The sequence below is a fragment of the Anopheles ziemanni genome, chromosome 2, assembly GCF_943734765.1.
Source record: "Anopheles ziemanni chromosome 2, idAnoZiCoDA_A2_x.2, whole genome shotgun sequence".
Classification (NCBI taxonomy): Eukaryota; Metazoa; Arthropoda; class Insecta; order Diptera; family Culicidae; genus Anopheles; species Anopheles ziemanni.
In genome coordinates this window covers 45,138,709-45,210,797 of record NC_080705.1, presented here as the reverse complement: position 1 = coordinate 45,210,797, position 72,089 = coordinate 45,138,709, and the positions used below count along the sequence as shown (strand labels likewise).

The 72,089-nt window shown below is 40.3% G+C and overlaps 4 protein-coding genes across 4 annotated transcripts; 3 read left to right on the top strand and 1 right to left on the bottom strand.

Moving 5' to 3' along the window:
• The first annotated feature begins 23,699 nt into the window (after positions 1-23,699).
• LOC131282582 (uncharacterized) lies at positions 23,700-28,331 on the top strand. The gene is made up of 2 exons (XM_058312087.1): positions 23,700-23,723; positions 26,925-28,331. Exons 1-2 carry the CDS (start codon positions 23,700-23,702, stop codon positions 28,329-28,331), a joined length of 1,431 nt encoding a protein of 476 aa, XP_058168070.1.
• Positions 28,332-30,440: 2,109 nt separating this feature from the next.
• On the bottom strand, positions 30,441-32,624 carry LOC131282586 (large ribosomal subunit protein uL13). Its single transcript, XM_058312090.1, has 5 exons — positions 32,540-32,624; positions 32,119-32,359; positions 31,888-32,033; positions 30,972-31,094; positions 30,441-30,882 (listed from the first exon to the last, which is right to left on the bottom strand). The coding sequence occupies exons 1-5, from the start codon at positions 32,555-32,557 to the stop codon at positions 30,577-30,579; spliced, it is 834 nt and encodes a 277-aa protein (XP_058168073.1). The 5' UTR covers positions 32,558-32,624; the 3' UTR covers positions 30,441-30,576.
• A 4,393-nt stretch (positions 32,625-37,017) lies between these two features.
• On the top strand, positions 37,018-40,404 carry LOC131282581 (kinesin light chain). The gene is made up of 5 exons (XM_058312086.1): positions 37,018-37,223; positions 37,300-37,839; positions 37,912-38,163; positions 39,464-39,895; positions 40,031-40,404. The coding sequence occupies exons 1-5, from the start codon at positions 37,035-37,037 to the stop codon at positions 40,145-40,147; spliced, it is 1,530 nt and encodes a 509-aa protein (XP_058168069.1). The 5' UTR covers positions 37,018-37,034; the 3' UTR covers positions 40,148-40,404.
• Positions 40,405-44,635: 4,231 nt separating this feature from the next.
• On the top strand, positions 44,636-69,758 carry LOC131293652 (uncharacterized). The gene is made up of 12 exons (XM_058321727.1): positions 44,636-44,697; positions 63,318-63,508; positions 64,158-64,285; positions 65,210-65,299; positions 65,381-65,590; positions 65,666-65,853; positions 65,927-66,033; positions 66,109-66,299; positions 66,403-66,603; positions 67,657-68,962; positions 69,096-69,251; positions 69,730-69,758. Exons 1-12 carry the CDS (start codon positions 44,636-44,638, stop codon positions 69,756-69,758), a joined length of 2,859 nt encoding a protein of 952 aa, XP_058177710.1.
• Positions 69,759-72,089: the final 2,331 nt, after the last annotated feature.

Here is a 72,089-nt window from a genome sequence, read left to right as displayed (position 1 = left end):
ATCACTTCAGCGATGATCAGAAACTAAACGCGGTAGGACGCACATTTTCGAAAACAGAAGTGTCTCATACAAACTATAACTCGTCGTACCTTTGTAAATAATTGTGTAAATAGTTGTTGTTCTGTGCGCGCACTGGACAGACAGATGTAGTGCGAAGGTGAATCATTTGTCGAATCCACATTGATTGAAAAGAAACAAAGAACACTCGTCCAAACTGACTCCGGTGTAATTTATGTTTTTAGTTCGTAAAGAGCTGCAACCACTTCCATCACACGACGACCAATATATCCGAAAAAAGGGCATGCAGTGAGACATCCGGTATCAGTCCACCGTACGGTCTTCCGGTTCCGGTAAATTCCAGAAATGGAAATTCCAGATTGAAATTGCACCAGAAAGCCAAATGTTAACAGATAACAAATTACCGATCCATCAGCACCAAACTGGCCCATGGCCGGGAAGCGGAATTTCTATTAAACGCTCCATTAAAAACACCATTAAATGCGGGTTGCCATGTTTTTTTTCTCCACACTGTACATGGTGCGTACGTGCATGGAAGTGATCGTAAAACATTACCACATTTTGTGATGCGCCTCCGCGTAGCGTTGCGACGCACTATACGCCGGGGAAAACGAGGAAATGCATCATTTCATTTCAGTTCGAGTAAGACAGGTTTTTTTGCAGCGGCCGCTCTTGATCTTCGCTTGTACACACAATCGGGCAGGTGCCCACGGCCATGGCCGGGCTGCAATGGCGGGCGCGAATTCCCACGGTTCCACTCGTTTGCCGGTTTTTGGAAATCTTCAGGCGGAAGCGCGTGCTCCGTAATTCCAGACAACCATACCTTCTTCGGCCTTGCGGAGGCAATGATTGCAGTGTCGAAGTAGATTTTCACTTTTTTTTTATTTCAGAAATTTGGACTTCGTGGTACTTTTCTTTGTGTGACGTTAAATAAGCGATAGCCGGGGTTTCAATCTGAAGTCCGGTGGCTCCGGGAGGTACCCAATAGTAAATGTTGAAGTAACAAAAGCAACCCATGCTCGGAAGAAATATGTCGTTGAAACCTAAATTACACTTACATAACTGGTTAATCGGAAGCCCGGTGGCGAATGGCTATGAACAGGCAAAAACAAAACTCTCCATTTGATCGTATCGCTTGCAGGAATGGAGTCACACGCTAAGCGTGTAATAGTTCAACATGTTTAATAGCACTGGAACTACTAACAATCCAATGGAGGTGGCACACTCCCGGGATATGTTAACGTATTGCTGTTTTTTTTTTTTTTTTCAACATTTAAATCAAAGGCAGTTTAAATACTACGCGTGTAAACAGCATCAAAACTTTAAATCCTAGATATGAGGTGATCGAATCGGATTTTTGATCAGGAATAAACATTGTTGCAGCTTCGTTTATGATACTGAGAAGAGGGTCCCCGAAGTTTCCACCTCCGCATCTAGGATGATCTAGAGAGACAAGAAAGCGCATGATGGTAGCAAGGGAACTTGAGAGTTTTCCTTCCACCTTCACCTGACAAGTGACGTTGGTCATGGTCATTCTTACAAGTCTGATTAGTTCAGCCTGGATTCCAAATGAGCTCATGGCTTGATCCCGTTTTACCCTGGCTATGCTATCACAAGCGGCTTTTAAGTCAATGAAGATATGGAAAGTATTTTCTTGATATTGTGCCATCATCTCCAGGATTTGCGGATGGTGAAGATCCGGCTTATATCCCTATTTGTATATGGCGTAGAAGGTACCGAGATTTCAGTCACATGGCATCGATTCGCTATCCCATATCTCAGATATCAGTCGATGAATTTCGCAATTCGCATTTCGCAAACTGTCTTTTACAAATGCCCTTGCACAATTATCGATAATATGGATGTTTTAGATTGTTAATATAAGACAATAATTGATCATGTTTACAGTTTTCATTGTGTATTTTCTTTGGAATTTATTTGGATTTATTGTGTTTAAATGCAGGCTTGACTCGCTCAAAATTTGTTTTCTGATTATTAAACCACATACCCTATATTCCAAAACGATCATGTGGACGAGAGTAAGCGTTTTGAATGATCTTAAAGATAAAAAAAAAGTTTAACAATAAAATCCAAATTGGGGTCATTTTGACCCCAACACAGTATTCGATTTTAATATCTCGAAAACGGCTGAATATTTTTACAAAAAAAAGGCTTTTCTTAAAATCCAAAATCCTATATCTAAAACAAAAATTTCAGATTTTTCTGTTCGACCAGTTCCGAGAACCAACTTGACTATACCTAGAATACTTTTTTGGGGGCATTTTGACCCCTACTTGTAAAACGCTATAACTTGGTTCGATATTTTTGAAAATTTTTCAAATCCATAAACTGTTACTTTTTTGTATATTTGTTGACTACTTTTTGACGTTTTTGGTTTTTCGATGCATTTCTTCATAATTCCGCTAGCTCGGTGTATAACAAAACCGGTCGAAATTGCGTTTTTTCAGCTTTTATTCATTCAAAATCTCTTACGTAAATCTAGAAAAAAAGTGTGCGCTAGAAAGTTAGTATGTTGAGCAACATTTCAAAAATCAAATCGCGGAATAACGGAACAAAGCGCAGAACGGAAACTACATATGGAAAATGTTAAAATCCACATCTTCAAGATCAATTTGTGGCGTTATTTGTTAATTTAAAAATATGAAATTATTTTGTAAAGGTGTTCTAATATATCAACATCATACCGCACATTTTTTTTTTGAATTTACATGATACATTTTGAAGGAATAAAAGTTGAAAGGATTTTAATTCGACTCATATCGATTTTTTTTGCTATACACCGAGCTAGAGGAATGATGAAGGGGTACATCAAAAAATTAAAAACGCCAAAAGATAGTCAATAAATATACTAAAACGTAACAGTTTACGGATTTGAAAAATCTTTAAAAATAGTGAAGTTATAGCGTTTTCAAAATAGGCCCCTAAACAGCATTCGGGCAAAATTCCAAAGCAATGTATTCCAGTGTTAATCAAATAATTTTACAGTTAAACTGTAATATGAAATAAAAAATTGAAATGTTGTTTAAACAATTTTTCTTTGTTGAGAGCAAAGCGTAGCTTATTTCAAATTTGTTGAGCTTGTTTTTTTGTTGTGTTTAGAAGTTGTTAATAGAATTAATTTTTAGGCACTACACTCTTCATACGAGATCGTATGCCAAAGGAAATGGGTTTAAAACGTAGTAAATACTTGGCGTAAAATCGCTCGGTAACGAATCCTTCCAGCAGATCGTTTGTCTTCTTCAGCTTCTCCATATGCTCGTCGGACGGTTGCTCCTTTTGAACACGAGTATGACGATCGAGAGGAGGTTCTTGTACAGCGTATCGATGACGAAGAACAGCTAGAGGGTGGCATCTTTATCGTACTTTTACAACAGATAGATGACGATTGCGGACGATTCCCACACAGCATGGCCTTTGGGTTGAGCTGGCGAGCAAAGAGAAGATCACAGGTATAATAAATCCATATTTAATTAAAAACTACACAAACGTCGCTTTAATAGCAAGCCTTGGCAGGGCGTCGAAAAGATATTTTAATTTAAATCCATTGTGAGCACTCTGAGGTTTCACGTGTTTGCGGCGTTCTGGGAAAACGGTCAGATTGATGAGCTACGAATGTTTGGTCGTCATTAATCATGCTGTTCAATTTGGGGCAGCGTCAATTTGAGTGCATGACGTAGTATAACACGAGAGTTTAGTCATCAATACTTGCAAATGAAGTTCAAGATTTGTGATTGCACTCAATAATTTGCACTGAATAAATCAAGCTGAATCTAATAAAAATAATATCTTCTAGCCAACGAATCCTACCGGCCTCCGCCACCGTCATGATGTCCAGCTCGTCATACAGCTCAGCTAACTCGTGGTTCATCCTTTTCCTCCACAAAGCCTCCTCCGTGGGCAGAGTGCAGGATTCATGCCCATAGAGAACGATCGATCTTATCAGCGTACGGTATATGACACACTTCGTGCGAGGGAGAAGCCAGCTGAACCTCAGAAGTTGTGAGGTCCATAGTAGACACGATTCCCATGTACAATGCGCCTCCGGATTTCGCAGCTCACGTTGTCATCCGGAGTTACGACAGTGCCGAGGTAGCAAAACTCCTCTACTACCTCAAGTTCGTCGCCGTCCACTGATACGCTGCTCCCCAGCCTGGTTCTGTCCCTGTCAGAGCTACCGACGAGCAGGTACTCTGTTTTCGCAGCATTGATCATTAATGCTCCCGCGCTCCTCATGACACCTTCCAGAGATACGAATTTGACAGCACGAACGAATCTGACAGCATGTTCGAAATCCTCACCTTACACAGCACCCCCTCCATTGTGGCCTCTAGCAGTCAATGTGGGGTCATTGTGGTCAAACGGTGTGACGGCGTGAACGAATGGCATACTGGCCTCCTCGTGGCGCCACTGGACCCCCTGGCAACAGGGGTGACGAACAGAGATCTGGGTGGGAGGGATATCCGTCCTCTCGTGCACTATCAGAGTGAAACTCTCGAAGGTGTATTTCTATGTCTGCTCGGTGGCCCAACACTGTAGCATTCTTGATCATGACTGGACGGGGTATGGTAGTGTGCCGCAGACGGAACGGGCCTTGTAAGGTATCTTTAATCCTGCTTTTTGATATCTAGCCCTCTGGTTTGTTGAGCCTCTCCGAGTGAGGGAGGTTAGGATTGACCCTATGTCAGCGGACTGGACCGCGAAGACGTAGGGAGTGTTTCGGAAGGGACTCACTCCCTTGGAAGATTCATGGGCGCAGAAGTCACCAGTGCTTAAGTGTGGGAGATTGATCGCTCGTGGCACCAACAGGCACGTTTAGTGCAGGCACGCAAGTGCAACGTGGGCACGTTTAGTGCAGTATGAGTGGGCACGTTAAGTGCAGGTTAGTGGGCACGTTTAGTGCAGTTAAGAGAAGTGAGGCTATGCCTCAGATAAAGGAAATCACAGTAGCACAGTGCAGTACGTGGATGATTAACATCAAGAGGTGTCAGAAGCTAGTGTGAGAATCCGGCACGTAGACTGAGCAGGAGCTTAGTATTGCGGGCCGACGATCAAGAGGTGTCAGAACCTACCGAGAGTCCACTTTCGGGTTTTTAGGAGGTAGTGGTGTCAGATAAGTCAGCTGTCGGATCGATCTCCTGAGCCGCTTAAGTTATACTGCACCGAGTCCGTTGCTTTAGGCGTGGGAAACATGACCCTGGTAGGCAGGGGGTAACTGTTAGACCTTTGGTAACACGCGCTTTCACCCTTCAGGAGTTAGTTGCGTGCCACAACGTCCGTAAACTGAGTTTTTAACCTAAGGACAGACGCCTCTTCCGTCATTGCTTCTACCGTGAAGGTGCATAGCGTGATGGAAGGTGAAAGGCAAGAGGAGGGAGTAGGGTTGGTTGTGGTCCAACGGGGTTACGGCCAATCTGAACCCTTGTTCAAAAAAATAAAATTGTGGCCTCTAGCAGCCGTACCAGCTTCCCGGGAAAGCTGTACTGCCGCATAGTCTTCCATAGCTCCTTCCTGTCTATGGTATCGTAGGCCGCCTTGAAGTCGATAAAGAGTTGGTGCGTCGGGATCCGGTGCTCCCAGCACTTCTGGAGGATCTGCCGTAGAGTGAAGATCTGGTCGGTGGTGGATTTGCCTCCAACAAACCCAGCTTGGTAGCTTCCGTCAAAATCTGTAGCAAGGGGCGCGAGTCTGCAGAAGAGTATCTGGGATAGGATTTTGTAGGCAGCATTTAGAACTGTGATGGCTCGAAAGTTGGCACAGTCCATTCTGTCACCCTTCTTGTACACTGGGTGGATGACACCCAGCTTCCAGTCCGGTATCCTTTCCTGTTCCCAGATTTTCGCAATTAGCTGGTGCATACTGACGGCAAGCTCTACCGAACCCATCTTGAATAGTTCTGCCACCAGCCGATCGCTGCCAGCTGCTTTGTTCTGTTTCAGCTACTTGATGGCACTAGTGACTTCGTCCAAGGATGGTGGAAGCACATCGTCATCTACCTCCTGGCTAATGTGCTTCTCAATTCTGCCTGCGCCGCTGCTGGACTCCCCTACTTCCGCTCCGTTGAGGTGTCTGTTGAAGTAGCACTTCCACCTTTCGATCACCTCTCGCTCGTCCGTAAGAATGTTGCCCTCCTCGTCACGACACATTGCGACGTTTGGCGTGTAGCCGCCTCGTGTCTTCTTCAACATCCTGTAGAACTGGCGAGTTTCCCCCGACTGAGTTAGCTGCTGCATCAGTTGTTCCTCCGACTCCTCGAAGCGACGCTTCTTGCTCTCGAAGAGCCGGGTTTGCTGTGTCCTCAGTCGTTTGTAGTGTTCCACGTTCTGACGGGTTTCGCGCTGTACCATTCGGGCGCGCGCTGCGTTCTTCTCGGCTAGTGCCCGCCTGCACTCGTCATCGAACCACTCTTTTTTCTGGTTACGTGGCTTATGGCCCAGTGTCTGCTCGGCTGTGCTGCTGATGACTCGCTCCATCATACGCCAATGGTCGTCGAGGGACATTGTGGCGGTCGCGATGTTGTCCGGTAGCGCTTCCCCAAGCGCTATCGCGTAGCCCTCGGCAACAGCAGGTGTTCGCAGCCGATCCGTGTTTAGGCGTGGGGTGGGCCGGTGACGTAGTGTGTTGACAGCGCAGAGCTTCTGCCGTAGCTTCACCATAATCAGAAAGTGGCCCGAGTCGACGTTTGCGCCCCTGTACGTACGTACGTCGATGATATCCGAGAAGTGCATTCCGTCTATGAGAACGTGGTCTTTTTGGGAATATGTCTGCTGTGGTGATCTCCAGGTCTAGCTGAAATGAGATTTGTGCTGGAAGAAGGTGCTACGGATGTTTATGTGCCTCGAGGATGCGAAGTTTATGAGCCGGAGGCCGTTGTCGTTGGTTAGCTGGTGGACACTAAAGCTTCCAATCGTAGGTTTATAGGACTCCTCTCGCCCGACCTGAGCATTTAGGTCTCCGATGACGATCTTCACATCATGTTGTGGGCAGCGGTCGTACTCCCTCTCGAGCTGCGTATAGAAGGCGTCCTTGTCGTCATCACTTAATAATGCTCAGGTTGAAGAAACGTCCACGTATCCTCAACCTGCACATCCTATCGTTGATCGGCCACCATCCGATCACACGCTTCCTCATAGCACTCATAACAAGTAACGCCGTACCGAGCTCGTGCTTGTCTCCAACACTCTGGTAGATCATGCAATCGCTGCGGTAGCGGCGCTCCGAAACTCCCTTCCAGCGAACCTCTTGAAGTGCTACTATCTCGAAGCCGCGGGCTCTCACTTCCTCTGTGAGTATTCTGGTACTCCCGGGTGATGTAAGAGACCTGCAGTTCCATGTACCGAGTTTCCAATCGTAGTCCTTTTTCCGTTGCGAGGGTCGGGCATGATTGGTCCAAATCGATATTTCATCTTGGTGACTATTCGTTGCAGTTATACAGGGGGTGGCTTGCAAGGATTCTCCCCCCGCCTCCTACCTCGTCGGAGGAACAACGCATCGTAGCTGTTTTACGTCTCGTAAGATGCCATCACAGGGTGTACAGCCGCCCCTAACTACTACCAGGTAGCAGTCCATTCCACCTCTCAATTCAGCCTTGCCGCCTATCCGCCCAAGGGGGTGGGTTTCTCCGTGTACCCAAGCTTGGATATTTAGACGACAAGTTACCGTTCTGTACGTCGCGGACGTATTCAGTAGGAGTTGAGGAGGAGAGCCTGTGGTAGCCTTCAGGAGGCGCAGCAATACAGCATCTAAATAAGATATCCATAAAAGTAAACGTCGATGGGCTTCCAATCTACAAGAGCTCAAAGGACGAGTTATGGCCAATACTTTTCAATATAGAAGAAGCTTCAAGTATACAACCAATGGTAATAGGGATCTATTGCGGAAAAAGTAAGCCCAGTAATGTCGGCTTATTTCTGAACCCGTTCGTCGCTGAAATGGAGGATGTGCTGAAGCATGGTGTGGTGATCAATAGCCACACCTTTGCAGTCTCCATTCGTGACTTTATATGTGATTCCCCAGCCAGAGCTTTTATATAAGATATTAATCTTATTAAATAAATGTAATCATTTTGAGCGTTAAGATAATATTGTAAGTAATTGTTTTACTACTGCTAATTTCAACAACCATTTTGGTTGCCAAAAGTGCATTACAGTGGGGGATGAAGAAATGTTTGGTAGGATGGCGTGATGGAAAGTTCGGTAGCTTCAGGACAAAATGGGCTTTGAATGATGTGCCTGAAATCTCAAATCTTCTGATATTTGCGGATTGCGTATCACGTTATGAGTATGCACATTTTCTCGATTTGGCAAATTCGCTTCTTTTGCACTTCGTTGACTGTTACGGACATACATACGGAAATGAGTTCAATGTTCACAATTTAAGTCATTTGGTAGACGACGTAAAACGCTTTGGCATACTGTCTAATTTTAGTGCATATCCTTTCGAAAGTAAATTGTAACAGATTAAAAATTTAATTCGATCTGGATATAAACCGTTGGCACAAATAGCTAAACGCATCAACGAAATCTATGAATTCGGTGAACAAAAATTCTCTACACAATCTTCAAATCCACAATTGAAACAGCCAATTGTGAAAAAAAGTAATATCGCTAGCAATTCAACTGATATTAATATCGCCAAATATGTATGCGTAGAGTTTGGGGATTATTGTTTGAAAATGATAGCAAAAATAAGTGGTTCTTAACTAAAGAAAATGAAATAGTAGAAATGAAACATGGTTTAGAGTCCAATGATACTATTTCGATTCACGGAATACCAGTCAACGATCTGAGGTTATTTTTCGAAAAACCAATAAGATCCTCCTATTTAAACATTTATGTTTCATCTTTGACACAAAATTTGCAAAATGCTCGAAATTCGTCTTGATTTCATTTAAACATTTACAAATTTTAATTCCGCAAGCATTTTAGAACTGTTCAACGGACACATTAAACGGAGACTTCACTAGCGTCATCTGGTGAGCACGAGGTGTGCTGGGAACTTACGGCCAGCCTATACACACTGTCGCTAGATGGCACTGCTGGGCATTTCCGAGCTGTAGCAGCGACATCTGTGGAAAAGTAGAGTAAGTAATTGTACACTACACTTGTACACAACATTAGTCGTATGCAAAATGAAGTCTGGTTAAAAACCGGTTCACCGAAACGGTTCTTCAAGGTCATAAATCACGCGGGTCCGGGGCTGAAGGTCATCGAACCGGTCAAAATAACCGGTTCTCCGAAACGGTTCTTGAAGGTCATACTAAGGTCATAAATCGTAAATCACCGGGGTCTGTTCCAGCGAACCGGTTATGCCGTAAATAGTCCTGGCGCCATCTGGTGGCCTCACTAGCGTCATCTGGTGTCGTATTTTTTCACATTTTCTTTGTTCCAAAGTCGTTACTTTGAAAATGTATATGAAGAAATAACACTTTCAACGATGTAAAATGCGTCCGGGATTCTAAATTGTAAATGTTTAGTTATTTTTACAAGTTTATAAATATATATTGCTTTTTTATGAACTATGTATATCTATAACAAAGAATGTTTGCAAGTTTATAAATATATATTGCTTTTTTATGAACTATGTATATCTATAACAAAGAATGTTTGTTTGTTCGTGAGGCTAAAACTCAAAGCCGGCTGGACCAATCTTCATGATGTCTACGTATGATTTGTTACTTTTTACCCACAAGAAAGGTTTAGGAAAAAAGATAATTTGAAAATTCCTATTTACTATTCCTATTCGATTTTTGGCCCAATAAAAACAATGAAAATGTTAGAAAATTTCGGAGGAAAAGCCAGCACGCCAGAAAATACGATGAAGGCTTTTAATAAAAACAAATTTAAATTAGAATGAGTATTTGTTAGTTTTTAAATCTAAATCGCCTCAAAATCGGTTGAGCCAATCTAGGCGATGTAAACGGATTATTTGTTTGATTTTACTCTTGGAAGGTTTAAAGAAAAGAAAACTTTAAAATTCGCGAAGGTAAAGCCGGAAAATGGAAAGATTTGTAAAAATTGCTTGTTCCATACAATACATATATACGATTCACATACGATTTGACATAAAACTAAGAAAACGCTTAGCCAATCTTAACGATGTTTTGAATGATTTTTTCCTCCTTATCCATAGCGATTGAAATTGTAACAAATTACGAGTCCGTATTCACAGATAATCGAATTATTTCATCATCAAGCGATTGATTAACCTTCAGGTCTACGACCAAAAATACCTACGTTAACATACGACTGCCTATCCAGGTAAGCCATACATTACTTATATATTTTGTTCTAGAAGCCGCAGTGATTTGAAATTTTCAGTGATGATACTTGAGAATGTTTTCTAACACATCCCATTTAAATAATAATATTAAAAATTTTGTAAGTAAGCAATTTTTTTTATTCAAATAGTTGTATTTTTTATACTTCTTAATTTCCGCTGAAGAAACTTCTTGGTGTTTAGGAATATGTTTGCGCACGTAGAATTATAGCTGGTTAAAAACCCTATGATATGTCCTTGAGTTCCAATGCTTTGTTTTTTTTCAATATTAGTTTTTTTTTAATTTTAGAGACCCAGACCTCTGCGGTCATTAGTCTCTCTTTTTTCAATAATAGTGTATTATTAATATTGCACGAGGCGAAGAAACGTATGCTCAATCAATAACGATAACTTTGCAACAACCATTCATAGAACGGATAAACATTTTTGTAAACTAGGTCAGTCTCAAATACCATGACTTATCCAACTACCCGTAAACTAGCCTTAAGAAACGGTATAAATAAATCGTTGTCAAAATTTATATTCTCCTTAAGCTCATTTCCTTTTGCTTTATTTTTTGTTCGTTGCTGGGGAAAATAATGAAAAGAATTTTAACTATGACAAAACCATTGTCAGAATTACGATTACATAATAAATTAAAACAAAAACGAAGGAGACACTTTGCTTAGACGTTACCGTGATGTACGGAGCTCTTCACATGAAGCGGAATTGGAAACAGAATTGAAATCGATCGATTTGAGGCCATAGGGCGAAGCAACGAAACACAGAAACACAAATAAAATACACCTGCTCCAATGCACTCATACTTTGTTCTATTATTTGCTTTTCTTTCACGTCAGAATTATACACGTCACTTAGTAAAAATCATGAAACGATACCACAGTGGTGCAGAAAACCGAAAAAAATTAAGCAAACTGATGAGTTTTTGGCAACACAGAAAAACTCTTTGTATAAATTCTTAAACGTTAACGAACGGGAACTCAACAACCAACTACTAGCAATAGGAAGAGGAACCAAGAACACAAGATATTGGGAAGAATAAAAAAAAAAATAACGGTGAGCAGAAGCAGTTAGAGAGCATTCTGGAATATTACGTGATTTTTTTCTAGTGCACAACGATGAAAACAGAAGCCAGATTGTGGCCCAAGCGGAAAATTCTGTTTGAACAATAATGTGCACAAAGTAGTAATGTACACTGCGCCCCAAAATGAACCCCAAATGAAATGATAGCCTCACTTAGTTATTTCTGTGCAGGGAAAATACCAAGCATACAATTTTTTTCAAAAAATACACAAATATTTGTAAGTATACAATGACTACTTTGCATAAATATTGTTGAAGAAAACGAATGAACAATCCCTTTTTTAGCAAGAAACTAAAATCAGTGGTGTCCCAAAATGATACCCTCACTTAGAATTTTGATTAAATTATCAACAAAAATAGCATAAATGGATTCAAAAGTCATGATATAATAATCAGTGGGTCTTCCATTACGATTTATTGCTTGGAAAATTCGTGATGGCATGCTCTCCGATAATTTTTCTAACGTATTTACTGATAAGGAACGCCAAGCATTTCGGATAGCAAGTTTAAGGTCCTTTATGGTCTCGTAATGTCTCCCATCTTCATAAATCTCTTGAGCTAGCCTTCCACAAACATTTTCTATTGGATTAAGGTCTGGGGAAACGGCTGGCTAAGACATTGTTTTGATACCCGACCGTGCATGGTGAGTTCTTGGTGTCTTGCGTGCGTGCCCGGCAGCATTTTCTTGAATTGAATTGAAAGCAACTTAAAAAATCCTCCGATTATCACGCGAGGAAAGATTTTGAAGACGACCAGGAGACTTCTGAACCCCATATTAACTGGAATCTTTTACATAATCGTTAATGACGTTTGTGAATCTATTTATTAGCACACCAATCTCATGATTTGACTTGCCATTAAAGAGAGAGACTTAAAAAATACTTTTGGCAACTGATAACGTGGCTCGGAACTGGGTTGCTTTGTTTATTTGAATGATTTTTGAAGTGAGGCTATCATTATGGGACACTCCATTTTTTAAATTTTTGACCAAAATGTTATAATTAAATTTTTTTTCTGATAAAATAGAAGTGAAACACATTTCTTTTAGATTAAGGAATATGTTTCTGTCGTTTATTTTACCTTGCGATCATTTAAAATAGCATATGAGTGAAAAAACTGGGTGAGGCTATCATTTTGGGACGCAGTGTAGCTTTGTGGCCTAAAATGTTATCCGATGACGATATTGAGTATGTAGTTCAGATGCCTAAGTAACACATACAGTATGTCCCATAAAAAAATGCGAAAATTTTCAATGCTTATTTTTGGGTAGCTTTAAACGTTATTTTTACCGTGATAATGTGCGTGTGTAATCATCTGGTAGTATACTATGAGATGATGTAATCAAAAAAGTGATTTTCGAGTAGTAAAGTTGAGAAAATTGTACATTAAGGAGATTGTGACTAGTTTACTGCTCGCCCAAAAGCCCGTAACACAAATTGTATCGATCGTGGGATGCCACCTGGCTACTGTTTACTGTATCCAACGATCACTCCTTGATGGACCACATCCCACGAAGCCAGGAAGTGGCCATCCACGGTCCACTCCCACGCCGAAGGTCATCAGATCAATGAGAGCTTGAGTGAGACAAAATCGTAGCAGATCGATCCGAAAATTGGCTAAGGAAACCGATATTTCAAAATCTACCATGCATGGGTGAACCAAACATGACTTGAAATGATCGTGCAGAGTCAGAGTAAAGCGTCACCTTGTAACAGACCGAATCAAACAACTACGGCTGGAGTTCTCGACACGTTTGGTGTCAACATCAAAACAAAAGAATACCGTCATCGTATTCTCTGTTGAAAAAATGTCCATTGTCGATCCCGTGTCTAACACACGTATAGACAGGTTTGTATCGCCGAAGAAGGTTGAGGATATTTCAGAGAACCTGAAAACCAAGTTTACAGCCAAAATTCGGAAGGAATCATAGATTTTGAGATCATTGCGCCCAATAGCTTTAAAATGCCTTCAGCATTTATCGAAGCTGAATTAAAATTACATATATATCGAGGTAAATATGAACATTTTGAAGGACCACGTTCTGCCATGGATAAAAGCTAGCTTTGGAGCACAAAACACGTCATTTTCCAATAGGATGGAGCCCCGTGACATACCTCGAAAAGGACTCAAACGTGGCTGAAGAAAAACATGGAATTTTGGGCAAATAGATTTGACCTCCCACCAGCCCGGACTTGAATCCATTGGATTAAACAACATGGGCCCATGGTCTGGTTAAGGCCTGTTAACGTTCTAGCACCATTGTTGGATCCCTGACACCTTCAATTGCCGAGGCATGGATCTCGAAAACTGACTCATACATTGAGAAGGTATGCTCTCGATTCTGTCCCCGTATGGAGGAGGCGATCGAGAAAAATGGTATACCTAATTATTAATGTAATGATTAAAGGCTTAAAAAACTAACATAACAATTTGTTTCATTATTTTGTTTGAAAAAAATTATTTGAATCTAAGGTACTGATTTTCGCATTTTTTTTATGGGACATACTGTAGTATGTGCGTTCTTTATAGACGATCACAACAAACCAGTAGAATTGGCATTAAACTCATAGAGGAAAGAATAAAAGAAGAGGGATACTGGAGGGAAGTTTTAAAAATAATATTATCCACTATAAAATTATCAAGTCGTCTTGGATTAGGATTTCAAGGCCACGATGAGAGTAAGGAGTCCAGTAATAAAGGGAATTTTTTAAACTGCCTACAATATCTTAGTGATTATGATGATTTTCTATAATTACATTTGAAAAACTATGCTCATCAAGGTCGCGGGAAGGTAAATATGCGGTGAGTTCGTAGGTTTACTTGCAAATGAAGTGCAGCTGAACATAGCAGAGGAGATAAAAAAAATCCTAAATAGACCAACTTGTCATAAGATATGTTTCCGGAGGTACACAGGAAAAAATCATTTATTGGAATTGAAAATCATGCCATGTTATTATGTGAAAAAAAATTATTCACCTTACATTATCAATTATTTGCGTAACGAAACACTAAAGAAGCAATCAAGAACAAGGTGGTCGGATAGAGCTGATGCTGTATTAGCATTTCAAATTGGGTACATGAACGTAAAAAAATGCTTTAATGGATAGAGAAGCAAAACTTACAACATTGGATACATCTTCTTTACTGAAGAAAATGCAGAAACATTAAACAGCGTTCATGACTATTATATACTATTATATACTGCACAGAATTAATGCAACAAGCAAATCTCTGTAAACGCTAGAATGCGAAATGGTGAAGGGTTCCGCACTGTTGAAATCGTTGATAAATTTCATAAATAATTTTAGAACTGAATTTGATAAGGTAGAGAATGAGGCAACAGAGTTATACAAATCACGTTTTGAAGCAGAAAACAGTATCAAACGGCGAAAATAATTATTCTCTAAGAGACAGTTCTAAGATTGATACATGTATGTTATATGTGATAAAATAAGCATTCAACTACAACAGCCTGCAAAAAATATGAGTTAGTTTTGGAACCTTTTCGATTTCTTTATGTAAATATAAAAGAAGATAAAAAAAATGACTGGTGAAAACTGCCAAAACTCTTATGTCTATAAAAATGAATGTTCGTGATGCTAAAACTCAAAATCGGCTGGACCAATCTCGATGACATTCCCAACGGAAAGCCGGAAAATGGGAAAATTCCCAAAAAAAGCCGGAAAATTCGAAATTTTGTAAAAATGACTTTTTCAATATAAAAAATAGTTTACTGTCTATAACGGATACTGAACAACGACGAGACTAATTCGTACAAAGTTTTCTGGTGGTTGGTTTCTTTTGACTCAATTAAGGATTTATAAGAATGAATATTTTTAAAAATTTCCAAGAAAAAGGAAGAAAACTGGAAAACTCGAAAAAACGCTCTTTCCATACGAAAAATTATATAAGAGATATTGTTTGTTTGTAACGCTAATATTTAAAATCGGCTGAGACAATCCTGATGTCTTGGGATGATGTTCCTTTTTAACCTCGAAGAGTTAGAAAAAAAATGGGAAATTCCCTAAGGAAAATCGAGAAAATGGGAAGAATTGTAAAAACGGCTTTTTTCCATGTAATAAAATCAAATATTCACAACTAAAACTAAGAAACTCAATCTTTACGATGTTGTGGGATCAATTGTTCCTTTTGGGCCAAACAAAACTTACGGAAGTTCAAAAATTACAAATGAAAATCAGAATTTTCGAGTTAAATCTGTACTGGATCGTGAATTGTAACGTGCGTGTTCCTGCACTAGGACACCTAGGAATTAGAAATGAACAAATTCCCTCCCGGTATTTTGAAATATGCTTCATCGAAAATTGAACTTATTACAAATTTTTATATGAACTTTGCGCATAGTATCGAAACTACGTTTGGTTTAAAAAAACTGATGCCATTGGACCATTGCACTCATATAAATTGTTTGATTGTGACGAAGACGAAGTCAAGAATCATTTAGCAGAATTTTATAACATTCTATGGATTTGATATGATACCGATATACCGTGTCTTAAAGATGAATCTGTTATTGGTATGTGTTGACATCACCGAATATTCCTTTGAGTTCCAATGCTTTGGAGTTTTAATATTAGCGTGTTATTAAAATTTGACGAGGCGAAGTTCGTTGGGTCAGCTGGTATTTTATAAATTACAATTTTTGTTTTAAACAACTTTACGTTCATTAAAATTACCTAGGCTTTGTTAAATATTTGAAAAAAAATACGGTTTACACGTTTTTAAAGCAAGGATCTCTAAAATGTGAATCAAACGTCCTTATAAAAAGTTAGCAAAAATGATGCAGAGGTCGATACTGGCAAAGAAACTCGTAACAAATTACCTAAAGTTGTTTAAAACAATGGAACATAGCTGGGAAACGATTGGAGTCATTTTTATTAATCCTTTGTTAAATTGGCGAACGTTGGCAAAAAGTTGATTAGTAAGTTGCGTCAGAATAAAGTTGCCACTTTCATATGTAAACGTTTTATACCTTAAATGTTTGGGATGTTCCAAATAGTTTAAATGGACATCAATGTGATAAAAATGCGTTTGCTATAAGTGCTTAAGCAATTTAAAAACAAAATCTTGTGTTCCAACAACTAATTATATCATGGCATCAAACAAACTATTCAAAAGTTGAAGGGAAAATGTGAATTTTGTGCCTGTGTGGACAGGCCTAGTTAGGTCGCAATACATTGGGGATATTAAGTTAGCTGTATTTAGTAAATAGTAACTGTATTTAGTAAATTAACATGGTAGGCAACCCATCGTACTGCTGACCGAGCTTACCGCATCATCAAGTCATCAACCAATCATTTTCGATTAAAATACTGAGGCTGTAGGCAATAGTTTTTTTCCTAGAAGTTTGGTTGATCTCTTTACTCTGGATTTCTATCCTCTTCAAATAAAAATAGGAACGAACGAAACAGTGTGGCAGTAATGAGAATTTCAATGTTGTTTTGTGGTGTTGCTCCGCTCGTCACATAACAGGATCGTGGGTTTTGGCGCATCATTACTGGCGCTATGCAAACAGGCGTCTTGAGCCACAATGCGATGGTAGCACAATTTTCTTTTGAGTCTGACATGATCATCGTGCACGATACAGTGGATTATTGTGATGCTGCTCTCTCTCTCTCTCTCTCTCTCTCTCTCTCTTTCTCTCTCTCGCTCTCTCTCTCTCTCTTTCTCTCTCTATCTGCAGCTTCCCGCTTCCGATTTCATAACTAACCCGTCGGCAATGGCGAGAAGGAAGCTAGGAATTGAACTTGTCTTCTCACGCGCACATGGTGTCTTGAGGTTTGCTACCGGAGTTTGAATGTTCGATAATAGCCACGAGAGAATCGAAACTACGTACAGTAGCTCAATAAACTATCTTTATTCAACCATTGCTTTGGTTATCGTTCTGTCATTGATTTTTTTTTGTATTGTGTACAAGTTTGTTAGACAAATAAATAACATTCTTCAAACATTTATGCAACCGAAAACAAAATTCATCAGTGAAATACAATCATACGAATATTCAATCCTAAACCATCCACAAACGTTGCATTAGTTTAACGATTTGATAAATTAAAAAAAAACCTTATCCAGCGTGTAAAACTAGAAGCAGTAAAGAGGAAACATTTGCAACGAGTGAAAGAAATGTTCTAAAACCGTATAATTTTACATACGGGAAGGGAAGTTGCCATCATTTTGACTGTAGACAATTTTTGTTTCCAGGTATTTTACCGCGATGCCCACGAGAAGAATAATTAAAGCTGTAATTTCAATAAATTGCTTATTTTCAACTGAATATTTTCATCTAGAACCTTTAGATAAAAACCAATCCAGTCCGATAAAAAATATTTTCCACACATGGAGACACAACGACGCTCGCGATAGCTCCGGCGATCGTAGATTAGATGGATTCACTAAAAGCCGTGGGCTTCACGCCAAAAGGTGGTAAAAGGTGTAATAAAACAGAATGCCAAACCCATAAGTTAAAGCATATTTGGACGGAAATAAATTCTTTCCATTCTTCTCACTTCTTTGTCATTATGACCGAAATCCAAGCGCATTCCAAGTGGCGTACAAACGTTGCTTCCTGTTTTTGTTCGGAACTAGTTTTCTTACCAACGCAAACCGTCTGTGGCAATCTGTGTCGACTATTTGTTTTGCTCCGTCCTTTTTCGGTATGCGGTAGCAGCTTGCAATGGCTTATTAACGATCGTCAAAAGAAGTCTTGCAATACTAGTGTCCGCTTCCGAGGTTAGTAAACTGTACCAGAAAAGCTCTCTCCAAGAGTCTTTTTTATCGAAAAACTAGTTTTCCTCTGGCACATACCGGGCCACTTCCCAGGAAGAAAATGAGAGTCAAGTGATAGTTTGTGTGTATACCTAGTTTTCAGCAGGATCAGCATACTGTTACGTATAGATGCTGCAAGTGAGTGAAGATCTCGATCAACTAAGCGCATGTTTCCGTTTTCCGCAACCATTTCGCGCCCTGCATCGACGACAGATAAATGTAACATTAAATTCGTCTATGTGATGCGGCTTGCCTACGGCGCACATGGGGTAGCTGAAGAAAAAGCTAAAAATTGGGATCGTCAAGCGGCACCATGCATGTTCCATTGGCCAACGATCGATACGTCGGTACGCCTCGTAACAAGTGGATTGACTGACTGGGCCAGCCCAACCTGATTTAGGAATACGCATGCACTTTCTTCGCCTTGAAGAAAAGTAATGTTTTCGTAGAGATATTGTTTAGATCGTTATTATGCAATAGATTTCTGAATGAAAAGAATGAAACGAAAGGAGCTCTGTATAACAAGATAACCTTATAAACATGTCCTTCATCGCCTGGGTGGACCGCCAAATAGGTGACAGTTCAATGATGCCGGCATTTCTAGGGTAATGAAAAACTAACAACATTACATCATTTCCTCTAGGAAGATCTATTATCGCTCCTGTTGCTTCATACCATTTCTCCAAATGATACACTCACCTGGTGTTGTAGCTAGTTCGAAAAGAAAAAGGATAACTAATTCAATCCATGAAGTGTTTTATTCGTTTTCTTTCACCTAACTCTACCTGATGGAACAACTTTTACTCGAAGCCTACATGTCTTATTTACTATGCTTTGAAGAAAAATGTGCAGTTGAAACAAAACACTTTCCTAGTGGAATATACTCAGAATTTGTGTCGCTATTATTCAAGGTTGTTGTGAGTTTAATCGTTGCATTCACATTTTTAATATAAGCCATTTTATTTATGCGAATACTCTTACAGCATGAATACAACAATTTTAAACATTAAAATACTTATACTACTTTTTACCGTATGTTTAATTTAAGCTGTTAAAACATTAGTTTCTTTTTTCGTGTCACAATCAAAAGTGATGAAAGTCTAAATAATATTGACACGCAAAACTCTTCCTCTTCCTCAAGTGTATAAAAGAGCATCGGCTATGGAATCTGGCAAAAAATAATCTTTTTTGTCCCGCAGTACAGACAGTTTAGCAAAAAATGGCGTAGTCTTTTAATGGTTGTTTCTGCCACACGTTTCCTAAAGTAGGTGACGCTGATTATGTAATTCATCTTTCACAGTGTGTTGTTTCCCTTTTGACCCACTTAATTGAAACTCTTGAAAAGAGAAAATTAGGTTGTCCTGGAGTTGAGGTGAGCACAAAATAACAAAGCTAAGGTTGATCCATGGACATCCATTATCGACTCGCAACACAGCCGCACCAGCACTGTTCAAAAAGGAAATAGCATTTCCTGTTTCTTTGAACTCTCAAACTTACAACCTCTGTGCCATCATTTGTATTTCCCCGCCACAAAGGCACAAACTGCATCTATTGCATTGCCACTGTGCCGATTGTGCTACACGCGGCGTGCAAAGTGAAAGTACATTTGCGAAGACATGTTTTCTACTCTCCTTTTAAAGAATCTGATAGCAGATGGAATGCAGCATGCTGGAAGCAGGGCTACCACGACCCTTTCTGGCAAAGCGTCACGAATCGAAGGAAGGTGGGATACTCGCTTGACGACTCAGGAGACCAGCATGTTTCCGAAATGGCAACAGCCTCCGTCGGAGTTGGTCATACCCCCGGACTTACCACACGCCACTCGACTGTCGTTGGCCTTTTCCTCGTTATCGCGCAGTCTGGATGATAGTGGAAAGCATGAAGACAGCGAGTTCCCGAAGGAGAACCAGTTGTGGCTCGGTACGATCCCGAGTGTGTTACCTTTACTCCAACCATTGGGTCCTGTTTAAAGCTTTCTTACGTCATAGCGGCACAGTCACGGTAACTTGTTTTCCGCTTGCCGTTCCTATATTACATAACCTTCCTCTCGACGAATCTGGCTACAAATGTTCCTTTTTGATCAAAACGGATCAATTACGTTCCTTGAAATAAAGGGTAAGGCAAGTTTTGGGCACATATGCCATAGTGGTCCTAAAACCGTTCCGTTAAAAATTAAATGCCTGTTTTTTTGTTTAATATGTATGAATTGGCGTTGATTCTTCCCTTTGCAAATTATGTTCTATATATTAAAATTGTAAAAATAACGATGTCACTGTGAAATTTCTTATCCAAAATCTATTCATTTTAAAAGTTCAGTTCAATAGTTAGCTATAGCTGCGATGTTTTATTAAGACGGCTATGATTATAATACTAGTTAGTTTTTTTACGTTTATTAACTTAGTTCGTTTTCATTCAGAAGTGCAGAAGTATTTAAATTATAGAAAGTGTACAGATTAGTGAGCTGATGCATTGGGTGTATTAGCAAACTGGCTGATCTACAATAAGTTCTAGTAAACCACATCTTAAACGTTATTAAACTATTACTAAAATGGTAAAATGGGTAACGATTGGTTGCTATTTCTAAACTATTGGATTACTCTTTATGAGGAAGTTTAGACTGATATACTTGCCTGTAATATGATAGCTATAATATTAACACTTTCACTCAAGTCAGGCAGTGCACACAATTGAAGCGACCTTAATCAGAGCTTCAATTGTGTCCTAAACCAAAGAGTGATTTAAACACTGCATCGTTGCAACATAATGATCCGAACATACTGGGCGAGTCGATACAGTACTTACAATTCCATAACCAATCAGATACTTTTCCAGCACGGTAAAATCATGACGCACTCAAGTTCGAACTGCACGTATATTGTGTAATAAAAATCCTTCCACCTGACAAATTTCTATTCAAACCATATGAACAGGTTCACCCCACAACAGTGTGCTTGCACCTATCTTGGACGCACGTACCGATTTTTAAAGTAGTTTTTATTACTGTCTGAACGGACCAATGGGTTTTATGTTTTATTTATGACTTCCTTTCGGGATTCAAAAAGTTGAGAAACAAATCTAGGTGATATATAAGCACAATAAAATTGTAGTTCAAGGACAATACGCTTGTTAACATTGCACTAAAGTTTAGTCGAGCACTAGTTGAACATATTAGAAATCGTTAGTCTTAGGATACACGAGTGGTTCTTCTTCTTGGCGTAACGACCTTGTTGGTCATGCCTGCCCGTTAAGGGCTTACGATACTTTTACCCTTTTGTGTGCGTTGATAGTCAGTCCTCTCGTACAGGGGAGGGTCCGGTCTCGGTTGGGATTCGAACCCACGCCGTCGAGGTGGTGAGCCCTGGCGCGCATGGGCCTATTTTCTAACCGGAGTGGTTATATCAATCGGATATCTTCAAATGAAACTCAATCTCCCCGAAGATTTGACAATCGTTGCAGGCTGAAAGACTGAACGGTTAGTGGAAAGACAAGCTAAAAGCACCGATGGAGTAAGAGAGTAGGATCGTGAATTTTAATGTCGTTTTCATATGTAACACAACAGAAGAGATGTTAGAGAATCGGTCTATGTACATTTGAGGTAGTTTTCACCAAAACTTATGGCTTATAATACTTTTTGTCCGATCTCGGATGGCATTGGAACTCACGCCGTCAAGGCACTGTGGCATCAAATAATCAGTCAGAGAACATGGTAATTAAAAAACCTGAAAGAGCAATTGACCATAAGAAATTAAGACAAATGTCTTTTAAAATGTAAAAATGTGTCTAAACTCTTATATTTGTAGTTTTATTTCCTGTTAACGATTTTTTCCGATTATTCAATTATAATATTTTTGTGTTGTTTTTAATCATTCAGGTATATTTATGTATGTATTATTTATATATTATGTATATTTATATATGTATTATTTATATAATATACCTGAATGATTAAAAACAACACAAAAATATTATAATTGAATAATAGGAAAATTGTGTTAAATGTTGACTTTGATAATAAAGTTTAATTTATTGTGAATTTTATCACATGTGCATCAACCCATTGTAAGATTAGAAAATAAGCAACCGATTTCCTCAACAACGGCCTTGAGATATACTAAACAGAAAAACGTCGTCCAAACCGCAGTTATGCGGAACGAAAGCTGACCCGGAGGCAACGTCCCTAACTGTCTCTCCCAGAGTTGTCTGCTTTCGGCGGGATATCCTGCTCGTCCGGTCCAAAAAAGATTCCGACCTGTCCTGAGCGGTTCTCTGGAGCAGTGTGTTTCACGGGGGTTGATGCCAGGATGACATAATATCTGAAGCTGGCAAGTCGCGAATCGATTACGCAAACCCGGCGCTCACACACCGACACGACCGTTTTAAGCCGGGTGCTGTAGGGTTGACATTGGTCGGTGGTAGCGGAACTTGGCGCCGAACTCGGCGTTGCCGTCGGCGAAAGAAGTGCCGTACGTTAAGCGAATGGATTGGAAGTAAATGGAAAAGAAAGGTGGAAGCATTCACCGCTGACACAGTTCAGTTAGTTTCGTTGCGGTGGAGTCTGGGTCGATGATGGGAAATGCTTCGTCATTTTGCGCACAAGCAGCAGGGAGGTAGGAAGGGAACCGTCGTTTGCATGGCGCGAAGGACGATTAGAGGCATTTAATGATCACATTTTACAATAACTTGGAAGCTGATTTAGCAACTCTTCAACTATTTGAAAATTATGAAAGTAGTATTATCTTTTTCAATACACCGCGTTACATAGCGTAATGATGTGATAATGTGTTTATAAAGAGGAAGTTACTGAACTTTGAAGATTTTAAATTATCAATTAAAACACAATAACTTGTTTCTACCTGATTAATAAAAATTGAACAGTTAAACGGGCTTCCTAATCTTCATTCCCTTTTAGCCTGCGCATGTGCCTCATTTGTCCGGATTTTACTTTCATCCGTGAGTCCGCACTACGGGAACGTGTGTATTTCGAATTATCGTGAATGAGACTTTTTTTCATTTCTTGATTTGTAAACAAACACCTCGTGGGCCTTTCCCGAAGTGAAGCATTTTCTCTCTCTAGCTCGTCGTCTCCGTATTGCGAGATCATCTTGCGACCCCAACCATACACGGTTGTTCCAGTCCAATCCCTACCCCGAAACCCGTGCGGGAATACTAAGCTCCATTTCAACGGAGTTTGGAGCTTTCTGGGGTCTGCTGCGCCGCAACAGTATGTGTAAGTACGACGCATTGGCAGCTAAAACTCTTTCCCCAGCGGTTCGACGCGCCAAAATTACTCAATCCCTACTCCAGCGTTGGATTGGAATCAAGATCGCACACCCGGACGGAGTGAGAGTACCGACAATACTATTTTCTCCATTTCCTCCAGCTTGGAGGGGCGTCCATGTGTTTATCTATATTAAACGGTTCGGCGGATGTAAACAATTGTCAGTCAGTGTCCAACGGCTCCTAGGAGCGGATTACCACTCCGACTTAGCGCACCGAGCATCGCTTCTTCTTCGGGAAGGATGAAACCCCGATGGAACATTGTGGTTAGTGTTACCGAGCGTTACTTTCTTTACCCCATTTCCCGGTGCTCTTTCCGAGCCAAACGAAAGTGAAAAAATACAGCTGAGCTAAGCCTCCTCGGTTTCTTTGGAACATCTCACAGGAAATCGTGATAACATAATTGCCAATATGTTCGATTGCTTAATACTTCGCGACATGGTTGTTTATGCAAGTGATATAAATGGAAGCAACATCTCAGCTCAGTTCAGAGATACCACGTGTTCGATAATTGGCAAGTGAAAGTGAGTGGTTTGAGAAAAAAAAAACTAAGTTTTGCCGTCTCGTGGATTTGGAACACTCCAAGAATCCAGGAAATTAATCGCCTATTATTAAAACCACCAATTTCATTGTGTGGTAAGAGTGGATAGATTTAGCAAGAGTACTATTGTTACTATTTTTCACTGATTACATTTTTAAATAATGTTTGAAACGAAACTGTGTAGATAATACTCAAATAATATATTTGAACTTCAGTTTGTCTATAACACAAAAAAGAATTATTTTTTATATAAATTTTACGCAAAGCTTCAATCGCGCATAAAAACCTACCAAATTACTTCGTTGCACTCAATTAATTGAATTTAAGGCTACCCACTTTCATCTGCATGTGATTTTTTCTGCAGTCTTTCTATAGATTGTGCTTTATTCCGTATACTTCGGTTCCGAACATCCTTATTGCTTATTAACGGCACTTTACGGTTCATTTGTCTCATTTATTTCCTCACCCTGCTTGCACTATCTCTTCCCAGTAATGTAGTCAGCTGAAGAAAATTGTAAAACACTCATTTCCCTAACGCCAACAAGCACGAAACATGAAGCTCTGAACACAGTAACGATTTTCGTTTTGGGGATCATCAATTTGCTCCAAGGTGAAAATGAAAGCCTCTCTACGATACGATCAAGGATAGTCAAATTTCTAGCTTTATCCATGACTTTTTAGCTCACGAAAGTGTACGCCTGATTCTCCAATTAAATTTACGTCAAGGCCGAACTGCGTTCACTAATGATGTTAAAAATAAGATGAGCTTTACCATTTTTTTTTTTGGTCAAGTATACTGCTTCTAAATCTTTTTTCGTTCATTTCATTTATCATGTCATAAATAAGGTTTCTTTTATCCATTTGTAGTATGAAGTAAGTACAGCTCTAAACTCGAAGTATCAGTTGTTTGATATATTACACGTACCGAGTAGGGAAATGTATAGTACTGGTTAGTTAAAATTTAAAAAAATATATTTAAAAACCTCTAAATTCAAAAAGAAAACCGAAAATGTTAGTCAACAAAAATAAACCTATGCAAGTCTTTACTTGGCTGGAACATAGATAGATTATACCGGAACTGATGATCTTTTTGTGATACAACCTTTTCTCACACAAATGCTCATAATTTGCACGCGATCGTACTGCATCGTCTAAGAGTTCACCCAAGAGTGCATTTGGGAGGAGAGGAAAAACAATACACACACACACACGCATTTGCTACAAACCATCAAAGTGTGTCGATAATCTGGTACAATGTCCGCTCATTGTTCAACCTGCTTCCCCGGTGCAACATGGATGAACACATAAACTAATGTGTTAAAAGAAAATGATTCCATCATTTTCTCACTACATTCCCAGCCTGCATATGCAAAGAGACGGTGCCGTTGCGTTTGCGGAACGAAAAAAACCGGAATTGAGCATGCTGAGGGTTTGTCTATTAACACACAGGCACCATTCTTTTACGATGCGGTCACAGACCAGCGTCGTGGTACCAATGGCAGTTTGCAAACAGCCGGTGGATGAGAAACCGGTCCCGGCAACCGTTGAAATTAAAATCATCAACGCAGGAGATGAGTGTAAAGGAATTTCTGGCTAAGAGGTGTCTAGCACGTGTACGATTGATGACTTCAATTGGTTAAAAATTACTAAATTAAACAGAAAAATGTTCGTGCAATTTTTACATTTCATGTTTTTTGTCCAGCATTTATCCTAAAGTACACTTTGATAATCTGTGTCAAGCCAGTATGACGCGTCACTTTCGCTGTAACCAAACATCGGTTGTTGGTTATGCAAACCCTGTCCACCTACGCGTTGTTCGATGAGAAGAACTCTTTTAGAAACAGGGGAAACGCGCTTAGGGCTCGAACAAGCAAGCCGATGCTGCTTCAGCAAGGACCAACGTTGTTTGCAACGTGCCCAAGGTTAGACAGATTTGTAGAAGAAAGTAATTCCTTTCCATATACATGGCTGTATTCGCCATTATGAGTTCAGTGACTCATTTCCTTTCATGGTGTCCTCTTTGTTCCGGATGAGGCGTAGATCGGTGATCGTCATTGACGTGCGTTATGCAATTAACCAATCTCGCACGAGTAGATGTCTACCCACTTAGAGTTGAGTCTGGGAAGGTATATGTGACTTTCTGCACGTCATGGACAGTTGCTGCCATAATCATTTTTTAAATTGCAGAATAAATGGAGCTGCCTCTAAAATTTTACTTGTACTGCAAATTGTGGCCTTTTTCGTTAATCCAACATTTTTTTATAAATAAATGTTCAAGTCACATGTCTGTTATAAGATTTTCTGCTTTTCAAATAGAAGTGAAAAGCTGCGATTGGTTCACACATAACGACATACATTTTTTCAATTTCTAGTTTACGGTATGGATTGGAAAGGATTTTCCACTTCCACCCACCAGCTGGCCGAGATCCTCCAAACAGTCACATGACATGTTAATCAGCAACACACGACTCGCATACATGCGAACCATGGTTCGGTAATCGAGACTCCCGTTACAATTTGCTGCATCCGTATCCGATAATATACTGATTGTCACATCAATGGCAATCATGTAACCGTGTGATAATCGTGAACTTTCTTCTTCCACAAGGCAAACAAAATAAAGCAAAACAAAAACGAAAAATACAGAAATGTTAAGATGAAAAAAATGTATGTCTGTGTCAAGCCAGGATTCTGTGGCCGTAGTCAGAATGAAAGACTTTCTCACAAGTGTTTTATCAAGCTTCTGTTTTGAATTGGAAATACTGGAATGAATTGACCACTGAACCACTTTCCTTCGGTTTAGCTTATTCGAGGGTCAAGCATCCTCGTAAGCTATTGTAATGATCACATGTTCGAGGTTATGTTCAAAACTAATGATCGTTATTTAATTTTCAAACGTTTTTCCTACGATTCCTCTTTTCTACAGGTTACTATCACCTTGATAGTACAGATACGGACAGCGCTAGTAATAGCAAAAGCCATTATCGACCAAAAGGCGGAGGAAACCCAAAATGTTAACGTACCAGAACAGGCACAAAAACGCATCGGCTACGACTATCCGTCCCCAGCACTGCCAGTAACGTTCGACGATCATCAGCACGATGAACATGCGGCACCGGTGCCTTTACTGCAGCAGGAAACGTTAGTCGAACATCAGCCCGAGCACGAGGAGCACCACCACTTCGAGGAACACCTGCACCACGAGGAACACCATGATCCGGGCTACTGGAAGAAGAAGCTCATCTGGAAGGAGGGATGGAAGAAAATTTGGAAACCGGGCAAAAAGCAAATTTGGAAGCCTGATTGGAAGAAAATCTGGAAGCCAATATGGGTACCCACGGAAATACCGGTTTGGAAGGACACTCAGGTTCCGGCATGGAAGCAAATCTGGAAACCGGTTTGGAAGGAGATTCAGGTTCCGGCGTGGAAGGAGATCCAGGTCCCTGACTGGAAGAAGATTTGGAAGCCCATCTGGGTGCCTATAAAGGTGCCGGCGTGGAAGGAAATACAGGTACCGGCCTGGAAGCAAATTTGGAAGCCCGTGTGGAAGGAAGTACAGGTACCCGATTGGAAGGAGGTTCAAGTTCCGGCCTGGAAGCAGTACTGGTATCCGGAGTGGATCAAGGTAGGCATACCGGGCGAGAAGTTCCTTGGCAAGGACCACGACGGCTGGGAGTACACCAGCCACGATCTGTGGAAGAAGAAGCTGGTCTGGAAGTCGGGATGGAAGAAAATCTGGAAAACCGAGCAAAAGCAAATTTGGCGTACGGACAAAAAGCTCGAGTGGAAGGCGGCCTGGAAACAGATTTGGCATGCAGCCAAAAAGCAGGTTTGGGTTGAAGACAAAAAGCTCGGCTGGAAGGAAGCCTGGAAGCAGGTGTGGAGGACGGAGAAGAAACAGATTTGGGTTCCGGAAAAGAAGCTCGAATGGAAGGCGGCTTGGGTTCAAATTTGGAAGCCCAGCAAAAAGCTCGTCTGGGCGCCGGACAAGAAGCTTGAATGGAAGGAAGCATGGAAGCAGATTTGGGTTCCGGATTGGAAGGAAATTTGGCTGCCAGCCTGGAAAAAAATCTGGAAACCGGTGTGGATTTCGGAATGGTTCCCATCGCCCGATCATCACGACCATCATCATCATCACGAAGAGATCGAGCACAGTGGCTGGGCTAGGAAAGATGATACCGATGGGAAGGTACTTTTCAAGCGCAGTGACAATGGTACGGCACATCCCAAGGCCATCGAAGACCAGCTTTCGGCGGGATCCGCCAAAACTTCCTCGGTCCTTGCGAAAGGCGACGCAACGGAAAATAAAACGGAACTCCGGTTTCCTTCGTGAAGGGTTCCGAGTGCGTGCTATTAGTGTACCACTAGCCTATCTGAACACAAAGTCATCTTATTTATAGCTAGATTTTATTTCTTTACTTAGAGAGGTAAGCAAGTCTACCTTATTACACTGTGTACCAGGTGTAGCTACACTGTGAAAATGAAATCGCATGCTGAGCAAACGGTCCTTCGAAGTGATATACGAGCGATCCGTTAAAGACTAGAGTATTGTTTTTTTGCATAGGTCCAGCCATTGTTGAAAAAATAAATGAAACAAATGTAATTCAAGCCTCTGTCATCAACCCGCACAATCTTGTAAAAAGCTAAAATTCATTCAAACTACCCAAATTTTACTAAACGTTTGGCTTCATCTTTGCAGTTTGTTTGAATTGGAATAAAAAAAGGATAAACATTTATTTGTTTTCAGCGATCTAATAAGTATTGATCCAAATGGTTCAATTTTTGTTAATAAAATATGTCGAAAGATGTACCCTAATAGTGTGTATTCTAGACATTCTTCTTCTTCTTCTTGGCGTAACGACCTCTTGGTCATGTCTGCCCGTTAAGGGCTTACGAGACTTGTTTCCCTGTTGTACGTGGATAGTCAGTCCTCTCGTACAGGGGAGGGTCCGGTCTCGGTTGGGATTCGAACCCACGCCGTCGAGGCGGTGACTCATGGGCCGATTTTCTAACCGGCGCTACCGCTCTTCTATCGCGGACCCCCAAGACCCTGGATTCTAGCCATTACAGTGCGATTCAATCACTATGGAAACTTGCACTATTAACTTAAATATTGCTACTCAGACCAACTCTATTTAAAATCATAAAACATCTTGTGAGCTTCCAAGTAAGTAATTTCTAGTAAGTATTTTCCCACAGTTTATAGCAGAATAATGATATTCACACACATTTCAATAACGCTGTACTTGAGCGTTTAGAGTGGTGGTTTTCAGGGGCAACAGAAATGTTGTTGTTGTTGAAATTGAAGTTGTTTACAAAAATTACGAAACCTCTTACGGAAAGATAAGTTTGAAACAATTGGAATACTGAAAGGGATTTTGATAAATCAGCGGAAAAATGTTCTTTTTTCAACCCTTATGTAACTTTCGCAAATAAACGAGAAAGTGGCTCAATTGACGCCAACGTCGTTAAAATCGCCAGTAATGTAGATTTTTCCCTTATATTTTTATCTTTTAAAACTGATGTAGAAGTTCACATAAGTTCTTTCATTAAGTAGGAAAGATAGCAGGCCTAGAGACTGGTTCGATACCAGTCTCTCACAATATGTCTGCAATTATTTGTTGAATAATCTTTCATGTAAATGCTTCTTGATAATGACGCGATCCAAGATACCAGTTATACAAAGTTTGTCCACTACAAAGGCTCACCCTATGCTATCAGCCTTATTTTTGATTTGCACAACTGAAGGAAAGCGTATTCCAAGAAAAGTCGCATGAAGGCTGGTCAGGGCAAAATTACGGGATTTTTAGCGGCGTAGCTATGAGTGATAGCGAACATGCTCATAATCGTGCAAATCGTATTCAGAAGTTGCCAAAAATAGCAGACAGAATCTTTGAAATCAACAAAGAATGTTTCTTAACAGTGTTTATAGTGTTCTTCGTTGCAAAATGTTTGCTAAATTGACAAGTACTCATACTGCATCGATGTTAGTTCTTACTAGTTGTATATTATTTGAATAAATGATGTTTCACAAAAATAAACGACGAAGTGTTTACAATGCCCCACAGCAAATCTGTTAAGGGTCATACGTTGGCCACAGAAAAAATGGCTATAGGTACAAGAGAAATGAACAATCATGTAGGTGACCGTTATAGATTCTTGAATTCTTCCCGCGCATAAGGAGAAATTGGCTTTGAATCATGACACCCTTAGAATCTCGCAAATGGCATGTACATCGGTCATTCTTTTCCACTTTCACGTGATAACCTCCATAACTTGCCCCTGGCTACCGCATTTTAGTAGATAATCAGCAAGGGCATATTGTACAAATAAAACAGTTTCATCTCAGCACCAGACAAATTTAAACTAGCTTTCGGACTTATGACACTCGCAAACAAATTTCTCGTAAAATTTGTTGTTGTTTTTTTATTCGCGCACAGAACGCTTCATTTTATATTTTCTCTTCCGTTTTATGGACCGCGTTGGCTGACGAGAAACCTCAAGGTGGAAAAAGAACGCAACGGGCCTATACTACACCATGCTTTTCTTCTTCAGTGACCGATAAACCCAATAGGAGTTTATGCTTTCGCCTTCGCCGGCTCTTTCTTAGCAGTAGTCTTCTTCTTCTTTACTGCCTTACGCACGGGCTTACCCGCGGCCTTAGCCGCGGCCTTAGCCTCCAGGCGGGCAGCCTTACGGGCGGCCTTCGCAACAAGAGCCAATTCCTTGCGCTGGCGCTTGGTAGGCTTCGGTGGAACAGCATTCAGCACCGGCTTACTGTACTTCTGCTCGAACTCGGACGTCAAAAAGCCATACTCCTTGAGTACTTCATTTTGTGACTTGATCTTGTCAGCGACAGTGGAGCGAGCCTTCCATGTGATTTTCTAAACAGCAAAATTTATACAAAACACATTAATGAGTGACAATTCGTGCGGCGGCATTTAGGTTTACGACAAAAAAGGAAAATATTTACCTTCAGTTTCTTCTTGTGCAGATAAGCCAACCGAGACTTAATCTTGCGCTTAGCTTCAAGGTTGCTTACAACATCGCGGTACTTCCATCCGACTTCGTGGGCAACGCGATCGATGGTGCAGTACTAAAAATTAATAAAAATTAAGATATACAGTAAAATTATATATTAACATTTAATATTGATATTCAACAGCAAACAACGTCAAACACCGTTCTATTAAAAAAAAAAAACAATATAATTTCAAGTGAAGAATCATTACGGATTGGCATGTGGTATCAAGATCATCTTTACAAACAATAGGCTATTTGAGTTACACAAATGACATGTAGAGAAATTGCTCTGCAATACTATCTCCCTGATCATTTTTAAAAATATATACTTAAAACAAGTCAAATTAATTTTAATAAACCTTGTGACGGATTGCACTTAATTTTAAGGAATGCCACAATTGAATCATAACACTTACTCGTATCGTTAGGCCTGCAGTTGGTCGAAACTTTCAGAGGGATTGAACTCAAAGTTTTTTCATTCTTTCGTCTTTTGTGGCGTAACGCTCGTCTACCAATACGAGTTAGAAACAATATGATTGAACTTGATTTTGAAGTGAATTTTTTTTCACTCCTATGAAAAACCATCGTGTAAGCTTGCACTTAAACTTTTCTACAAGGTCAGCTCGATCAACTTTATGTTGCTCACATTGTTACAGTTCATAGAAAACATTCGTGTTCACTTCGCAAGTCGCGACTAAAGATACGAAACAAAACTTTGAAAAATTATTTCAGATTGAGAGCCTGTTTAAAAAATACGTCTGTGCACAAAATAACCAGCGCGAATTATACACTACAGTTATTGTGTTTTCGATAGCTCGTAGAACTAAGCATTTCTCGTTTGTATAAAAACTATTTTGTTGAATTACCTTTCTATCCGGACGCAGGCAAAGCTTTCGCAAGGCAATCGGAACAACCAAGCGCTTTTGCCTGTCATACGGTTGGGGAATACCCTCGTACACCTTCAGCCGATGCAGAGCATCCTGGCCGCGCTTGGTCTTGTGCGGAACCATTCCTGAAACACACAAATGTACACATTAAAATCACTGGTTTCCTATAAACCCCTCTTTTCAAACAACCACTATCGTCACAATACATACCACGAACGGCCTTCCACAGCATACGGCTGGGAGCACGGAAATGGAATGGACCGCGTGCCGGGTTGACGTTGCATCGCTTTCGCAGGTAGGCCAAGAACTTGATCTTGTTGCGGAAGAAATGGCCGGAGAGCTGCAAATCCTCGCAACGCACCACGACCACCGAACGACCGCTGAGGAGTTGCTTGGCGATGACCGAAGCCAATCGGCCAACCAAGTGTCCACGTCCGTCAATCAAAATCGGCTGAAAAAAGCAAGCACCGGGAGGGAGAGAAAATGTATCTTTAAAAACACCGTAGAACAGCACCGGGAGCAATTATCGCGTAAACCAAACACTCTCGGCGAAAGAGCAAAGATCTTTCTTCGCTAAACAGCAGAAATAGCACCGAAATTGCACTTATTTTCAACTGTAATCGATAGATACCTTCTTCACGCGTACCATCACTTTCGCAAACAGTAACAAAAAGGAACCAGAGAAGTTTCGTTGAGCGGAAGTGCACGATGATTTGACAGTTACCGTCAGCTCGTGAAAGATCTGTCATCGTTGTCAATTTCCGTTCAGTGTCGGTTTCATTCAGCATTTGCTGAAGACAAAAGAATGCTGTTATTTTATAAATATTTTTGATTTGTATGTTAACAAAATTAATTGCTTCTCTCAAAATTCAGGCAAAATTGCTCTTGTTTTAACACGGTGAAAATGAGCCTGAAAGGTACCTAAACTTTATTGTAAAGTTGTGTGCCTTGAAAAGACTTCATTTGAAGGGTCATGTACAAATCGTATTAGCGATCATAAAGTTATTAACAAATTTGTTATCTCAGCAGAAATAACCAACCAAGGTATCTGTACGTCCCAGTTAAATGTTTATTTCATAAACCTCAATTCGTGGTGCAATCTTTGTTGTACCAAGTTGTTTGCTTTCACAAGACCTTTCATTTGAGAGGTCTGGCGCTAAAATTGGGCAAGCCACTAAAAAGTTATTTAGAAATTAGTTTTTTAGCTTATTTCCAGTTGTGCCCAAGGTTTTAGAAGCTTGTTAGCGCGCTGCTGCTTCGTTCTAGTGGTGGGTACATCAAATCCCCAAATCATAATCATACCCAACGAGAAATTTTGGCGTTAACCCGGCCATTCGGCTGGTGCGAGTTAACCCGGCCCCGGTTAACCACGCCGAGTCGGTCGATCCAAGCGCTGCTATCGAACATTGGCCACCGATACTATGTTACACCCCCCGGTTGACAAAAATTCAAATTTTTTGCTGCTGTCATGTAGTACCAGCAAGTTTTTCCATGGCAGTTTGCTGGGACTCTTGCTGGAACTACATAGTACCAGCAACAATGTCAATTTCTGTCAACCGGGCCGGTAAAAACGACTATAAGAAAAATATAACAACTAATGAAACAACGAATACGCTGGTAAAAACACGGTCGAATGCTTGCTAGTTGGCCAGACTTGCACAGTAAACTAACAAAGGTTTGACAGCCAGTACCTCTTTCCAGTGCGGTGCCTCCCAAAAAAAAAATTATTGGTAGGTTATGAGGAGTCCATGCCTACCAAAAATACACTTGGCAAGGTTCTTTTTGGTAGGCATGTATACCTTTGGTAGGAAAGTGCAGCAAGGTTCTATTTGGGTAGGCACTCTTCACTCATCATCAGATTATCCATATTTAACTTTTTGTGTTAACTGAAGATGATCGGACTCAGCACACAGGAAAATATCCGTTCGAATCGAGTTGTCAAAGGTCACTCACGTTGAAAAGCGCGCGCAAAAAAAAAATCCTCTCAAATGTGTTCATTTTACCTGCCATTTTGAATATGAACGAAATGAACTCTTTTCGCAATTCCGTTCGTTCCCGTTTGTATGGGAAGAAATCCGCGAGGTTTTATGCCGCGGATTCTCAACGAATTCCCAAATAACCTTTTGCGTGCTTTAACCTCGCGATGAGTTGATATTCGTTCAAAAACTGAGGGTTATCCGTTCAACGTTTAGTTGTGACAATAGCAGCTGCATCCGAGAAATTTTTGAGAGGTGAGCGCGCGAGAGCCCCATACCCGAGAGTTACTTCCGAGAGATTTTTTCTTTCGCTTCTACGCGCGGCTGTGACGTCACAGCCCTTGCGCGAATGAATACACTGGACGAAATGGTTTGTTGCGTTTTTATCTTTTTATTTCTCGATTTCTTGTGAATTCAATAACACCGAAAAGTAAGATAACATCGATGATCCATCAACAACAGCATACACACTATACAATAAACTATTTCGTATGAAATATACACACTTCACTGCAGAGCTTACCTGCTAGTTGAGGAAGTCTTTTGCTCAGCTTCAGGTGCGTTGCTCCGGAACTTATCATTCTGCGTAAAAAGATGTCTCCAACTAGCTAGGATCGTAGGTTGAATAGTTGATAGTTGATTGAATACTAGATATACTACCCTGCAATAGGTGAAATGTAAAAATTATATGTAATTATAGCCGAAAACCTTTAGCGAACTTACCGTGTAGCTTTGTTTACGTCGATCTGTCAAAATCGCTCTACGCATGTGATGAACGCAGCGAAGGAAAAAAAATGGAAAAATTCCATCGTTCTAATGGAGAAATGCAAGCTCATGCTTGCAGCGACGGAGACAAACGCACATCGCGATATGCCGCAATGGAAAAATGTTGAGCTCGGTGCGCTCCTCGTGTACGGGAGCGAGGGCATTGCAGGGTGCGTGCGTTCGATCACCCAAATAAGATCTCTCCATCGAAAAATTCGAGAGCGGGATCAAAAAATCGACGCGCGAGCGACGGGTCTTCGCCACTTTCGCGGCATCTGCAGACGGCAATCATCGAGAGTGGCATCGCAAAAATCGGCTAAGTTTTTTTTGTATGGAGTTTTTTCTAACATGCTCAATTTTCAAATGGAACCCAATCCCAGGCTGGTTGGGTTCGTACATTTGAGGGTTCTTATTAAAAAAAAAGAGTGTTAATTGCTTTTCTGAGAATCCTATTTGTAATTTTTTATGAATGTATCATTATTTTGTGTAATTATTGAAATGATTACCAACGACTTCGTTTAAAAAGTAATAATCATCCACTTCTTGGAAACACTTGAGCGCCTAAGGTATAAACGATGCTGGAGGCTTCAAAGGAACCTTTGAACATACGAGGTATAAACACACAGAGTTCATTTTTCACCGACCGTCGAACGGATATTTTCCGATCGTAGTCCGTGCTGAGCACGGATATCTTGTTTGCTTCGAAGGAAGCTTTTTGAGTTAACTGATAACAAAAACAAAAACAGCAGAGACTCATGCATAGACTGTCAGAAACTTTGCGCTTGCATTGACTGGCGACAGCATTGGTACCGCAAAACGCGGCTACACGAACCGCAAAGATTTTGACGTAAACTTATACGGGTTTTGAGCAAGATGATTAAATACTGAGGGGGTCCGCTACAGCCGAGCGGTAGCGCCGGTTAGAACATCGGCCCATGAGCGCCGGGGCTCACCACCTCGACGGCGTGGGTTTGAATCCCAACCGAGACCGGACCCTCCCCTGTACGAGAGGACTGACTATCCACGTACAACAGGGAAACAAGTCTCGTAAGCCCTTAACGGGCAGGCATGACCAAGAGGTCGTTACGCCAAGAAGAAGAAGAAGAAGAAGATTAAATACTGAATAGGTGACTTTTTAACAGGTATTTTTTTAGAAAATGGCGACCGTGGATTTTGACAGCATGGTGATAAACAGCATAGAATGTAAACAACTATGCAAGTAACCAGAAGGTACGTGATGTGAAACTTCGGCACATTTGGTCGAAAAATCGGTAACCCACTACAGCCGACGGCTTCTTAAACGTTTGCCATGCGAACAAAATGAAAGCAATTGAAGAATCGGTTTGTTTGGTTCTCAAGCGTTGTTGTTTGTTTTTCTTCTAAGGACGATTCCCGCCAAATTTGAGTATCAGCATACTGTCAAAAGCTATTTTTCGATTTCTTGCAGTCTAGACGTCAAAATGCTCTACATTCCGCTACCTTATATAGTGTGTATTTATCTTGGTTTTGAGTTTGCGGTAGGAGTTTGCGGCTCGTGTAGCAGGCCGGTGACAGGGCGATAATGAAGTTTAAGGATATCATATTCGAGTGTATAGAATCATTAATGAAGGTCACAAACGCGATGAAGGATTGCAAGATGTCATATTCCGGTTTCAAGGTGCGATAACGGAGTTCGCAAAGGCGAACAACGCGTTTCAGCTTACGCTATCCGTCGTAAAAGGCTGTATCTATGTCCAATCTATTATAACCAGCGCCCGAGACAATTGAATCGAATCGCTCAAATCTTTTGAAATGGATTCGAATCTTTAGAATCCATCTAGGGATCGAATCTTCGAATCTTCCGAATCCCGATCTATCAACACTATTGTTGTCACTGCTCCAAGTGTAGCGCTGATGCAGAAGTGCTGTGCTGTCGTTGAAGCAAAGGAACAAAATTTTCACGTGAAAATTCAACCAGAAGCTTCGAAAATTGTCGTTTTGCAAGAATCTGTAGTTATTTCAGTGCTGTTGTACATCCAAACCAAGCATTTGTTAAAAATCTGATAAAAGGTATGAATTGGGGAACAAACGATTTGCACCAAACATTTTTTACTTGACGTTGACATTCCATGAATCAATACACTGTTTTCTTCGAACCACATCCTCGGAGAAAGTTTTTCTTCATGTTTTCCACCGCTTACGGTACACCAAATGGTCCTGCTGTTCGTTAAGTGGAACGATGTAACTTAACTTTTTTCTTGTTCGTACGACACCATAGTAGCGTCGTTCTATTGATCGTTCAGCATTTGGCGTCAACAACCAATTTTCGATGATGTCATTTTAATGCGTCACTTTCGGCTGCTGTTTATAATCTAATTCTTTCAGTTTTACAGTAAAGGCCCCAAAATGACTCAAATGGCCCAGGAAGAGATCGTGTCGAACACCAAAACGGTCATGCAAGGCCTGGAAGCCCTGCGTGTGGAGCATATGACATTGATGAACAACCTTGCGGAGGGTAGCAAAAATGATCCGGACAAAATGGAAATCGTGAAGCGCAACATGGAAAATATTGAACTGGGGCTAAGCGAAGCCCAGGTATGTGTTTGATTAACTGTACAGCGTAACGTTTTAGGTGGTAATGATGAACATTGTCTCTTCACTCCATTGCCAGGTAATTGTGATGCTGTTTGCTCATCTGCAAAATATCGAAGCCGAAAAGCAAAAGCTACGTACTCAGGTTAAACGACTGTGTCAGGAGAACGTATGGTTGCGTGACGAGTTGGCCATAACGCAGCAGAAACTGCAGGCATCGGAACAGAGCGTAGCACAGCTGGAGGAAGAAAAGAAACATCTCGAATTTATGGCTTCGGTGAAAAAGTACGACGAAATACAGGAAAACGAAGATAATCTAGAGAAATCTCGTACCGATCCTGTGGTCGAGCTTTTCCCGGAGGACGAAGCCGAAGAACGGAACAATATGTCACCGACTCCTCCGAACCAGTTCGCTAACCATGCGAATGCCGGTTATGAGATACCGGCCCGTTTGCGAACGCTACACAATCTGGTTATACAGTATGCCTCGCAGGGCCGCTATGAAGTAGCTGTCCCATTGTGCAAACAAGCATTGGAGGATCTGGAAAAGACTAGCGGACATGATCATCCGGACGTTGCTACAATGCTTAACATACTAGCTCTGGTGTATCGGGATCAGGTAAGAGAAAATGTTTTATAACAAATGTCGCATTAAAGTGAGTCAACATCGCACTTGTTTTTTAATTCAAAGAACAAATACAAGGAGGCAGCCAACCTGCTTAACGATGCCCTCACAATTCGCGAGAAAACTCTGGGTGAAAACCATCCAGCCGTTGCAGCGACCTTGAACAACTTGGCCGTACTGTACGGTAAACGTGGAAAGTACAAGGATGCTGAGCCACTGTGCAAACGTGCACTGGAAATAAGAGAAAATGTTCTTGGAAAATCGCACCCTGACGTAGCCAAGCAGTTGAACAATTTGGCTTTGCTTTGTCAAAATCAGGTATGGTTGGAGATTTTTATCGATTACATTTATTTAGTTTAAGAGCGTACGGGTATCGATTTTTATTGGAATTGACAGGTTTTACAAAATTGTTAAATTGTAATATTCGTCAAGTCCGTACAAGCATTAGAGTAAAAGCTACCAATAGTGGCGCAGTTAGTCATGTGACTAACAGTAAGATGTAATTTATAAGTGTCAAGAACACAATATTTTACATATCTATACCAATTATGATCGCAACATAACTTTTGTTCTGCAAAGACATCTATTTTCCCCGTAAACCATACAGAATACACCAAAAAAGCGTGTTTTTCTTCTTAGTTGGTTGTTCCTATAATGGTGGTATGGTTGTTGTTGTATAGTTGTGGTATCGTGTATCTATAATGGTGGTAGTACAGAAAACTTGGCAAATACTAAATATAATTTGACTGTAACTTGTTTTTTTAGCATATTTCAGAACAGAACGCCAAAATTGTTCATATAGGCCTCTCATAGATTAATGCGTTTGCCTCATATGGCATACGTGATCAATTCTTAAGAAATCCAGAATATTAGTACAATCATAAGATCAAAGAACATTTCATAGAACAACAAATATTGTCTTTAATTCGTCTTAGAGCTAGAATGTTATTCCACTACAACCACTACCGCACCGCTATGGGAGGACTTACCCTATAAGAAAAAACCTTAAAACTATTTTCTGTATCATTTTTGTAGTCTCCTATGAAATGTTTAACACTTTTGGTGAAGGTAAACATTGCACATTACTTCCCCATGATTCATTGATTTATATAAATAGTTATGCTCGTGATAACGCTAGGCGCGGCTAACCAAGGACCGAACAAAAAGCTCCAAGCATAATTTTCTCAGTATAACAAAAATCTGCTAACAATTTATGTTGTATGAGCTAGAATGATTGAAAGAGGTCGATGCGTTTCATGTCAGTGACATGTTTTGGTCATTTTATTCTTAGGGTGTTTTCCCTCTAACTACCCACTTGGGTTATAAATAGATTTGCACTAACGATATGAATGTTTATTGGCGCTTTTTTTCAAGACTATTTTGATTTACCGCAAAACTATTGGTAACTGTTGTCGCTCATTTATGATCTACGTAATATTTTATGGTTTCCGATTTATTTAGCATAGACGATGATGATGTAAATCACAATGCCTTCTAACTATATAAAACGCTTAGCTGGTTAACCCGGTGTCCAATACATTACATGGATGTTTTAAGCTTACTGATTCATAGTTTTTTTGTAAATATTTTTTTAAATGTATTTTCTTTTATTTTACAGGCAAAGTACGAAGAAGTTGAAATGTACTACAAACGAGCATTAGAAATCTATGAGATGAAGCTTGGTGGTGACGATCCAAACGTCGCAAAGACACTCAACAATCTTGCCAGTTGCTATCTGAAACAAGGCAAATACAAGGAGGCAGAAATGCTCTACAAAGAGGTGCTAACAAGAGCTCACGAGCGGGAGTTCGGTACAATCAATGGAGAAAACAAACCGATATGGCAGGTAGCGGAGGAGCGAGAGGAGAACAAGCAGAAGAATCGTGAAAATACGCCGTATGGAGAGTACGGTGGATGGCATAAGGCGGCCAAGGTTGATTCACCCACTGTCACCACGACGCTAAAAAATCTGGGTGCCCTGTATAGACGCCAGGGCAAGTACGAAGCAGCCGATACGCTGGAAGATTGTGCTCTCAGAAGCAAAAAAGAGGTACGCAAATAGGCCATAATAGTTCAAGCAAAGCAAAACATAACTAACCCAACCAAACAGCTTAACCAAAAGCAAACTAATCGGTCGAGTTTCTTCATGTGAACGCTAAACGTTTACGATGTTCCTTCCTGGCAGGCATTGGATTTGGTGAAACAGTCGAAAGTGCTGGGTGTTGCGGATGATAACAAACGCCAGAAGAGCGGCAACAGCAAAGAAGATAATGAAGATCACAACAAACGAGTGCACAAATAATTGGTGTTCGTCCGACGCCCCGCACATTTTACACGCTAGACCAGCTAAAATATTAATAATAGCCGCTCATATACATGAAGATCAATAGGAAAGATGATGGTGCAGGTGCAGCGGTTTGTCACCAGGATACACTGGCAACCATTCAGAGCGACGCCGAAATGATCGATTATTTATATCTTATCTCTTTCAGTTTCTGTTTTATCTTATTTTATCCGTTTCGTTTTATTCCAGTCCGATTTCTTCCCCTACTCTTCTCTCTCTCTTGATCTTTATTTAAATACAATTTACTTTTTTTAATTATTAATATTAACAACCTTAACCTAGCTACTCCTTTCCCTGTTGGCTCTGATGCCGGGCTACATCATGACGATTTACATGCTGCCCCGAGGAATTGCAACGTACCGCTATTGTACTGCTGATAAACTCTATTAATTAAAATCTTCAATTAATTCCAATTATTGCCTGGAACCACTGACAATGAATCGCAATGAAATGTTGCACACTATGTAAACCGATCCGACATATTTGATGGAACGTACAGTATAGCAACTCTTCTAGCTTACACGGTTGTGCTGAATGTGCACACAACTAGATGTGGCATACATAAACATTGTTTTGCTTTGTAATTCTGAAAACGAAAACGAAAAATGGAATGAGTTGGTAGCTTTTTGGAGATACGATACGATTCGATATAGCATCTACTGCAAAAGATCTGCCGATGCATACTATGCATAGGTGTGGAAATGATTAACCTAAATATTAGTGATTCTGGAGGTAAAATCAGCTAGCGAGAGAGAGAGAGAGAGAGATAGAGAAGAAGAAGAACTAGAAGATATGAATGCTATGCAAGATATAAGCGAGAAATGGGTAAGATAGTAAAGAAAACTACGCTTTTGATAATAAAATAAAAATGCATACCGTTCATTTAATCATTTCCAAAGTAATATGTAAGACACATATGCGTATCTGAGTAATTATATATAATTTGCTTGTGTTTTCGTCTCTATCGTGTTCAAAACAATAATTGCACCCACTCTAGTCCTTTGCCTTTTTACTGTTTTTGGATATCCGAAAATAATCATGCCTCAAAAATAGTGTCACGTCATAACAATTATTATTTGTTCGTGGGCAACTTTTTTTTTAATTGTTTGATTCTAGTGGTTTAGGATATGTTACTTATTATATAACTAATAAGAAAATGTTAGTAAATGCTAGCACGTTAATTGTCAGATGCAAAAGCTAATATATTTTTTTGGCATCATTAATAACATAAACTAAATAAAAGTTATTCTTCATCTCCAGGTCTTGCAAAGCTCACTAGACTTTTCTTTTTATGTATCAGTGAAATCAGTCCTTTCCTAAAGGCGAGGGTCCGATCTTAGACGGGACTTGAACGCCGTCAAGGGATTTTTAACCAACATTGCGCTCGATTGATACCGAAAACATGTCAAAAAAAAAAACGCGTTGCACCCAACCTTAAGGTAGTGAGGTAATGTTAACTGATGTCTAAGAAAAGTTTTTAATTCTAAATAATTTGAGTATTTTTTGGTTTAGATAGTTGCAAGCCGCTTTACTTAATAAATTCTAGGGGATAATATTTGAAAGTGTACGTTTGGATTAAACTTTGCTTTAAGATGCCTCACATATTCTTTCTTGAATAAGCACCTCGGCTCAGATATTGAAATAAGATAATATAAATTATTATTATTATAATGATATTAAAGATTTAATAGTTTTCTGCGTTTTATATATCTTCCATTTGTTGCAGATGAAAAGAGAAAATGTTGGTTCGTAACTTTTAATCATTTCCTACATGTCGTCGAATAAAAATAAAAAATTGATAATATACCACTGCACAAAAATAATGCTAAATAGTTACGTAATACGATTCAATATCTGCTGTACAAAGTTAGAAAGTAGTTTAGTTTAAGTTAGATAGTAGTTTGATTGTAGTAGATATTGATGTAAATTAGTCGACAGTTTACAACAATAACATATCTCGTAAGAAACGTCCAAAAAGAACCTCGTTAGAAGTAAAAAGAATAAAAAATTACTTGTTTCTCAAGGATGGTTTTGAATGCTATTTTTATAATTTTGTTTTTTAATTAATGGCCATAAATGGTCAAATTGTTTTTACTACACATTTGTAGAGCGTCTTTGTTAGAATGGTACCAAATGTTTTAAAATTTACTAAGCTCAATTCTTGTCCACAGTAGGATGTTTCATTAGATTAAAAGAAAAACATAAAAAGATCCTCGCTGGATTTTTTTGTATTACATGACTAAATCGGAGAACTTTCCGTCACATATCGATCCTACCTGCATTGCTCTTTCGAGATCTCTAAATTGGTGCACAAAAATCTCAATATTGAGTCTATTAGAATAGCATGTGGCAAATGATGGGGGGAACACGTCACTCGATTTGATATAATAATGGGATCGTATTTTCTAACACCGGCTACAGCGTCCGTACCTCTAAGGTTTTGTCTTATGGTGATTTTAATTGGGCTGCCGAACCGAAGTCGAAATAGAACGGGAAAGAAAACGGGTACGCACCATTCGAAAATTGGAATCGAATGATTGACAGCACGAACAATCTTCCAGTGAAAGGGGGCTATCACGATAATTCTTTATAATTACATCAAAAATGTTTTCAGGAAGCGACCATTTGAAGAACCCGCCACACTTTTGCCCTTGATTCTCCCGGTACGATGCCCTTCACACGAGCAATTGTTGCTTAACCGAAACGGTTATTACCGTCAAATGCAATAGCCAATCAGCAAGCAGCAAAGAACTATGTGCCACGGCGATTGGTTCGTGCGATTCAGCCAATGAGAGGACGGTTTTTGGTCGTTGAAGGTGTGGGGTAGCCGCCATAGGAGGTGAGGTGGTCTGATGAACAACTTTGAACAGCTCGGTTTCCAGCTGCTTCAGTCGGATCGCGGTCGTCTTTTCGGAAGGACTTACGCCTGTTTGCGTAGCGGTGAGGTCTTTATATCGGCACCGTGTGTGTTTGGGGAGGTCAAAGTTCGGGGAACCAGGGGCAGGTGAAACACTGCACTGTGATGTGTGACTTTCAAATCAATCGATATTTTGCAAGGAACCCGTGATTTGTTTGAAAAATTGTAGCCAAATATGGTTTATTGGTTGTTGCGCAGTAACGTGCAGAGGATGGAAAAGTATCAATAACATTGGCGATTTATGGAATTAGCCATTAATCCAACGTGATATGTTGCTGTGAATGTGTGCCTAAATTATCATACGACAATTGGCCAGGAAGAATGATTTACAGTAACTGCAGTGGATGTAAGAAGGTGGAGGACGACAAGGAATGTCGAGGCGCGGAATGGAGTGTCAAAAGGAGGAGTAATGAAGAAAGAAAATGGGAAAAATAATACGACGTGAATTGGCACGGCAAATGAAAATCGAAACGAAGGAAAATTTCAACTCTCCCATCCATTAGCAAACAACAACGGCGGTTTCGTACCCAACGATGGCACTTTGTTAGGAAAGGGGCCAAGGGGAAGGGGTAGGGGGGGGGGGGGGGGGGTAGACTGGCCGGTGGCAGTGGTGGTGGTGGTGGTTGCGTGACAACGGTTGGAAACATTATTATATATAAAGTGAATATATTTTCTTCACTTTTTTCCTCTGTATAAATATAACGTGCCCTGTTCGTATGGTTCATTTCGTTGAAAGCAATGGTGAGCGGAAGAGAGGGCGGGAGGAGGAGAAGAGTTGGCATGAGGGTGCAGGTGGGCGGAAAGGCCCCTGGTAGGAAATGGTGAGGGGGGTGGGGGGATTCGGATAGCCTGTCCAAAGTACGAGTCCAAGCCTTGGACTTTGGGCTGCGGAAAACGCGATGTTGTAGAATCGTCTGTAGTTTTGCCCTTTTTCACTTCTCCCCACGTCAATAATCAAGAACGAATCGCGTGACTTCGCGTTGTAGCTCGCTGGTGCCGCCAGAGTGACGGTAATTTTACTTCTACCCAAAAGAATCTTCAGGCATCGTCGGTCGGGCTCCATTTTTGTTCTCTGAAAATTGTATTTCAGCGCTGTGGCGCTTTTTGTAAATTCACCATGAGCTACATAAATTAGCCCTTATATTCACCCTAGCCAGGGTCCTTAAAACCTCAAACTACCTTATCAGAGCATTCAAATGTATGAATGAGTGTTAAATTTTCAAGTATTCGCAATAAAGAAGGAATCTGTTCAGAGCAAATTGGTTGGCGTGAAAAATTCAGTGTTAAGAAAACAAAACAATACTATTACAAATACGCCGTAAAGGGGTGTGCAGTGAGGAAATAGACAAAAGAGTAATATTATCACTACCTAAAGTCGATAAAGAGTGTTGTGTGAAGAGTGAAACTGAAGCATAATCTCAAAGTGTTTGTATGCCTAATTGAAATTCAGTCATTTCGGAAGGAGTAGAATTTTTAGTGATACCTTGATACCTTTAATTTATCCATCGTGCAACGTGACGATCTCAGGAATGAAAATGAGTCAGCTCGGAACAGTCTATGCGACCAAACGGAGGCGTCGTAATGGTAAAAGGTACGTACAATTCACACAGATTTTACACCGAGAGTCTCTAAGTATTCACCAGTCTCCGTACTTCTTTCGCACTAAACACTACCACTTTCATGACATTGGATGCGTAAACTACAACAATCGATAAACTTGCCATTTTTGAAACTATTATACCTTACGTTGCGCTAAGCCGACTTTTAGAGTGCTTTCGAAAAACAAAAAACCTCAAATCGAAATTAAATATTTTGGATTTTTCTACACCACATATACATACGAACTACGGCACGAAATCTTACCCAAGAATACCGGCAATTATTGGCTGTTTGAACGTACACCCTATTTTGGGGTAACAATTTTCGTTGCCCCAAAATTGATGATCTTTTATGCAAATGTTCCAGCAACCGTACTGGCTGCTGGCCTTCCGCATTTTGTTATTTTTTGTGATTTTCCTTCACTTCAATATTCTAATTTTTATTTTCGCTCTCCGGTATTCCTTCAGCCTTAACGAACGGTGTGCAAATCAGTGAAAACAGTTTAACTATTATTCTGAAGTCTTGGAGACGTGACGACGAGCAGGGTTGTGTAGTGCCGAACACCAATGCCTCTGCCGTGTTATTATTGGTTGCCTGCAACCCAATAATAATCATCCCATAAAACGGCTCAAAAAGTTCATTGGTAAACAGTAATTATTAATTTGGATTTGAATTTGAAATACAACTTAAAAATACAACAACCAGCTGATCAATGGAAATAAGTTCACTGATTGCAAAAGAACAGAACAACTGGTTCGGTAATGGTGAAGTTCTACATTTACTTATTTCTAGAATCAGCGGTATTGTAATCTTACTATATACCAGCATAATAAAATAGCAGTGCTGTTGTACATTTGTTCGGTTAACCGTTAACATGTTAACCGGGTTTGGTCGAAACCGTCTTTTCTTTGTTAACTGCAATAAATGTTGTCCACTTTATTAGCTTCCAAATGAAGCGACCATATATGGTGAACTATTCATTGTTTTTAATAATAGTGGTGACTAGCAAAAAACAAACTTTTCTATTAACTTCCAGCGCTAGAATGAAAATTAAATTCACACTGCAATAATGTACAAATCCGGCAATATGTATATTGAGGAGCGTGTAACAGCTCCGCTTAGGAAAGACCCACTTTAATTTTTTGTATGTACCTACTTCTATATCAACTATATAGAAGTAATGAAGAATTTTAAAAATGTATGAGGTGGCTGACATGTTCTTATACAAAAACAGAAGCCACTATTCCAGTCGACCCTTGAAAAAAAACTCCTCAAGTGTAACCGTTTGAGCCTCACTAGTGAAATCAAAATATTTTTCTATAAATAATATTTATTGAAAACAAACTACGTACGAAATCGTTAGTTTAAATTGATTAAATTACAGAAAATAATGCCAACAACTTACTTTACCATTATTTTTCATAATACCATAATTTATTTTCTTTCATTTTCTTTATATACAGTGGCAGGTATTCAAAGTTGGACTTTCTTAAAATATTATTTTCTTTTTTTCTAAAATTGATAACGGTACGAAACTTTACAGGCTACTTTTCCTCTATATTGATAGTAGGCTTTATATTGTTAAAATATTTTATCGGCGGGAATGATGAAGGAAGAATCGGCAAAAAACTGAAGGAAGAATACAAGGACAACAAATTTTTGTTTAAAGCCTTCGTTTGAAATAATTTAAGAAAATGCAAGAAAAGGCTACTAAGTAGTGACAAATGACATCTCAAATTACAATTACAAACGAATAATAAAAAAATCCTTTGTGATTTCCATGGTGTCCGACAATGAATGCCTGATTTAAACTAAAGACTTGTTTCACTCATCTCCTATATTTTTTCCTTATGAAGTTCTTTTGGATATTCGTAAAGAAGAAAATATTGAAGAAGCCCCTAGTGAAGTTTCGTGTCGCTAGCAACTCGGAGGATGAAGATAACGTAACTTAAAACAATACGATTGTCCGATTTTTGAGCGTCCGACTGATTTTTGAGCGTTTTTGATTGCCTGCCACTGTAGTTACGAGTAATTTTTCTAAAGATTTAGAAGTTTAGCTCTTAATGATTTTATTGGTTCGGTTTTACACTCAAACAAACATCTACTAGCGTACTACACCAGTGTGTAGTAGTTTGTCTTATATATGTTAAAAATAAACAGTTTCCAGCATCACTAAAATCTATAAATCTACAAAACCTGTCGTAATATCTCAAACGAACTGCTCTTCGCTGTAGAAAATTCAGGAAACATTTGTTTTTTCAAACATAAACTTCAAACACCTAGCATAGAAGGCTTTTCTGCCTCGTGCCATTGGTAGGGATGTTGGTGTGACTCACAAAAATTAAACTTGCTTCAACTGCACACCCAATGCAACTTTCGAACATCGATGTAATGCAGATGCCCATCCAGAATATCGGGTTCATCTTAAAACAACAGCAATAAACTGACCCCGGCGCGTTGTTGTAAGCAAGCATTCATATTTGAAGATACAAAGTACACGAGAGATGAATGCCTTCGCTTTGACCAAGCTCTTGCTCGAAGCCCCGCGGGCTGATGGTCCGGCACACCGTGGTTAGAGCGATTAATAGAAGCTGATAATTCACCACCAGTCAGAAAAGCCGTTTCTTTAAGCACTCGTGTCTTGCATCAAACCGCGTCAGTCCGAAGGAGGCGAAGAATGAAGCAAATATTTTGTTTATTCTGATCCATCTACCGCGCTGTAATACCGCCCAAAAAACAAATGGGTGACGGCACTAGCACCCTTGATTTTTTTCTTTGTTGTACCACCACTGAGAAGTAATACTAATTTGTAACGGAATTATGTCAATACACAGTGTACACAACTTTTGAAATAGTTGCAGAGCGAATCTAACAAGCTGCCATTTTATGCATATGTAGCCTTGTGATTGATATGTAACCTTGTGAATGCGCTCATCGGTGGAAGCGAAAAGCGACTATGACCTGCCATTATCCTGAAAGGGTCATCTGCGTTTAGGGGTTCGCAAACAGTGCGATTTATCGCACTCGAACCTGACATCCAGGTTCGGTTGTTTTATTGGTTTTCGAAGATTGCGTCTCCGATCATTTGTTGACCGGAGCGCCGGCTTATTTGGCTGATTATCATAATTGGAATCTAGTGAAATGCAGCGTGCCTCCAACGTGCGCCGCAGGATTGCAAACCGTTCGCCCGTGGTTATCAGTTTTCCGCGTTGTTTGCGAGAAACAAAAAAAAGGAACAACAAATGGCAAACCTAAAGTGCGTGAAAGCAATTCTCCCGAAGAGTTCCGTACGATCGCTATTGGCGGATAAAGAGCTTCCCTTTTGGAAACCGTAGACCCCGTTTCCGACAACCTGCCCAGGGTCGTCTGACCGACCTGCCGCTGGAGGAACAGCGTGCCGGTAACGCACCCACTCCGGCACCTTGGATCCGACCGACACGTCCCTTTTTTCTTACCTTAGGGCCCTCATTGATCGCGATCGATAACCGGTTTTGAGACCTGAACCGTTTTATATTTTTTCACCGGTTTTTGTTGTGTCTGAAGTTAGTGAGCCGTTTTTCGGTTTTTGTTTTTCCTTCACGCCACCTCTTGCTAGGCCACTTTACACTGCTGCAAAAGAAAATTTAACGGTGGGAGAAAAATAAATATTGATCATGTGATGTCCTTCTGGTCGCAAGCGCAAGGAATCCAGTTCGCGTTGGGAAAAGTAAACACCGAATTGAAAACTCAATTTATAATCCCCACATCGAACATATTTTGTATGCACCACCAAGAAGGGGTTAATCATGCTTGCTTTGGAGCATTACACGTTGGTTAAATGAACCGTTCGTAAGATAAATGTACAGTCGAACATGGACACAGTAGAATCCAAGGGACGCGTGATACAATTTATCCGTATCTGTTATCCGTATTTTGAGTATTATTAGATATTTCAAATTGTACTCTTTGTAAATGCAATCAGCCTTTATAAATGATTAAGCGACTATTTTATACAGCAGCCTTTTCAAATAATTTAAAGAACTTATAGCGCTGATAGTTTATGCTGTAAAGGTTTGTCGTTAAGGCCTTAAATAAAATTGTTTTTTCGTGCTGAACATTCGTTTTGTCGCGACGACTTGACGACGATATCAGCATTTCCATTCAATATAAAAGCAACTCAAACTTTCAATGTAATCTTTTTGGAAAAGGAGAAAAAAAACTTTTTTAGCAATACCTAAAAAAATGCCAGAGTAAGTCAGAGGTGGAAGGGTACCGGGGCTGTTTTTGGAATATAGGAAATAAATAATAAATTTCAGTGTTTACACTACATTGAAATTTCATCATTTTTACATTAACTCAAGACGAAAGTTATGGCATTCTTGCCCTCACTTCGAGCTTCAAAAGGAGTATTTATCATCAAGTACTAGTCTCACAGAACTTTAAAATTTTCTACAAAGCGTTTGGATTGTAAAATAATTGCTTTATTTTCGATTTGTTTCTATTTGGCTAGTCAGAAACTGATCATACGACTGAGGTTTGCTATCTAACCGCATCGGTTATCATCACACCATACGGTTTTATCGGAGGGCAAAGTGTTAAGTCAAATAAGCTCCCAAAAACGACAAATGGTTTAATATTGTAATCATTACATTGTAATCATATTATATGTTTACGTATCTTCGTCACGAAAAAAAAACAAATACGTATTTTATTCATTATATGTGATAGGTTGGGAAATGTATAGCAAATAAACTTCATTGCATGATAAGTTACTAAATAAAAGGATTTTGGGATGCAACATGTTCTAATTTATGGGATTAGTTACATGTATTCAAGCTACGGATGTTTTCCCATTCTATGGAAACATGGGCTAGATTGTTCTTCCAATTTGGGATCTCCCTTTACGCAGATCCACACTGGGCAGGTTCGACTGTAATACCAATCAATTGAATTGTTCTGCTGAAGCATGGCTCTCGAGGCTATTTGAGTCGTTTTTTTCGCAGCCCCAATCACGAGCATGCGTTTGCTCCATGAGTATTGAGAAGAAAACACCTTCCCCTGGTAGAAAAGAGATGCAATGGAGAAAATTTGAACGACATAAAATCTCTCTTAACGATTCAATTCAACAATCTATTTCAAGAAGCAAACTTTGCCAGAGCTTAAATGGCCAAATACCAACAGGATCTGACCTGCAGAGGCAAAGATTTTATTTCTTTGCTTGAAACAGGACACCAATAAGATCATCCCTCGTTGCCTTGCCCCGCGCTCGACTGGAATGCATGTAAAGTGTTAAAATAATTTGTTATTTAACTTCAAACACCACCACTTGAACCTTGAATCTTCAAGTTGTACCATGTACAGCAAGCAGTAACTTAAAGAAAACAAAAACATATCAACACCGAACATACTGCAGTGGTTCCGGTGCATCTCAGACTCCACGCATGCCACCGAATCCGAATCGTTGCGCATTTCGATCACATTTTTTGGCTATCTCTCTCCCAAGCGCCAAATTAACAAACCTTTTGCGATTTCGGGTGATTCTTTTCTCCGCCGTCGCCAATAATTTGCAATCCGAGGCATTCCTCACCCCGCATCCATGCGATCACTCGGGGCAAGACGGTGGGGGTCCGGGTTGGCGATCGTTCGAAAAACGAGAAGAAAATATAATATTCGTCTTCGCTCCCCAATTGGAAGGAACCCAATTCGCAGCTTGAAGAGCCTACACACTACTGGAACAAAATGTTACTAAACACAAACCCGTTTATCATGAACACCGGGATACCGCGGTGCAAAAGGGATGTTGTTTGTTTAATTCTCTGTCCTCCCACAGAGCTCCTCCCTCTTCCCTTCTCTTCGTGGGATTCTTCGAGGTGCATTCGCGAAGCTGTGCTGCAACTGTGTTCTCGTTTGCATTTTTGATTCACCGTTCCTCGCGGGTTTCTCCTTGCCGGATCCCTAGCCGGTCGAGGATTCATTATAATTTGTTTATTTGTTCTTGGTGCCATTGTATCTGCTGTTCCGGCTACCTTTTGTATCGCCATGTCCATGCTGCCCTCCTCTCCGATGGAGCCGTTTTGATTGTTTCGTTAACATAAATTAAACTACTACTGTGCAGACACACAGGCCCAATGCCCCACGCCGCGAGACGAAGTGCTACACTATTTCGGGCATTGCGGTTTGCTAATTTTTTTCGTTTTATGTTCTTTGTTATTCTTCTATCGATGCTGGAATTGAGAGTTGCTATTTTTCCGTCAGGAAAATCAATGAAATTATTGGTTTTCTTTGGAATTTTGACGTTTTCGATGTTCACAGATTTTTTCATAAACACGCGGTGAAATGAAGCGTGTAATATCGAATGTTTCGTTTTTTGTATGATAACTATTGTGGGTGTACAACGTTTTTGAAATAATTTTCCAAAAGCTAAAACAGCCGAAAACATTGTTAGAGTACACAAAGTGTGTTTAGTTCTTTTTTTTAACGGCAAAGAGCAAAAAGAACTCAATGATGATGTATGATAAAATAATAACCTCAAGCGCTCAACATAAAACTAAACAACGCATAACACCGATGTTGGTAAAAAGGACACATCCTAAATTTGTTAGGTGTGGTAGGATCCTTTGTGGATTGGACGCTTAATGATCCTAAATTTCATGTATCCACTTTTAGCGCACGCGTACTTCGAAGCGTATTCTCACACTACATGTACATTCAAACACAAGCATGCATAGGGTTTACTAGCTTGACGCCCCGGCGTTGCTCGGTGACAAAGGGATTGAGAAAAGTATTATGGTTTTGACTAATACTTGAAAGATATGTTTGAATTTAATAGCTACTATACCGACGTATTTAAAATGTTTGATATTTCATCAATTTCCCCTTGATGTATAAACCTTAGTGTAACTATGTTGGATACACCTTGACATTTGTTTACATGCTTGTTTTGTCTGTGTAAGTAAAACTGAGTTTAAATTGTAAAATTTAGATTATTTTATTAAAAAATAATGATCAAACAAACCTTCAACAACATCTGCAGTACTTAAACTTAATGTGTGAAAGGTTTCAGAAGCGACGATTGGTTGAGTCTTTAATGTACATAGAACTCCATACATAAAAAAAAGCTAAAATATGTAGTAGATAACATTTTTTCTTTATTTTATGTTACGGTTTGCATTATAAATTTCATGCTTTGTGTCCTATACACTTAATAAGAGGATCTTCCCCCCCCCCCACCCCACCCCCCCCCCCCTCTCTCGCTCTCTCTCTTTCTCCCTCTCTCTCTCTCTCTCTCTCTCTCTCTCTCTCTCTCTCTCTCTCTCTATCTCTCTGTCTTTCTTTCTTTTTTTTTCTCTCTCTCTCTCGCATTCAAATACAAATTTGATACAAAATTACGAAACAAGGCTATTCACAATTCGCTGTAGCAACCACAGCAATCCTGGGGAGACCAAATCGATTGGAAAAAAAGAAACCCGGTTTTTCGAAACGGTCTTACATTTTGGGAAAAGAAAATGATAAAAAAACGGCGCCGATCTCGGGCACTAAGAGTTCGATTGATTAGACATATCAACGAAACACTGGATTGATAATGCATCGTTCAACATGGTTCCAAAAATGCACCAAATCCGTGTTCGATATGCACGGGCAAGCTTCTCAGCTGACCCAAATCACTTTTGCCGTGTATTTTCTAATACTCGAAATGCACGAACAATTCTTCGAAAGGGCACCAATACAAAGAAGTAAAAACGACTTAAAAACAAGCACATATGACACAGTTTTCGACACAAAACACTATCACCGAAACAATCACAACACAATCAGAAAAAAAACTTCTCACTGAAGGTCAGTTCCTGAAGTAAAAGTTGCTGGGCCGGCTCAGACAAAAACCACACACAGGCCTCTAAGAAACACAATTAGAAAATTTCCTAAACAATCCACAGCCAATTTTGCGGAGGCTGGACCGTTAACTTACAGATTCTACGACTGTCTGCCTACAGAGCCTATCGTCTACGTTTTTCTGTAATTTGATCGCGATGGCAATCAGCTCGCTTGAGTAAAACGAAAGGATACTTAGATAGCGAAATTCATAAAACGAATATTCGAAAAAGTAGTGTTTGAAACGATCAGATAAGTGTGATATTTTCAGGGTGATGTCCTTACTTGAGCAAGGATACTTAAAATTATGGAAAACCTCAACTTTATATAGAAACTCACCGAACACTAATCCTATTACATCGTATTTTAAAATTTAACGGTTTTCAAATTGAAATGGTGAAAAGAGCTCAATTGCACAGCTCCAGTCACGGGAATTTCAAATCGCGTTCAATTGAAAGAAAGAAAGTATTTGGTAGGCACTTTGAATCAAATATATGTAATGTTTTAAATTAAGTTGGTTTGTTATGGAACAGTGGGACAACCATTCAGTCCCTATGGCTTGATTAGTACCATTTTATTAACGGGATTCACAGGAGAACATCATATTTCTCACGTGATTTTAAAGTTGGTCACATTTTTCCTTGAAATGACTGTACATAATTTTTTTAAAAACAAAGTTAGGCACGGTATTTAAACTATGCGATGGCCTGCAGATTTATCTTTCTCATACCGCATATAGAACATGGGCGAAATCAGTAGGAATCGAAAACATATCTTTCGTTGAAAGAAAGAGGTCTCATACTTCATTGAAATGGCGGGGTGACGAAATTTTAATCGTTTTACAACACGTTCCTTAGACCAAGCACCTAATGCCATGGCATAAGCCATTAGGCTGTATTATAAGACCGGGATGCAAAAATGCAAATAATGGGTATTGGCCCTGTTTTTTTCTTTGACTGAATTTCACGTTATGATAGTCAGGAAATTATTGTATCCGGGCAATGTAAAACACATCCCTCAGATAAAATCTTCAGTGAGTTCAACCATTCTTCTGTTTGGCCCGATAAATGTTTCATTACCATTCAGCCATGAGCATATCATAAGGCAGCCATTGAGCCGGGATTTGGATTAGCCTCTCACAGTTTGATACAGGTTCAAACTTCTAACTGGGCTGAGGCTTTGATTTACTGAATTTTCCACAATTTTACTAGATTCTGATGCCAATTCTTTCATCAACATGTGCCCGTGTAACCGGGCCTTTTTACCTAGTTGATTACTAAAAATGAGGCTGGATGAATACCTAGAATAGTTGCAAACTGCCTTGATTCAATAATTTTGGTAACATAAATGACCTTGGGCAAAGCTTATTACAACATATGCGCATTATTCCCTAGCATCGTTGTTTTGCAAGCAAGACTGTGGCAGACATGGCTTAGGCCAGACCAACAAGGCGCTTAGCAGAGGTAACCTTGCGGTTCAAGTTGATCGTTTTATTTCTGACTTTCCTAATCGTATGATTCCTGATATGTGAACGATTTGAACCGAGCCGAGCCAATTTTCTTTTACTTTAATATAACGGTAGGGTAGCGGAACCAATAGTGGCGAAGTTAGTATGTAACTAACAGTATGATGTAATTTATAAGGGTCAAGAACACAATATTTCACATACACAGCTTTTCTTCTGCAAAACATCTATTTTCGCCGTAAAACATGGTTGTTGGTTGTTCCTATAATGGTGGTATCATGTACCTATAGTGGTGGTAGTACAGAAAACTTGGAAAAACTGAGTATATTTTGACTGTAACTTATTTTTGAAACATATTTCAGGACAGAACGCCAAAATTATTCATATACCAATGCATTGTTTTTTATACACCAATGCATTGGCCTCATAGACCTCTCATATACCAATGCATTTTGCAGTTATTTAAAGCCTTAAGGAAACCTGGTGGTATACCTGATAAATTCTTAAGAAATCCAGCATATTAGCACAAACTGTTCGGAAAATATTAATTTTGGGGCATTAATTTATTACGGAATGGCAAGGTGTAACTTTTGAACACGTCGTAGAAGATCAAAGAACATTTCACACGAACAAATATCTCCATAGTATTTAATGCGTCGTAGAGCTAGGCTTTTATTCCACTACTACCACGATTGGTACTAGCAACACTATGGGAGCACTTACCCTAGGGGTATGCGTTTATAAGCGTGGTTTTTCCGCGAGAAGAAATTTAGCTACAATATGTATAGAGGAATCTATTGGCAGAACAGAGTAAAAGTTTGCAATCTATCATTAATCGATGTAAACTCTTTGTGATAAAAATAAAAATTAAAACTCCTTTTCCGTAGGATGTCTATTGGCATTTGGATTTATTGTTACATATTTATAATTTCGTTTGCACCAGTTCTGTCGATCTGTCGGATCCAATTTCTATACTACATAGTACAATAAATGAAAATCAATTTTAAAAATATGTCATCCAGTCATTGCAAACATTCTTCAGCGAGCAGATGTGTCGATGAGACAAATGGTAGCTTTCATAGAAAAAACATGTGTGATATTGCGGACAAAGACGACAAGAATGAAAATATTAAATATTTTCTAACGGGTCGGAAATCAACTGGCGGTCTCTGATTTGCCGATCGCTGGTCATACTGTTATTTCTGTGTTTTTTTCTAATTTGTACGGGATAGACTTTAATAGTTATCTTAATTGTTCTGAATCTGTGCGATAATGTATTTACTTTTGATGTTACATTATTTTTTGTCCTTCAATACGTATTGAAACTTGTGAGTTCGATACTTCCCTTTAGATGTTTTTCAAAAGAATCAGAATTGAAAACTTGAATTTTACAACCCGAGACATTTATTTAGATATGTGGCAATATGATTTTCAATTAGTGGAAAATATATTAACCTTTCCTCAATATGTAAAGCTGAAACATACCTTATCACCTAATCTGCTGCAAGTCTTGGGAATAGTCGGAAGTAAAATCAATCATCAAATTATATTACATTTTACTTCATACAAAATGCTGCAAACTCATTGCGTATTCCTCGAGACAAATAATTACTTGCCAACATAATCAATAAAAATCATCGACAAATTCATCAAACTTTCATCGACTTTCGCATCGCAGCTACCTAGTTCGCTTACTGTATGATCCGCCTCTGTTTCTTGTTAGTATGATTGATGAAGATCACCAATGAAAGCTGTTGAACTACCGAAACCGAAACCGAACAACTCCTGCAAATTCTTGTTTTGATTTTGACGAAGTATCGGAAAAAAGATATTGAGGGTTGTATGTATTGTTTTTGCACCAAAACCGATTATCGTGTTCTGTTTTGACCCCTCCGCACCACCTCCACTTTAAAGTGCACCTCGGAACACACACACAATCGGGATGCGACACACAAGTTAGGCTCTAATGTTTCCTACTTCACAATTGCGTCGCCACGCGCGAGGCCGTTTGTGTTGTGGATCATTTCACTTTCGTTAGCCTCTTTGTTCGCCTATTACATGCGTGACCACAAGGACCATCATCCTTCCCTCGCAATCCCACGCACAGTTTGTGATTGTAACGTCAACCGGTAATGGATTTCATTTTTCCGTCGATTTAAACGCAATCGGGACGCCGATGTAGGTGCCCTTTTGTCGATTGCACTTCGAAATTCACCTTCGCCATCCGGGATCAGGTCGGTACCGCATCCGGAGCGAGGCGGATATGGGCTGCCTTTGTTCTGGCGAACAGTCCGAGGGGAATAGTCCGAAGGCTCTCGTTTCGATGATAAATTTGTTGGTCCTCCCGATCACGCTCAGTTACCTGCCACCGGCGATGATACCGATACCTCTGTGGCGAGCGGGAAAACAGGGACATGCGTTACCGGAAAAACATATGGAGGGTGCATGGAGTGGAAGACCAAACCAGCTAACAAACCAAAGAGACCTGCGTCGTCAATGAGAATCAAACCACGCCAGGAACATATGCTTCCTGCCGCTTTTCCTGCTGTGAGTTGGACAGTCTCCTGTACTTCTTTTTATTTCGTTTTTGTTTCAGAGCCGAGCCCATGCGCCACCCATGCGCCTTTGCATCACGAAGAGTTATTAAACCGCGCGTGACTCATAACCTTTGTTTTGTGGGCGCCAAACTTGGTTCGGCACTATCAAATGATCTCCATCTCCCCTCCTCTGGTGAAAATGAACACTGAAGCTAGGATCTCCCCGCGATCCACGAGGACGACGGATAGCGAGCCGTGAGTTGACCCATGACCCTCGCTACCTTGTAGCAAAATAAATCGAGGGTAAATAGGCCCCTGTCCGGATAGGTTGAAAACAAAAAATATATAAATGAACAACACCAATATCCCTCCCCCGCCCGTTAGCGGTTGTTTGGCCTACTCGTGGTTTCTTAGCAATAACAACACACATAGTGCCAGTGCGATATCCTTTCCTGTCACCCCCACGTAAGGACCAGGACTAGGATTATTGAGAAGGGGCTGCACCAGGGGCCACAGCCGAAAGCACGTGTAAAAAGGTCTGCCGTCGGTCCGAGCAACCGGCGGTCATTAGAAACGATCGGCCCGGACAGGTATGGGGGCAAGACAAAGGTGCGATTAACCCGCGGTGGCGAAGGATTCGTAGCGAGGTTCACTCACCCCTTAGGTTTGCGCCCCTAACAAAAGAAAAAAAGTGGAAAAAACTATGCAAGATATGTTGGAAAATAAATTCAGCATAATGTCGCCGCGTGCCTTCGAGTTAAGGTTCTCCCTCGGTTCCGAATGACCCGACCATCTGACGAGAAAGTTTGTTTGACTGATCCGCTGTAAAGGATCTGGGGCCAGGATATTCTGCTAATGAAGAGTGGTTTCATATACAATGTGTTACCCGAAAATCGCCGTCCGAAAGCCGCTCGAAGGACGGGACTGATTCCGTAGCCTCGAACCTTGGCGGGGCCAAGATACGGCCCGCTGGTTTCGATCCCACCATCACCGTATCGTCCCGCACCCCCGGATGTGGCTCGATTAACGGTAGGTTATTAATTGATTCCTGCCGAACATAAATATGTTTCCGTCAAAAGGGTATCATATTTTCAGCTTGAGATATCTGACCCGGCACCAATTCGCGAACATGGTCTACCTTTTGGACCTTATTGTCCAACTTCAGATGTTTTCGCTGTTAATAGCGCGACTAATTGCTCGGGGTCGTGTGATCATCGGCCATTAGAATGCATTTCATGATTCGTAAATGTTTATTTATTATCGTATTGATTAGTGCAAGCCCGTGTTAAGCAGAAACACGAATGGCAGCGATGAGAGCATCAGTTTACGTTCTAACCGGTTTGATACTGCATTAGGAATGTTTTATTTGCATGCTAAGGGCGACGGAGATATCATTTTATTTACTTATTGATTTTGTTAATTGATTGTTACATTCCATGTTATCACTGAAGTCGCACGGTGGGTCTTGTGGTAGTTATTTTTAATCAAAAACAAACCCGTTGGTTGATTGAGTTGGTGTATATCGTCACCAGATCACTTCTTACTTGGTTCCATTTCCTTGCTGAGCGTACCATGTTATGTGCAACAAATTGAATTTAGTGCCGGACTTGTGTGACTTTAATCTTCCTATGTCAGTGTTTCGCGAGCGCCTACGTCTCCGTCTCGTCTAAACATTTCTCACGCGTAACCGTTTTTGTAATTTATACTTAAGATGTGTCGCGAAGACCTTTGTGATCCGACGACGATTCAAATAAATAAATAAAATAAAAAATATCATTTGAAATTTCAGAACGTTTCCTTTTTGCATTGCATGTGGTGGTTGAATTTACAACAAAGTTCATTGATTGTAACGACTTCGACATAACTAAGCTCATATTCAAATTTCAATAATCTATGGGCAGCAAAAGTGTATCTACTTGTTTGCTTATTGGATTTTCACGATGATTTTATAAACCAAGTCAAAGCATACAATGTTTTATGATTTTTTGTTTTTTAAATGCATTTTACAGCTATTTCAACGTGTGAATGAAAATGTTTATTAAATGCAGTTAATTTTTTAGTATAAATACGCTAAAGTAACACTCGGTTTGCGTTATCCGTTGCCCGGTGTATACTTTGGGTAGTTGTACCAACAAGGCAACCCCACAATTCGACAGGGGGTTGTTACCCAAATTTATGTACAGACAGAAACTTCTTCTTCTTCTTCTTCTTCTTGGCGTAACGACCTCTTGGTCATGCCTGCCCGTTAAGGGCTTTCGAGACTTGTTTCCCTGTTGTACGTGGATAGTCAGTCCTCTCGTACAGGGGAGGGTTCGGTCTCGGTTGGGATTCGAACCCACGCCGTCGAGGTGGTGAGCCCCGGCGCTCATGGGTCGATTTTCTAACCGGCGCTACCGCTCGGCTGTCGCGGACCCCTACATATGTGTTATATTAGTTAACGTAAAGCACACATTCTAAACGCTTAAACGCTTGATCCAACGTGTAAAAGCAAATGCGTCGAAAAGCGGTGTTTTATTATCGTGAATGTGACGTCTACGTCTATGTCTACGTTTGCACCTTAAATTATAAAAAAAATTAATACAGACGAGAGAATTGGTCCTTTCAATTGGGTTTCTTTTAGTAGCAGCTTTATTCAACAAAAACTCATTTGGCTAATTTTATAATGAGTCACCAGTTTAAGATATTGCATAAAAAGTGCATTTAAACTTTAACGGGTAAGATCATATCATTGCACCGTTGAGCGTTATTACAAAAATATATTTTTGTGAAATTTTTGATGATGAAACCCTACGTAATAAAAAAAGTCCATGCATGAACTATGAAATCGTCTGGCTCATACGTAATACATGTTTTCTACTTCCCTGGAATAACGACTAGGCTCCAGGAAAACAGCACATGAAAGCTTTTGCAAACGACCGAAGCTACACATATCGCATAGCGTGAAATGCAAAAGAGATACCGACCAAGGAGCCGACCTAAAGGCTTACCAAATTCAGAACCTCTAGAAGCAGACAGTTAAAGAATGGCCTAGCAAATGCAGCGTATTCCAAATGGCCCTGCTCAAATGCGCGTATGGCAGCGCAACAATATGCATCGGACCCTTTCAGGTTGCTGGCTAATTAGGGCCCCACCGTGCACCGACTGCAGCACGCAGCAGCTGCGTGAGGTGCAGTTTTACCTTAATAATTATCATTTTGAGCATTTATTCTGCCGTCGAGCTAGTGTCGAGTGATGGCCAACGGTGGTGGTGGTGCAGCCCGATCCAACTGCGTACCCGTTTCGCCCAAATGAACACTTTCTGGACGAATTACACCAATGCCGTTTGGTTGCGAGCATTTGGTTGATCGAACGTCAAAAACAAGGTCGAAGGAAACTGCACATGCCGTTTTGTGCGGGATCTTCCCGAATGACGGAGGAAACGAAGAACGATACGATAACTAGAATGAAATGTTTGGCTACCTTTAACAGAACTAACTGTTTTTAAACAATTGTAATACTAAAAAGCTAATACACGTAACTATTTATTTAATGCCTTATGATATTGAAAATTATACAAGGGTTATTTATAGCTGCAAACCATACAATTTTCCAAAAAACTATTTATGAAAAACTGGTCTTCTTTTCAAATTTCGATTACGAAGCAATGGTTATTCACGTTTAATGATAAAGCCGAGACCAGAAGATATTGCAAAGAAGATAAGGAATCACCTGCTGAAGAAGAGGCAATTTTTGGTGGCTTTGTGAGCAGTAAAAATTCTAATGAAATGCAGGTGTCACATCGATCGATGGCCAATGCTCCCGAAAGCTGCATTTGTAATGGCTACCATAATGCAACTGCGCAAAAGCTTAATGATAGTGTCAACCTGGTGCGTGCTGGATCTTATCGCAAGGCTGTGATGGCACAAAGCGAAGTGATGGGTTTAACTACCAAGCCACTTCCATCTCACTTTCACCGGAAGGGCCGGATTGTGCACATTTCCCCAGAGAACCCAACCTGGGTATCGTGGCGCTCGTGTGCTACTTTAATGAATAAAACATTGTTTTTGTAGCTCAGCGATCGCACGAGCATAACGGATCGTTAATGGAAATGTAATAAGGCTGGTTTTAAATAAAACGTTTTCTCCCACTGCCCAACCCCGCCGTTCCATCGGTAGCATGGACATAGCAAACTGGAAGGCATGCAAAGGCCATGCGAATTATTCACCAAAGCACTTTACCTAGTCTGCTTGTATGAGTAAGTAAAGTTGGTAGTACGTATGCTACAGATATTTAGTAAAACTAACACACAATTAAATGGTGGTTGAATGTCGAAGAAAACATTTTTTTCTTATTTTCTTATGATGAATGATAATTGAGAGTCTACTTATCCGTCTACGGTAATAAGTTGGTATAGAATCCGCAAATAGTTCGAAAAATTATTCAACAACTCAACATTTCCCAAAGAAGTTCATTGAAAAACATTCATTATGTAGTTCATAGAGAATTACCTTTTAATGTTTTAAAAAATACTGGAAACTGAAGCCGCAAAATGGAAGAGATGTGATCGAACAATTTTGCTGTTCTGGACAACAAGTTCTTGACCAATTAGAGTGCAGTAATAAAATCAGCTGCCATAAGTAATAAAAAAAACTTAATGCTATAATGTGCACGGATAATCCACCATCTGAATCGTTTGTTTATAATACACAAACGAATAACACAAACATAAATAATACCACAAATTGTCTTTAAATCGTTATATTTCAGTGATTGCAATTTTAGGTCTATACCCGAGTTAACCCAGGATACGATTACAGCTATGGTTAGCTACAATGAGGAAAATGCTATTTTTTGGTACATCAAGTATAATACGGCCTGGCCATCCAAATGTTTTTAAAAAATGACAATTTACGGTCTATCTATCTCATTACTAATATGAACGAATATGGAACGGAATATTGGATAAAATTTTACCTGATTCAAGTTCAAGTCCATCTGCTGAAGCAGAAGGTGTTATGAAATGAAATAAAATAAGGTCAACAAACGAACGAAACTCGTTCAAATTATAACAGCCTATATCTTATCTCACAACCAAGATTTTCACTCTCGTTTTGGCAAAACGGTTTAACCTTAACCTGATAACATATTTCGAATTGGCTTCCGATTTGTGAGCAGCAAGCAGGATTGATCTGTCACCATTAAGAGAAAGAAAACAACCAAACCGAGAAACCAAACTGCGAAGAGGATAAGAACTAGAAGGATAAGTTTGAATACAGAAACGAGATACACTAAATCAAAGGGCTGGTAAGTGTGGTAGTAAACAAACCCTTTTTGGCAATTAAATTTAAATAAGCCATTCGCCACGAACTGCTTCCATTGTAGGCCTTCGCTGCTGCAGTATTAATCGCCATTTGGCTTATGATTAATTCAACACCTTCGTCGTGGAATGCAGTCCAAATGTCGTCTTCTGAATTACACACCGCAGCCGCGTTGGTCAGATGCAGCCGGAATCGGTTGAATTTAATTTTCCACCTTCCGCCGCAGTCGCATTTCGAGCTGCGGAGTTCCGTTCCGGGATCCCGATTGAAATCCGATAAACGCCTTTTCATTGTAGGCGCGAAGGCAACGAGTGCTGCCTTGCGCTTTGCTTCAATGGACGTGCATTTACGAATGACCCCTATAGATTGCAGCAGCGAATGGGAAAGGAATTTTGTTTCCCCATTAGTCTTAATAAAAGGTGAAGATTTCTTGTGTTCGATTTTGAACTTGCACCCTCAACAATTTTTGCCATCCTACTTTTGTCCCTGTTGGGAACTTTATTCTACGCCAACCACGGTACGACAAGAAGCTGGTCAGATTATACAAACGGGTCGTCTTTTAGGTCCAATAATTTCCATAGAGAGCTTTCAATGAATCGCTTGTAACAATTGGTTCTATTTCAACATGAATATGCGGAAAATTATTCTTTCCTATTGCTTAGCCATGCCCAAACATTTTGTATCGTTTGGGATTGTTATATTTTGTCTTAGAACAAAATAATTAGGCACCTTATCAAATGATTTAAGATGATTTTTCTTACGTGCATGTTATTTCACATATTATTGGCCTTTTTAAAACTCTTTCTTCACCCATAGTTCCATCCGCCGGTCATATTGGAGGAGTGAGCGTCGCTTTGCATTCGAATGGAGAGTTTCCCTAACCTTTAGGTTGCTCTTTCGGTTGATAATTACCCTCATACATCTGTTTACACAAAGTGGCACACATGCTGCCGTACCACAAAAGTTGACCATCCTGTCCTGTCGCTAAAAACAACATACAGCATTCAGACTGCTCTGCCAAATTTGAACAAGAATAAAATAAAAAAGCGATTCAACGATTCAGTTCAGAAGATTCGCAATTCATACGGCCGGGACTGATATATCATGAAAGCGGATTTAACACCTTCACACCTATTTCGTCTCCGAAGTTTACTAAGGAATTCAGGAAGCCCAAAGATGAACAAAAAACATTCGATGCCAAAACCTTTAAAGAATAATAAACGAGTCGTAGTCGAGTTGGACGTTCTCTGCTGTGAAGTTCTGTTTTTTGTTGGGTTTTTTGTTTGTTTGCTTGCTTTACTTTGTACACTGTCTGTCGCTTCTAAGAAGCAAAGCCACAACACTTGGGTGAAACCAGGTACCACCTTCGCAAAGACGAGAATTGTTCCATTTTGTTGTTGTTCGGCCGCGGAATTCTTAGTGAGTGCTTATCTTTATCTGTTTTCCATACCTTTCTCCAATACAGCATTAAGACCACGCCGAAGGAAGGCATCACGAAGAGTAACCCTTCCAAGCGACACCGGGAGCGGTTAAATGCTGAGCTAGACTTGCTGGCTTCGCTGTTGCCTTTCGAGCAAAACATACTGAGTAAATTGGACCGGTTAAGCATCCTGCGGCTGTCGGTTAGCTATCTAAGGATTAAGAGCTATTTTCAAGGTAAGCATTACATTAATATCTATTTAAGTACGTTTTAAATGTTCTTGTTAAGTTATTATACAGTAATTATTTGTTGAAACAAATCGAAGACTACTTACTGATAAAATTATTAATTTAAGATCAACAACATATTTGTACTCCTCATACTGAAGGATACGACTTATATTGAACACAACAAAGCATTTTTAAGTATATGCTAATTTATCCATTACTTCCTGATCCTACCTACATTGTATAAATATTTTATCTGAATAACAATGTTTTTAAAAGGTGATACGCGTTATCTTTTATAAAATATTTAATAGTTGCGTGTGTCCTTATTACACATGAAGGTCATTATAGTGACCCCCCCACACTGTCTGTCATAGCGAGCCCCGGGAATTAAAAAGTGTACTAAAAAGGGACCACTTGAAATTGTGGTTTTTAAACGCGTTTGAAATGAGCGATCGAATGGACTCTTTCATATTTTGCACAAGCAAGTGAAGATTCTCAGCGTGCTATTGTTGTTTGTTTGTTAAACCAAACAATTTTTTCTTTTTTTGTGAATTTTACCAATAGATTTTTAGTCATTATGCGTAAATACATATTAAACAACTATAGCAATAGAAATAAAAAAATCTTTTACATGTACGGCACTTTTTTCCAACAGTTGTGATGCATAAAGATAAAAGCGAGAATGGTTTGCTACCACAATCCGTTTCCGACGAAAGCTATCGAGCACGTGACTTTACATCGTACGATCACAGTTTCATCGTTGATAGCGATATGTTTTTACAGGTAAGTGCTAAGATAAGATTATCTAGTCAATAAAAACATCATTCAAACACAATGGATCCAACAGGCTAGTGTTTTCTTTTAAGAGACGTAAATCTTTTCATTCTAATTTCGTTCAAACTTAACGAACACTATAAACGCTGACCCCTGTCGTCAACTTTCTGTAGCGATCATATTGTGCGACATCACATAGAAAATCGTATGCTTCTGTATTAAGCCGCTGTCTTTGCTGTGACCATTCACAGCTTCATCATTCATACCTTTGCACTTTTCGATCGAGCTCTTAACGAGAAACGGGCACGAATAATTATGATAGCGTTCGAGACGCGAACCACGACGTTTTAACCCGTTTCCAGCGTCGCTTCCGGCGGGACGGGGTTGGTTCGATGCTGTAATTAAAGAAATATCATCTCCAGAAAGGGAAAACTTCAAACCACATGCTGAACAACGGGTTTCTACAGCTCATCATAAATGCCCTTCCCGGTAATCGGTATTTAATAGCATATTCGATTGGAAATTAATTTCTATTGAAGTGCCAACAGTAAGCAACAGATGCCAAACAGCACCAAACACAAAAAAACATGGCTGAACCATCAAGAGCAAATGATTTGACGACATAGTATCATGACGCAGTCCATGTTATGTAGTAGTTTGACGTATATTTGCTGTTGAGTATGTATGTATGTATGTACATACAATAAAAAAAATCAACGAAAAAGCATTTTAAGCTCCAAATTTGGGTACAATTCACAAACTTGTGCCTGTAATCAGATAAAAACTGTATCTGAACTGAACCGTTTCTCCTATGCAGTGTATTAGAGCGCTTAACTTCAATAACCCCTTTCCATTACATTCTCGAACTATTCCCATAATGATCAAATTTTATTTATCGTAAATAATATTCAATGTTTTTTTCGTCTTTCGCAGGCATTAAATGGCTTCATAATGATACTCACCTGTGAAGGCGAAGTGTTCTTCGCCACTCACACGATTGAAAGCTACTTGGGTTTTCATCAGGTAATTTAGTTCGTTCATTTCTGCACTCTTCTGGCTTGTGTTCTGTGATGATTGCCGTTTTCCATCCTCCTAATTCCCCAGTCAGACATCATACACCAATCAGTATATGAGCTGGTACATTCGGAAGATCGCGAGGAGCTACAGAAGCAGCTGCTATGGAACTCCTTTCTACCGGCGGACCTTTCCGGCATACAGCTAACGGAAGCGTTGGTACCGGAAAAGGACAAACTGCTGGAGCGTAGCTTTACCGTGCGATTTCGCTGTTTGCTCGACAACACATCCGGCTTTCTGGTATGAATAATACGATGTCCACCCAGTGCAAGTTTCGACCCTGTGAGTCTTACATTTACGATGTTCCTCCTTCAGCGCCTGGATATACGAGGTCGGGTGAAGGTGTTGCATGGACAGAACAAGAAGAACGAAGAGCCACCGCTGGCACTATTCGCCTTCTGCACCCCGTTTGGACCGCCTAGCTTGCTGGAGATTCCCCCGAAGGAGAACATGTTCAAGTCAAAGCACAAGCTGGACTTTTCACTCGTTTCGATGGATCACAAGTATTACTAGCACCACCTGGACCGTGTGCATACAGTGCGCAGCACTTTATCTCTCATTTGCTTTTTTTTCTAGGGGGAAGAACACACTCGGCTACTCAGACTCCGAGCTGGCCAACATGGGAGGCTACGATCTGGTGCACTATGACGATCTGGCGTACGTGGCAAGCGCTCATCAGGAATGTAAGTTGTTCTAAATACAAGTTTGTCGCATCAATTTCTCCAGGTAACCAAAATTTCGTTGTTCGTTTCTAAAAGTACTGAAAACCGGCGCGTCGGGCATGATAGCGTATCGATATCAGAAAAAGGACGGCGCCTGGCAGTGGCTGCAGACCAGCTCGAGGCTGGTGTACAAGAACTCGAAACCGGACTTTGTGATCTGCACGCATCGGCAGCTGATGGAAGAGGAAGGTCGCGACCTGCTCGGGAAACGAACGATGGACTTTAAAGTAACAAACTGCAGACGTCCTTTTGAGCGTCTGGAAAGGAAAGAGCCGATAGAGTGAACGTTAATACGTATTCTTTTGCCCCTTTTTCGGCCACTTACAACAGGTTAGCTATCTGGATGCAGGCATTTCTTCGACCTACTTCGAGTCGGATCAGCTGATCATAAGTTCGAATAGCACGAGTGCCCCAAGTTCACCAACAACCTCGCAGCAGCGTGCCAATCGGCGCTACAAAACCCAGCTGCGCGATTTTCTCTCAACTTGCCGCCATAAACGAAAACTTCCCAACCAATGCGCAAATGAACCGGTAAGGTGCATTGTTTTGTATGTAAAATTTCCGTACAAAAAATTAGTTTCGAACCTCTTAATCAAATAATGGTCTAAATTGCTCTCTTAGCTTCCTTAATATCAACCATTCTTCGCATATTTTAACCCATCGTTGATTGGACGATCATAATCTTCAACAAAAAGCATAGAGAAGCTTAATTTCATTAACTATTATTACCAACTACTTTTGCTTCTACAAAATCAAAGTAATGTTTCTGCTAGGTTCCGTTCAGCTATCTCCTTCAATCATTAGCTTGAATTTTCAATCATTACTAGAACATATATGCAAAAGTTACGTTTGAAACTGAACCCTTGCCTCGTGTCTACCGAAATAAAGTGTAGTAAAGCTGGATCAAGTTGGTTTCGAATTTCTGTAATTTTGGAGGTCCGCGACAGCCGAGCGGTAGCGCCGGTAAGAAAATTGGCCCATGTGCCCCGAGGCCCACCACCTCGACGCCGTGGGTTCGAATCTCAACCGACACGGAGAGGACTGATTATCCACGTACACATTAAAGTTCTCGTAGGCCCTTATCAGGCAGGCATGACCATGACCAACAACAAGGTCGCTACTCTAAGAAGAAGTAGAAGTAGAGTAGTTCGAATGTACAAAGAACATACCGTCGGAACGCTAACGATACTCTCTGGCTTTGACTAACGGACGGAAAATACAAACGATAGACGATACTCTTTTCACTACATTGTGCATGGTATTGAATGGAATCATTCAGAGAGTATTTCTATCTTTTCCTGTTAGGACAAACCGCTTTCAATGTACAGTTTTACATTTCAACATTAGTTTTCCATTAAAAAAAATCAAGTGTCGTTAGTTTTGGTTATCCAGTATCAACTAATGACTTTCTAATTATTTGTAGTAAAAACTTGATTCAAAGAACATTCAGGGCCAACGTCTAACCAGTACTTGTAATATGTCCTTGGTTTCTCTTCTTTGGTCTTACTGGACTTAAGATTTGAAAATCATTTGGGCATTTATTGATATTGCTTTCTATCACATCCTTTGATTGTGTGCTTTCAGGTATCGCCGAACGTGGCGGTGGTCGACTACATACCCGGTGGACCTCCGGGTACGGCGGCCGCAGCCGCTGCAGTCGCCGCAGCCGCCTACACAAACACCATTAATAGTGTGTACTCGCCAGCCGCACACTTTGCTGGTGCCGGCCCGGACAACGTCTATATGGGCGGCCCGGTCCATTCGCCGAACTTTTATCCGATGCCCGATAACATATTCCACCAGTATCGGCTACAAGGTGTAAGTGGCTACTATCCCGAGTATCATACGAGCACTAGTGCATCCACCTTTGTACCTACTAACGGGCTTATTCCGTACGACAGTTATGGAATCACTAAAGAGGACACCATGCGGTGGCACGAAGGGACAAAAGGCTACGGTACCGGCGGCGATCCAAACCAGTCGCACCCGGCCGGCGGATCGAGTGGCACTGAGAGTGGCGCCGGGGAGTCCACCTATCTGGTCGGCGGCTTCGCCACAGCCCCCAGCGGTGCCGATACAAGCTCTCCGCATGTCCCCAAGAGCTCGTGCCACCAGGGTCAGAGTGCGTCGCCACACTCATCGGAGGAGCTAGTTGATCCGTGCTGCACGGCAGATAACGCCGCACCGACCAAAGACTCGCTAGAGCAGCACTCACACCATGGTGCTCAACATCACGGTCATGCTGCGCACCGGCAGCCCCCCAGCACCCATCACCATCAGCTCGGCCCACAGCATCAGCAGCATCAACAGCAGCCACAACACCAGCACCACCAGCATCAGCAGCAGCATCATCATGCACTACAGCAGCACCACCATCAGGACATGCAACAGATGTTGGCACACCCTCACCAGCACCAGCTGCAGACGCATCAGCTACGCAATGGAGTGGCCGCGGACGACCACAAGCTGGCCTCCGATACCAAATCGCCGTCGTCCTCTTCGCCGTCGCTACGCTGCGAGCCACAGCGCCAAACCGTCCTCATGTGGGGTACGTCCTACAGCAACAGTAGAGATTCGCTAACCACTTCCATACACTGTAACAGTGCTGCCAGCGATAGCGGCGAACCCCTCGCTAACACTAGCCATGACGCACCATCCGCAACCACCTACGACTACATCGATTCCGGTGCTGACTTTAATCTGTTAAGCTTAACCAAACCCGTAACCACTAGCTCCTCCATCGTCATCAGCAATAGTACCAGCAGCAGCACCAGCACGCCAAGTGGCAGTGGTGGCGGTAGCACCAACTCAAGCGCTAACAACTCCTCAGGATCTACTCTTGGAGATCTCTCGTCCACTAACAATTCTAATCAAACGCAGTGCATTCCTTGTGAGCCCTCGGCTGGTGTGGACAAACCGTCGCATCTTGTCACAGCCGACGCCACGAAACGCAGGCAGGCAACGGAAGCGAAACCGATGCGATCGCAAATTTTACTCACCAAAGCCAAATGCCAAAATGCCAGCTCCAGCGATAGCGTTACCTTTGCCGTCAAACACTCCAAGTCCTATGCTAACCGTACTAACCAACATCTTGCGCAACCAGAGCACCAGCAGCAGCAGCGGGACGAGCCGCCACTGGAATCACACTCTCAGATTACACCGACCGGGGTCGTCAGAGAGTCGGACTCGCCCAACTTGTCTTGCTCCACCGATGCAAAATGGTATTGCACGGATGACGCTTAACACACTACTTTTCCGTTCAACACCTAAATCTACTACATGTAGCAGTCGTTTGGCAACTAACCCACGATCCCATTGCATCTTACCTTTGTTTTTGTGATTCTCATTAACCAAATGGTGGGAAAGTTGGTCGTTAGGAAACTCTCAGCTGCTGGTCGCACTTGATCAAAGGTATGCACTCTGGAACAGAAGGAACATCATGTTGTTGGTGGTATTTCATTGCAAGCTTAACAACATGAACCATATTTTCACACAACGTATCAAAGTACCCTTTCTAACCTTTTAAATTTGTTTAATTATGCTGTCATGTTAGTCAGATTCTAGTATGTGAACGTGACATTGTTGGCATGAAATCTAGCATCGTCTTATAATTATAAAAAGAACTACATATTTCTGATGTTCCGTTTTACTCTAAAGACAGTCAAGGTTGCTTTGAATCTCATTAATCTTTCTAGTGCAATTAAAAACAAGTTTTTTAGACTGTTTTTAAATTACTGTTTTGAATAATTTTTGAAATTATTTAAGCAATTTCAGTAAACGACTAAACAAGCGATACCAAAAAGTCGAATAAAGAGGCTTATTACTATTTGCTATATTTTTATTTATGTGGCACATCATCCCCTAGTGGGACAAAGCCTCTCTCCAAAGAGAGTTAAGTATTGACTGAAAGACGGTATTATATTATAGATCGGTGGGTCACTGCCCGTTCGTAAATGCTGGAGGGTGCACACACAGACTCGAGATTAGATCCCACACCCTATGGCGTGGTGTTTCCTGTTGCTTTTATTTAATTTATTTTTTTTTTAGTGAGCTTGTTTAGGACTCAATGTAGATGTAGTTTTAAAATCATAATACTCTGTATTGTTGCAATTTGAACTATTTGATGCTAGCAGAGTAACATTATTTCTTCAACTTTGCAAATTTCTCTACTTGTACAACTTTACTGACTGAAATGTATTCTTTGATTATTGTAAAATTGCCTGTCATATACGCTCGATAGAAGAATGAATGTATGAAAAGCTACTAAAACGTTTGCTGGTACCCATACCCATGAAATTCAAGTCATTAAACTTTTAAATTTATGGTCCTTTATATTTATGGACATAACATTATAAAGATCAAGAAAATTCCCGTGTTCGAACAGATATCGGATTTGGTATCGAACTCCTTCTTGCTGAACAAAAGATTTGGATGTTTGGATGTATGCGAGGGCTTACACCAGTAAAACTATTGAATCCAGCTTCATGGATCTCTAAGCGGTGAAGGACCGGCTACTAAGTCCATATGTCTTATGTAAATGTTGAGGGTTGGCATAAATCCACATTGACCGTTCACTGTTCAGTCTTTAGTATTCTTAAATACAAACATTATTCATTAACAGCTGGTTATACGTGTTTAAAACCTAATTTGACGATTTTCTTTTTTTATTTCCCGGTTTCCTACGAAAGGCGATACTCGAACCAAACGGCTTAATGAACGAACCGGTTCCTACAATCCTACCAAACGGGAGCGCGAAAAACTACATTGCTAAATTTCATCGAGATACAGCTACAAGAACAAGGATATACGAGTCACCTGTGTAGAATAAAACTTCTACTTCTTTGGCGTAACGACCGTGTTTAGGCCAAAGACGCTTTCTTTTTTGGGGTAACTAGAGTTTCGATGGATAGTCCTCTCGTAGAAGAAGAGGGTTCGGTCTCGGATGGAATTCCAACTCATGTCGCCAAAGTTGATTCTCTAACCGTTCAGCTGTCTCGAAAGCCCAAATTTCAAACATTAAACACTTAAACACTTATGCTTTAAAATGCGGGCTTGATAGCGATGAAAGAAACGTTCAAATGATAATTGAATGAGAAACAATTCCCTACCAACACAATTCTACGAATGTTAGACCTCTTCTAAGCGAATGTTAACGCCATGCTTGCCAATTATGTCCGCGAACGATTCACCACAATTTTTCGGAGTAACCATATTAAAAATCGCTAAAATTGGCATACGTTAAACGAAATGTGTTAGTAAAAAAAGTTCAGGAAGAAAAGCTAAACAGAATGTGGCGTAGCAGAATAAATACTAACTGGACCTTATTTAGCGTCCTGTATATTTAGATCCATTGATTGAATGTAATGTTTTGATTTTGATGTTTTGAAGTTTTCAATTATGAAAATCGGTTGGAGGCATTATCCTTTCAAATTATATATAAGCAGTGAAACGTAAAACAAAACAAATGTAAGCAACTTTTTTTACACATAGCCTGTGTCTTCATCAGCACTTAGAGAAACAAGCATAAAGTTAAAAGTTAGTTCTAGACTCGACCATATCTTCCTAAAAATCGCTGCATCTACCCAAACTCCTGTTATGTAACAAACTTGGTATTTATTTGATTTATGCTTTAATTCACTTTAAACTGAATTTAACTGGAAATAAATACATATGTTAATTGAATTAACCATATCGATATCGAAAAGAACTTGCCCAATTTTCTTTCCGGATAAGAAGTATGTACAGGTAAATGCAAATGAGAAATCCGAAATAAATTGCTTCAATATGCCAAATACTTTGTGTTGCCCCGCTTTACTCTATAAAGTATCACAGAGCTTTTAATAAAGCTTTCATTAAAAGCTATTCCAAATAAAAGCTTGCTAAGTTCTAGTGCTCCAAGAGCTGGGTTTTTTCATACTCGCTTGTCTAAACCAGCGAAACAAACCAACAAACATCAGTGTCGTACCTTTTTTTCATGAGCTAGCATGTAGGCCACGTAGATGAATAATTTATACCAT

What these genes read in the sequence shown, in the direction of transcription:
- LOC131282582 (XM_058312087.1), top strand. Translation starts at nt 23,700, where the DNA reads ATGAAACCCCGATGGAACATTGTG. An exon ending in AACCCCGATGGAACATTGTG is followed by an intron (nt 23,724 to 26,924) that starts GTTAGTGTTACC and finishes TCTTTTCTACAG; the next exon opens with GTTACTATCACCTTGATAGT.
- LOC131282586 (XM_058312090.1), bottom strand. An exon ending in GCTGTGGAAGGCCGTTCGTG is followed by an intron (nt 32,034 to 32,118) that starts GTATGTATTGTG and finishes TGTGTGTTTCAG; the next exon opens with GAATGGTTCCGCACAAGACC. An exon ending in GCCTGCGTCCGGATAGAAAG is followed by an intron (nt 31,095 to 31,887) that starts GTAATTCAACAA and finishes ATTAATTTTTAG; the next exon opens with TACTGCACCATCGATCGCGT.
- LOC131282581 (XM_058312086.1), top strand. Translation starts at nt 37,035, where the DNA reads ATGACTCAAATGGCCCAGGAAGAGATCGTGTCGAACACCAAAACGGTC. An exon ending in TGGGGCTAAGCGAAGCCCAG is followed by an intron (nt 37,224 to 37,299) that starts GTATGTGTTTGA and finishes CTCCATTGCCAG; the next exon opens with GTAATTGTGATGCTGTTTGC. An exon ending in CTCTGGTGTATCGGGATCAG is followed by an intron (nt 37,840 to 37,911) that starts GTAAGAGAAAAT and finishes TTTAATTCAAAG; the next exon opens with AACAAATACAAGGAGGCAGC.
- LOC131293652 (XM_058321727.1), top strand. Translation starts at nt 44,636, where the DNA reads ATGAAAATGAGTCAGCTCGGAACAGTCTATGCGACCAAACGGAGGCGT. An exon ending in CTCGTTTCGATGGATCACAA is followed by an intron (nt 65,854 to 65,926) that starts GTATTACTAGCA and finishes TTTTTTTTCTAG; the next exon opens with GGGGAAGAACACACTCGGCT. An exon ending in TCAAACGCAGTGCATTCCTT is followed by an intron (nt 68,963 to 69,095) that starts GTGAGCCCTCGG and finishes CCAAAATGCCAG; the next exon opens with CTCCAGCGATAGCGTTACCT.